The following is a 72,089-nucleotide window of genomic DNA, read 5'->3' as shown; positions in this document are numbered from 1 at the left end:
ACATCATGTTTTTTTACCAGGAGTCCTACCATGATCTTGGACTCCTGTATGCCTCAGCACTGCACCTGAAAGTGCATGCTCTCTCCAGCACCTGCCATACTGCCTACAGTGGGGAGATACAACCATTTATGAGCTGTATTCCCACCTGTGAGGTTTAAATATGGCCAACTTCCCACCCTTTTCCATGATTGGACATTTTTGAATGTGCTGAGCTAAGCTAAGCTGCGGGCAAACCTGCTTAGCTAAGGTTTGTGGTGCTTAAAGTGACAGGTTCAACACTGCTTACCAATGGGCAAATCCACTTAGCTGGACTACTCATTGCTTAGCATTCATATTTGCACAATGCTTACACCTGGTCAGCATAGCTGTGCAATGCTTAGCATTGCTTATGTTTTATTTTACTGGACTACTACCTCTATGCGATTGATTCATCATTCATTACATATTATAAATTTGTTTGCCTTCCCTGACATTCCCCAATGTGCTTTCATTACATTTATTCTTGTGTGACTATACTGTATGGGGCACTTGTGTTTATATGGGTGTTTCACTACTTTATTACCCTGACAACTTACATCTGGCCCTAATGGTTGAGAAGTATGTTACTTCCTACATACATATACAAATAAATTAAAATTGTAATGATTACACATACAAAAAGAAAATAGCTTTGGTGAGGCTTGAACCATAAATGACTACATGCAAGGGGTATGCTCTAACCACTACACTATTGCAGTAATGCTTATGTTGGATGTCTATTTCTATTTAACTTATCTTGCCATTTCATCTGGGATAAGCATAGCTAAGCAACAGGCACACCTGTGCAGCTACACTTAAACTTTATTGCACTTGTGAAAAAAAAATTATTTGTTAAGTTTTTTACATTGTACCCTTCAGAATATCCATGCTAATGCTAAACCTGTTATTCTATCTACTTTCTTGGTTTGTAGGGACAGTTGTCCCTTATGGCTTTGTCCAGATTTCTTACCCTGACAGGTTGGGAGGCATGTGTTAGATTATTCATACCCTTCCAAAAATTTATGCTAATGCTAAACCTGTTATTCTATCAACTTTCTCGGTCTGTAGGGACAATTGTCCCTTATGGCTTTGTCCAAATTTCTTACCCTGACAGATTGGGAGGTGTAACATGCAATCTCGCTCTATTTAAATTGCCGTACAGCAATTCTGGTGTGCAGGGCCATGTGTATTGTAAGAGCACTGCTCTCAAACACATCCCCTGCATTCGCACACAGACCCATGTCTGTGTAAGAGCTGAATAGCGCACCTTCATTAATATGCAAGGTGCACTGCTGCTCTACACGGACATGGACTTCTTCGTGCAAGAATAAGCTTATTCTTGTACAGAGATTTGTAAATCCAGCCGAACATTTTTATACAATGCATTGGATACATGTTTGTTTCTAACATCACTTGAATGTTCAAATATATGAGACTTAAATAGACTTGAGATTTGTCCCACATAAAAAGCAAAGCAGGAACATTCAACTAAATAAATGATCTACTCTGAAACACAGTTAGTAAAACAACGAATATCAAAGACACGAGAAGTACTTGCAGATGAAAATTCTTTAATTTTCACAACATGTTTACATGCTGAACAATTTCGACAAGGAAAGCAACCAACCAACGGCATGCCTTCCATAGACAACTGATTATTGCCACTCTTATGAATACTTCTTTAAAAATAATTTAATTGATTTACAATGGATTTACCCCTCCTGTAAGTAAATATACACTTCCCTGGTAACAACTGTGCCAATTTGTTATCTAACAACAATGTCCCACAATGTTTATGAACCAAATTACAGAATAATCTGGTATTATTACAAAAACTAGTAACCAACCGAACAAATGTATCATGTTTTTTTGGAGTATTATAAGAAAGTGTTTCTATCAAAAGAATAAGCATAGTCCCGTGCACACTGGATAACATATTGTCTATACCCTCTTGCACAAAACCTTTTAGCTAATTCCTCACTGTGTGTATGCAACTTTGCCACAGAGGAACAAATCCTCCTAACCCTCAGCAACTGTGAATTACAAATGTTATTAATAAAATGAGATGGATGGCAGCTTTGTGCATCCAACAAAGAGTTATAACTAAACTCCTTCCTAAACAACAAAGTCTCAAGCATGCCATCCACTTGTTTGAAAACCTTAACATCCAAAAAAGAAATCTCTTTCAAATTATAGTTTACTGTATTACTTTTAGAGCATTAATGAAAGGCATATATGGGGTGATGGTATCTGAGTGAGTCAGATAGTATCCTGGATGGAGTTATTCTATGAAGAGCTGATATCAGTATCAGTCAAGGGCAGAACTTCTATTTGTAGCTTCATTATACCAGGTAAGGGAGAAGATGGGTTGGTGCGAATTTAACTACATTTGATGGATTAAAAAAGGACTCCTGCTAGATAGTATTCCAGTCCACATTTACATCCCCCTAGTATAATGGTTTCCTGCACAATGTCAGTAGAGGTCCATGGCACAATGTCTTCAATTGTAGTAGGTTGTTATTAGGAGGGATATAAGTGAAAAATTGACAAGCAGTTTTCTTTTGGTTAACCTTAAGGAGGAGGCCAGTAGCTCAGCTATATAAAATTTGGGAATTTCAAGTGTAAAATGAGGCATATGTAAACAATCTCACATTGGTTTGTGATTTACTGTGGAGCTGACTGGTAAGTGAAGCTTTATTTCAATTTATATTTTATTGTTATCACTGTTTTTCACTGTTTGTAGGTAAAAAGTGATAGCTTGTTAACAAGATTTACTTTGATTCATATTTTTTTTTGTTTTTACCTTTAATTTCTCTGTTGGTTGTTAGAAAGAGATAGGTTTTAGACAGGCAAGCTCTAGCCATACCAAGGGACCTAGACAGCTATAAATTCACACAGACTGCAGAGAGGAAAATCCACAGCATATCTAAACAATCATACCTTGGTTTGTGATTTATTGATCTTTACTGTTAAAAAGAAGGGTGAATGCTAGCGATAGTGAGCAGAAGCTACTGAGTGGGAATTACAGCTTTTGTCTGGCTTGCAGAACTTGTATGGTCAGAACAACTTTACTGTACTTACTTTAGTATTTAGTTGTATATTGCTTGTGTGATTTTTGTCACAGAAGTTGATTTAAGTTCTCTTTAAATTTTGTGGTTACTGATTTTGATTATTCATTTCTTTTACAATATTTTATTAATTTGAAGCTGAAAATGGACTCCTTAAATGAGTATGCAATTAAGGATTTGCAAATGCACAAGTAAAAAATTGTAACAGCTGATAACACTGGTGATCCGTGTTCCTTGTGTCAAAAGTTGGAAGATTTGCTTACCATTATTAGAAGTAAATCTAGACTTTCAGATGACGATTGTACTTGTGCAGTTGGTGCAGCTTGGAGAACCATTGTTGTATGTATTAATAACTGGACAGATGACATAAATAATGTTAGGCAAAGAACAAATAGAACACATTTATGAAATGATGCATCTATTGTCTGTAAAGATCATTCAGCCTCTATGAAACAATATGATGCCACTGACAACTACAGAATTCTGGATGCAAGTATTCAGCAATCTGAGGATTGGGATTGTTTAGAAGGAAACAAAAAAAAGAAAGAAAGGAAGAAGTTCACAAGAATTAACAAGGAAGAAAAAAAACTGACTAATGTCTGTAATGTCTGTAAAGTAAAGAGAACACGTACTAAAAAGGACTCTGCGTTGTTATGTAACACACAGGTTACAGGGCATGATAATATTTTTTCTATCAGAAAACCTTCAGTCTACAGAAAATTGCATTATTTTTCCAAAGAAAACGGTAGAAAAAAAGGCAATGGGCAGATGAAAAGGAAGAAATCAAAATTGAACGTGGAAGGAGTGAAGAACATTACTGTAAGAAAAAAGAAGAGAAAGACAGATACTGACTACATGGCTCAAACTGTGGATTTACAATGCCAGCTGGATAAGAATTTAATACACAAGGAAAACAGTGGGATTAATAAAACTAATGGTGATGAAGATCAATCCTTTGTTACATTTAATAGAGGAGATATTACTGTATTAGAAGTTGAAGATTGTTCAGAGCTGGTCAGTAAAGATATTCTTGCAATTGGAGATTCAATTATTAGAGGAAATGATACTGACAGCCTTCTTAGATAGTATAGCTTGTACTGGTGTTAGGACATATTTTTCAAAAATCACCTATAGAAAGCATAGTCAGGTCACCATGAATGAAAAAATTTTGGGGGTAAATACCTACATGGAATAAATGTCCTGTTTTAAAAAATGGAAATATGTAGAGCATCCAAGCCTAGTTTTGGGCACATGTGTTCAGACAGGATAGCGTACATTTGTAAAGATCAGGGAAGAAAATTTTTGCAACAGATATTTTGCAACATTTGACAAACACTAGGCAGGATTTTTGCCAGGTCAAAAATTTAATAGTTCATAGCAACATTTGATGCATTTCTGATAGTTGTTAATGCCAAAGTTTTTTGTTAATTGGATAATTTGCTACATTCCCACAAGATTGATGTTGTTATTGTTTGTGAAACATGGTTAAAGAAAAATGACTGGAAACCAGTTCTCTCAGGGTATAAATGTTTTTACTGTAACAGATGTTCTAACAAAAATCAGGTGGAGTTGTTATTATAGGGATTAAAGATAGTTATGAGACCTGTTATTATTACATGTTCAGTGATAACTTCAATGCTATAGACTGTGCAACTGTAACAATAAAGACAACCATGGAAAATATAACATTTGTTGGAGTGTATAGATCATCATAGTCAAGTACAGATGACATAGAGGAATTCATACATTTCTTGCATGAAACACAGGAGGGAAGAATACTATTAGCTGGGAACTTAAATTTACCAGAAACAGTCTGGAATGATATTGATTCAATAACATTAGTAAGGAAATTATTCACAATATATATTCAGGAACAACAATTGCTTCAGATTGTAAAAAAAAAAAAAAAAAAAAAACAGGGGATGCAACATACTAGACATTGTTTGTGTTCCTAAAAAAATTGCTGTTACTTCAAGTCAAGTTTTACCACTGTTGATGTGCAGCAATCATGGCATTATAAAGGTTAATTTGTTCCTAGATAATTCTGCCTAATTTAAATCAAAACCAATGCACATCAGGTTAACTACAGATTATATGGAACCAAAACAGTCAGTATGGAAAACTAACTGGAGTGAGGTGTTCAGTGGAAAACCTGCAGAAGGAATGTGAAAAGTTTTGAAAGAGAAATTGTTTGAGTGCAAAAACTCAAAAGAATGTTTAGCATCAGGGTCTAGGTATACAATGTCAGGGGGATATATTTCCATAAGAAAAAGATATCTGATTAAGATGAGAGACAAAAATATAAGAAATGGAAGAGATGTCGAACTGCAACTTTGCAAACTGATATAAACAAGCTGGACAGACAGATTAAGCATAGTGTGAGACAAGATCAAGAAAAAATTGAAGAACATTTATATAAAGATATTGAACATAAAAAGAAACTTTTTTATAGATACTTAAGATATGGAAGGAGTAAAGACATACAAGTTGATAAAACAAGTGCAGATTTTAAAATGTATTCCTGGACACAACAGATTACAGATATATTTACAAAATATTATAAAAAACAGTTTGGCTCCAGAAAAGGGGCAATAAGTTGTCCTAGTGACATCCAGGTAACCTCTGATATTAGAATCAAATTATATTATATTGAAAAAGATCTGCACAAACTGGATCCAAAAAAGCACAGGGAGGAGATGGAATTAATAACAATAACCAGAGAACACTTCAGCAAGAACTTATGGTATCATTATATCTGTTATTCACTAGGTCATATAAATATGGGGAGATTCCTCAAGGCTGGAGACATGCTCTTATTAAACCTGTCTTTAAGGAAAAGGGGAGTAGGACAAACACAGAGTCATATAGACCCTTAAATCTACTTTCATGTTGTGGAAAAATAATGAAGAAGGTAATATTGGATAAGTTATTTTCAAAACCAGATAGGTTGGGATTTGAAACAATATATCAGTATGCATATGTTGAAAATAAATCTATTACCACTTGTAACATGGTGTTCTATAACAATATAATAACAGCTATGAATGAAAAATTGTGCTCTGATGTAATTTATATAAATTTAACTTCATCATTTGACAGGGTCATACTCAAAACACTGATCAATAAATTAGTACAACTAGGTATTGATGTGCTCTTGATAAGATGGGTGACTGCATGGCTTACAAATAGGACATGGCAAGTATCATACAGCAACTGAACATGTGAAATTCTTGGTTACAGTCAGGGTGTCCCACAGGGGTCTGTCCTAGGCTCTTACTTGTTTAGATTGTATCTTTCAAACCTAATTTTTTCATCTGAGGTGTTCTATAGTCAATACGTAGATGACCTGAAATTGGGTAAACTGATTACATGTGTTACAATAAGGCATGTCTGCAAAATAACTTGACTAAATTGACCATTTGGCCACAGGAGAATAATATGCTGAGAAATACATCACAAACTAAGCATATGAGATTTGGAAGACATAAACTGAAAGGTGAGTATTTAATACAGCACACAGTGATTGAAACTGTAGACTCATTTAAGGACCTGGGTATATGGGAAGATACAGTTATGAATTTTTATAATCATATCAACCAATTGGTTAATGATAGTTATTGAACTATAGGATGCATAAAAAGATCTATAAAGTCTAGGAAATCAAAAATTATGAAGTCATTTAATTGTTAGTTACATTAGACCCAAACTTGAGTATGGGATAACAATATGGAAACCCTATTAGAAAACAAGCATGAGTAAACTGGAAAGAGTACAGTGGAAATATGCCAAGGATATCAATGGATGTGAAAATTTAAGTTATTATGAAAGACTAAAATATCTGAACTTGTACAGTGTCTCTTACAGATATCTAAGAGGAGATCTTATTCAGGTATATAGGGCATTTAGTGACAACTACCTCTGGGAATGTTTGGGATTAGCAAAACGTACCAGAGAATCATCAGACAACCTATGTAAAAGATACCATAGGAATGAGAAATGTACTAATTAATTCTCTGACAGAGTAGCTGATGGAACAGACTACCAAATTACATTAAAGCAAGTACTAGTTTAGATATTTTTAAGGACAGCCTGGACATTTATTGTGGGAACAAGTGTTTTTTTTCCAAATATCTTTATTAAATTTTCACATATGACAAAGGCAATTTTACATTTATATAAATGAAAAACATACAAAATGATACCACTTAGTTGCAAAGAGTTTACATCACAGACACCACTGAAACAACTGTAGTTGCATACATTATATGTCACTTATAAACCATCAAGTCATTGTCAGTTAAGAATTATATAGCTCACTCAAATACTGCCTCTTAAACCTCGTTCCTTCTCTGCATATATCATTCACACAATTACTATTTTTTCCTAGCAGTTTGCTCCTACCCTTTTCTAAAGATCCTAATTCCAGTTGTTTATCTCTGTTACTATAGTCACTACTTCTAGTAAAGTTGGTCTAGACTTGATTTCCATTTTCTACTAATTGCTTTTTTGGTAGCCACCCTAAGCAGACTCAGCAAGGCTTTACTATGTTTAAGCAATTTTGATTCTGTATCATAGCTTAAAAAAACTCATCTCCCCAGTCAATCCAATTCACTCACCCAGCATCTCTGACATAGTGGTCTGCAGGGAATCCCTAAAGTCTGCCAGCTTATTGCACTCCAAAAAAAATGTTCCCAGCTACCTCTTTCTTGCCCATCACACCTCCAACATTTGCTATCCATCTGAGGAAAAATTCTTTGGAGTCTACTTGGGGTATAAAAATACCTATGTAAACACTTCCAGGCAAATATCCTAAATTTTCTAGTCTTTGTTGCATATTTGGGAGATATAGATATTTCCTGCCATTGTCTCTTTGTGAATTACTTATCCAGTCTCTCTTCCCAATCCTTTCTAAGCACCTGTGATTGATTCTTATAATTATCATGCAATATTTTATATACTTTACTAATTATTGCTTTTTAATGGCAGCTTCTGTTCTAGATTCTATTAAAAACTCTACCAGTGCTGGTCTTTCATCTAGGAGCCCCCTATTTCTTTCTCTTTGCCTATACTATGATATCTTTAATAGGAAAGACAATCTCTAACCTGCACTCCAAATACATTCTTGGCCTCTCCCCATTCTATTACCTTTCCCTTTCTAGTTATTTGCTCCCAATACCTTGGTTCCTTTGTCAGTTTTCTCCAATAAATTCCAGGCCCCTCTTGTCTATTATCTGTATCCCTGACCATAGTCATCCCCATCAGCAAAATCTCTTTTCTCCATTCTTGTGATGGTTTGGTTCTTAGAATATTCCCTGCTATTTTATTAATATAATGTATGCTTTTGGTTGTTCTCCTTAAGAGTCTGCATCCAAAATTGCAATCTCTCCTTATTTCTTGAGCTTCCTCCCTGTGTCAGCATCATTCCTTTCCACTTGGAATTATAGTTTTCTGCTTGTACTATGTATAATAGCCTTAACTGTGTTGCTGTAAAATGCCACCTCAAATTAGGTAATCCTAGTCCACCTTGTTCTGTTGGTAGAATCAGCTTATCCCACTTGACACTTGCTGTCTTCCCTTCCCAGATAAAATCCTTCAACTCTTTTTTTAATTGCTGTCCACAATTTCTCCTCTGGTTGATAAAAGTATGCCTGACCTGTGTATAAGACTAAAGGGACTAAAAACAATTTAATGGCTTGTATCTTAGTATCCATATCCATATCCATATAACAAAACTTCTAGTTTCTCAATTTTTGTATTATCTTCTGTTTACTCTCTTCCCACCTATCCTTAACAGCCACCACAGAGTCAGTTCTACTCCATACTCCTAAATACTTCATTTTATCATGTCCCCATAAATATGGATATTGTTGGACCAATTCATGTGTGGGTACATAATTTAGCGCTATTGCATTTGTTTTAGCTTCATTAATTTTGTATCCCAAGAAGATTTGAAACTGTCTTAAAATGTTCCACAACATTGTAATGTCTCTGGTTTTGTCATGTATAAAATAATATCATCTGCAAATAGAGCCAGCTTTTCCTGACTACCATACCAACTATGTCATTGAATTTCTGAGTCCCTTATTTTCTGTGCTAATGGTTCTAAATACAATGCAAACAACAAAGGGGAAAACAGCCAACCCTGCCTGGTTCCTCTACTCAAGCAGAAATTATCAGAGAGGACCCCACCCACTTTAAGTCATGCCTCCGATCCCTCATATATTCTACTAATCAACCTTATAATTGTATCAGGGGAAAGCAAATGCTTCCACCGCCCTGCTCATGAAATCCCATTCTACTCTGTCAAATGCTTTCCCTGCATCAAGATCCATCAATAAAAGTTGTACTTTCTTATATTCTGCTTCCCTCTAGATCATTAATCTTCTTTTAATATTGTCAACTATTTGCCTCCCCCCACAAAAACACACTGATCCATATATAACAATTTTGGTATCACTTTTGCAATTCTGGGTTCATAGGTTAGTACTAAACTAACTGCCCTTGTGAGCCATTTTAAGCCTAGCCAATTATCCCTAGTGAAACCCAAACCCTGCACCTTGTGCTTGCAAGGCAAACACCTTAACCGTTAGGCCACCCTCCCAACCCCTATAGACATAAGCACTCTATAATCATGGTTTAGTATTGAAATGGGCTTGTATGAAGCTGGATCCAATGGATCTTTACTCTCTCTCTCTTCCTCTTAAAATATTGTTAAACAAAACCTTTCAGATCTTTATCAGTTTTTCCTCCTCCTAACTTCCAAACTTCCACAGGAATACTATCTATTTCTAGGAACTTTCCTGTAGAATGGCTATTTTTATCTCATCCCTTTCTATCCTGTTAGTAATTTAGCCTCAGCTACCTCTAACTTTGGCATATTTAATTCTTCTATAAACATTTCCATTTGTACCTTTTCTTGATTTCCATATTTCTCTGCTTTATACAAATTTTCATAAAATTTCCAAAATATTTCTAATATTTCTACAGGGTCTCTTGTTATCTTCCTTGTTAAAGACTCCCTAAGCTTGGTGACTGTCCTTTCCACCTTGTGTTGCCTGAGTTGCTGTGCTAAAAGTTTTTGTGCTCTAGAATTATTATCAAAAAATAGTTGCTTAACAGCAATCTTTCTAAACTCATGCATATTATCAATGTAAACAATTATTTTCTGTTTAGCATTCTGCAATTACTCCTTTTTGCAATACTTTAACATTTGTCAATCCCTCTAAATAATTATTGCTACTGTTTAACCATAAATCCTTTTCTTTTATTTCCATCCTAGTTTAAACTTCACTTTAATTTTATCCCATTCCTTAGCTATGTTTTCTGAAGATAATTCTATCTTCTCTAGTAGTTCCTGAATTAATTCCTCAGCCCATTCCTTAAATTCCTCTCTTTTCAACTGATAGGTGGGAAGGTGCCAGTGTCTCATTTTATTTCATTACCTTGCATTTTTATTTTAGTTATTGGTGCATGATCTGAAATAGTTATTGGGCACGTTTCAAGACCTTCAATTAAATGCATATATTCCTGTGAAATATAAAATCTATCTAGCCTAGCCCAGTTTTTGTATCTCGGTGAGTAATATGCAAATTCACTCTGAACTCCTAGTACAGAATTCACATCTTCCATGCCGAACATTTTCATAAATTTCTTCAAAAATCTACCCTCCCTTGTTATACTTTCCTTCTAGGCCCCCCAGACACATCTTCACTGTTGTAAACTAAATTTCAGTTGCCCCTATAGGTAATATTCCTTGCTGAAAGCTGATTATTTCAGAATTTTCTTAAGCTCCATTATAGCAGTTTTAGGGGGGATGTAAATGCATGCCAGTGTAATCCTCATCCCTAGCCAGTAGCCCCTTAGTTCTATGTATCTTCCATTATTATCTTTTTTTCCTCTTCTATCACTATTGGAGCTCCTCTTGCAGTTAATATAAGTACGCCTGTTTTCCTTTGCCCCAAATATTTTGCTGAATAACCATCCTGAAAACCTTTCTTTATCAAATTCGCATGTTCAGTTCTTTCATGGTGTGTCTCCTGTAGCATAGCTATTTACACTCTACATGTTTTAATATAGTTCACTACTCTTTCTTGTTTATATTTATCTGTAAGACCACTCAGATTGAAAGACTTTACTGAAAGCATCATTTTCTTGTATAGTTATTATTACCACCTTTTATATATAACTGCTCTTTTGCTAAATGTCTAGTTTCAACTTTTATATTACATGTATATACTGTTCTGCAGGTTGGTCTTTTATACAGTTGTTTCATGTCATATCCATTTGCGCATTATAGATTAGCCTTATCCATCATGTGGTTGATGATTATATCTTACCCCTAATGAGAATAACTGGGATTATACCATAGATAATTTGAGGAGACTCCTGCATGGTGTAAAGCATTGAGGAGTTGCCTCTGTCCATTAGTAGTACAGGGAGTAGCCATGCAGTAAAGTTTCTGTTTCACTTCAATAGATCCAAGTTGTGTTAAATATGGACAGCGAAGAACTTTGTTTTATGTGGATGGGGAGTCAGCAGTGGTATCCCCTGTGAGACATACCTGCCCCTCCAAACTGGCCTGTTTATATTGCAGAAAAAGTCCTTCTGATGCTATTTGAAGTGCTGATATGCAGTAAATCCATCAATAATAGGTCAGAGGATGCCTTCAATGCCAGACACAGCTCACCTCTTAGCAGTCTGTAGGATACCAAGTATAGTGACAGGGCTTTCAGTCAGTCCATGTCAACATATTGTTTAGGCCTTGTATCCTTTTAGAAAGGTAACTCTGTGAGTGTTCCAGTAGTTGTACTGTATGTGTCTGGACAGATACCTGCAAAGCGGGCATTATATTCAATTACTGGCCTCATGAAAGCTGACTAAAGATGACAATGACAGCCCTAGATTTAGACACAGTCCCTTTGTTTATAAGATGTGCAATATAGAAGGACTTTCTGACAACATACACATGTTGGTGAAAAATTAGGTCACTGTCCACATAAGTTCCCATATTCTGAACAAATGGGTCAACTCTTAGGGGCTTATTGTCAGTGTGGTAGTTCCCCGGGGTAGATGACTTCTGTAAGGATACAGTAATGCATTTTTTGGCATTTACTTTCAGACCATGATTTTGACACCAGTTACTTGTTTGAGGCAAGAGCCCTTTGCTATTGGCTTTTAATTCAGGAAAGTAGATGCCAAACAGGAAAAGCCTAGCACAGAACCCTGGGGGACTCTACTGGCGATTGGTGACTTTGTAGAGGTAACTTCCCCTATTTTTATTATCTGCATCCTATCTGTGACTCAGTTGGTAGTCCAGGAAGTGGCACAGGAATTTATTCCCAGTTTATTTTGCGTTTTCACTATGCCTGAGTGGGGAATTGTGTCAAAAGCTTTGGCCAGGTTGAGGTATGTGATGTGTATCATTTTCCCTTCATCCATTGCTTTGATAACCTTTTCAAAACATCCACCAGGGTGAATAAGCATAAACTTCCCTTGATGAATTCAAACTGAGATGGGTCCAGTGTTTGGAGGTTCCCTATGTACTGCCTGATTCATTTCATTATAAGGCTTTCAATAGCTTTGCATATAAGGCTGTTCAGACTTATGTTTATCTAATTGTCTAGGTTGGAAGGCCCACCCTTATGCAGGGGAGTAAATGTAGCTGTTCTCAATTTGATTGGTAAAAAATGTATATGGAGGTTGAGATGGAGCAGAGTTGTTAGGGGTGTGGCTAAATCATGCTTCATGGTCTTTAATATGCATCCTGGGATATTGTCAGGACCCATCAATGCAGTCTTTTTAGCTTTTGATAGCAGTTTTATGCCTTGGTCTTGTGTGATAGCTGGAGGTGAGACAGTTTTAGGTGGATCTTCAGGGACTAATGGAGGGGAGAGAGGAGTAAAGTTATAGCTAAATTTATAAACCAGTAGGTTTGTTATATCTTCAGTGTCAGCCTAGGTAACAACATCATTCACAATCAGCTCAGTGCATTGCTGCATTGTGTTTTTGAGATTACCAATATAACCATAAAATGTTTTGTGATTGCCTTTGGCTTGGCTGTGTTGTGTAGAAAGAGAGCTTATGATTAAAGCTGACCTCTCCGTTGGTCCATGTTTGGGAGGAACATTCCTATTTTCAGGCCTGATTTACCCCTGCACAAGATTTACCTATATTTAGTGGTATGACCCTATTGATTTACACTATACATAATATTCTAAATCCCCTCATCACTTGATTTTTGCAGCTGTGTACTACACAGAAAATCACACTATATGACCAACATACTAATGGCACCAATAATTTAAAGAAAGAAGACACACATCTTACATCTGCCTTGTTCAGAAGCAAAAATAAAAATATAAAAAATATTTTTTTAATAAAGAATGTGTTTTATGAGTCACTCTAAAAAGTAAAAAATAAGGAAGAATTGTGACAGAAACAGGCAAGTTGATTTCAGAAAAGCATTCGAGGTTGGTTTTGTTCATTCTGTTATTTTTTTTTTTTAAAACAAGTTTATTGTTTTTAACATACAAAATAAATATCATAACAATTTTATACAAGCAATTAAAATAGAAATAGTTATAACATTCAATAAAATAACCAAAGTATTTACAAAGACATCCACTACAAATCAAATCAATTGATTAAACTATAATGTCATGCTATTGAAACTAAGATTTTTTTAACAGGTTTTGTAAAGTATCCCATATAATATAATAAGATGTTTTTCTAGTAGTTCTTGATTTTATTGTCATCAATTCCATATGACACACTTCATTCATAACATTTTTAAATTCATTAAATGAAGGAGGGGTATCTGAAATCCAATTTCTGGTTATTATTTTTCTAGCCACTGCTAGAATAGACCATAATAAGGGAAGTTTAACTTTTTTAACACTTTTAGGAACAGGTGTGTTAAATAATATAAGTGATTTAGAAACAATGAAATTATCTGTGAAAAGGGCCTGCAAAAAATCATTGATTAACTTCCAATATTCCTTCAATTTTATACAGTTATAAAACATATGTGCCCAATCAGCATTTATTTCCACATTACATCTTTTACATAAGTTGTCTTTATTATTTATTTTATTCATCATGAAAGGTGTATAGAAAGATCTATGTAAAAATTTCCAAGTAAAAAGTCTCCAATTAATGGAAGAAGTAGTTTTATAAGCAGATTCCAATATATATTGTTTATCTTGTTGTTTTGGTGATTCACCATTAATAGAAATGAAATAATTCCAATAGGTATCTGAACTGTAATGAGTTTCTTCTCTGATAATTTTATGTATGTATGAGAGCTTACCTTTATCAGAAACTCTATGTTGTAAATTTAATATCAAGTAATCAATCAGTATTGGAACAGATTCTTTAACTGTTAAAGACATTAAATCAATTTTATTAATAAGATGTTGTCTAAAAGTCTGAATTTCTAACCAACATGTTTCTCTCAAATCAAATTCTTGCTTTAAGAAGTCTAAATTTTTTACTTTATTATCAGACAGCAACTGATACCAATACTTTAGATCATTCTCTGTGACCAAAATAGTTCTTTCAGAAGTGGTTGACAAAAGCATACCTTGTGTATACATTATAGGGAATAGAATAAAATTCCATTCCTTATACTTAGGATGCATGAATATAAAATTATGATAACTGATAATAATGTTTAATGGGTAACTAACTATATATTTTGGTGTAATGGATGAAGTACAAAATTCTTTTAGTAACCATAACATGGAGTTATTTATAATAATATTTTTATGTATTAAAGAGATTTTCATGAAGTGAATGCTAATTAGTTCCCAGTAATCTTTCCATCTTGCAACATATGACTGATCTATTAACAAAGTAATAACTTTTATAATAGAAGAGATAGTATATAAATTAAAGTCTGGAAATGAAATGCCCCTTGAGACCAGCTATTAGTATGTTTCTTTAATGCAATCCTAGGTCTATTAGGTGCCCATAAGAAATTTAACATTAGTGAATTCAATTTCTTAATAATTATTTTTGTAGGTGGGAGTATTATTGATTGTATTAAGTATAATATCTTAGGGAATACGATCATTTTAATAATTGTGAGTCTCTCTTCCATGGTAAAAAACATATTGTTCCAACTATTGAAAAGATTTTATATATTAAGAAGACAGGTACTATAATTATTATGTATAATAGATTTGATATCTTTAGTTAATATTATACCTAAGTAAGTTATCTGACCTGAGTTGGGTATATATTTGTTAAAATCATTAATGAGGACATTTTTTCGTGTGTATATTGATAATATTTTTGTTTTTTCTTCATTGAATATTAAACCAGAGATATTTTTAAAACCCATCATTTTATCAAATAAGGACTGCATAGAAGAGTTAGATCCTGCTGATGTAATTAGAACATCATCTGCAAAAAGTTGAATTTTAGATATTGTATTTTCATCTATATCAAATCCTTCTATATCAGTACTGTTTCTGATCAAATTAGCCCAAGGCTCCATTATTAAAGTAAATAATAGTGGAGAGAGTGGACACCCTTGTTTTGTACCTTTTAAAATGGGTATTTTTTGTGAGACATATGTTCCTATCTTAATGTAAGCCAATGCTCCTTTATATAGATGTTCAATTAGATTTACAAATGCATCTGAGAAGTTTGTGCACTTCAGTAAAATAAACAAGTAGTCCCAACTTACTGAATCAAATGCTGAACTTATATTGAGAGTAATAAGTGTTAAATCTTTCTTTTTCCTATTTGCAAAATCAATTAACGTTAAAGTTCTCCTTATATTATCAAAAGTATTTCTATTTACAATAAAGCCTGTCTGGTCTATATCTATAATGCCTGGGATGATTGTCTTTAATCTATCAGCAAAAATACTCATAAACATTTTATAGTCAACATTAAGTAATGAAATAGGTCTATATGAAGTGCATCTGGTTGGGTCTTTATTGGGCTTTAAAATTGGCGAAATAAATGTGTATTGCCAAGATGGGGGAGTTGTTAACTCATTTTGAGCCAAAATAAAAACCTTATGTATTAATGAGTAAGTACTTTTGAGAAGAATTTTATAGATCTCTGGTATAATACCATCATTACCTGGTGCTTTGTTTGATTTAAGCTTGTTTATTTGTGTAATAACCTCTGTATATGATATATTTTTATCCAATAGTTTAGTCTGTTTATTAAGTTTTTTGTTCATGTTTGTAGTTATAAATTTCTTTATTTTATCTTTAGGCTCCATGTTAATGTTATTATGATTAATTTTGTGAAAGTGATTTCTAAATTCATCTAATATTTCTGGTAAACTAGAAACATTCTTCTTTTTCCTTGGAGAGAAAATTTCTTTGATATGATTTTGTTTATTCAACCTTTTTGTTTTATTTTTGAGTCTATGTAAGTATTTGGGACTTATTGAGTAAGACAAAAACTTATATTTCTCTAATGTTATTTTAACTTTATGAGTTAAAATTTCTTTGTATTTCTCATTTAATTTATTTATTTCTTCAATGACTTTTTTGTCCATAATATTTTCTTTATTATTATGTTTGTATGAGTCTAATTTACTTTGAATATCTAGTAATTCCTTGTCCCAAGATTTCTTTTTATTATTATACCATCTGATACCTTGTCCATATAAATATGATTTTAAAGCATCCCAAACATAAACAATGGAGACTTCAGGTGTATTGTTTAAGTCTAAAAAATGTTGCACTTCTGAAAGTATATAATCTTTATAGTCTTTTAGTTGCGTTAAGTAAGCTGGTATCCTTTTGATCTGAACATTGTAAGTATTTTTTATCATAAACTCAAAGACAATTGAATTATGATCTGATATAGGACACAAAATGATTTTAGAATTAATTAAGTCTGTTACCATCTGGTTAGAAATAAAGACTCTATCTATTTTTGAATAAGTTTTATATCTGTTAGAAAAAAAAGTGTATGGTAATGATTTTGAATCTATCTGATTATTAATATCATTCAAATGATATAAATTAACAAAATCCTTTAAATGTTTTGCATTAGATGTAATTTTCCTTTTTCCTATAGTAATAGTATCTTTTTCATGTAGGATACAATTAAAGTCACCTGCTAAAATAATATCTCCTATAGAAAATGATATGATCTTATTGAGATGGTGTTTCACTGTATTAATGCATTCATTCTGTTATTGAAGTAGCAGAAGTACCAAGAATCAGCAAAACTATTCCTAAATGTTTTTTCTGAAATCAACTTGTCTGTATTTCTTTTGCAAAGTTGTCACTCTTTTTCCTTATTTTTATTTTTTAGAGTGACTTAATAGAACGCATTCTTTATTAAAAAAAATCTTTATTTTTATTTTTTACTTTTTAGTTTTAAACTAAAATGTAACAGTAATTCTGTAGTAATCTATACAGAATTACTGTTGTATTTTACTTAAAAACTAAAAAGTAAGAGTGAACCCTCTATGCATCTCCACTGCCCTGACTATTCAGCATTGAGCTGTCCAGGGTGCTGAAATACAGTGTATTGCATAATGATCAGTCCCCACCGAATGTAGGCGAGAGTGGTCAAGGAACATGACAGAAACACAGAGCAACAGACAATCAGAGAGACAGAGCCACAAAACCAATTTCAAATAAAAAGCATTCTAATAATAACAACAATAAATTACCTTTTATGTTAGAATATTGCAGTACCGTTAAAGTCTACAGATGTTACACTGTTTGATAATGTGCTTACATCTTTCCATCATTTATGTCACTCTCTGATTTTTAAATATGTTTCTTAATAGTATCCCCCTTTCCTACTGGAAGCAGGAAGAGTTATGTACTATTTGGTAGTCAGATTACATGCAAAACAGTTGCACAGACTTTTGGCTGGATGTATCTACTTTTCAAGGGTCTTTGTACTTATTTTCTGCAGGTTGAGAAGTGTGGTTTAAAGTAGTATGAGCTGCACAGGTAATAGGCTAGGAGAAATGGTAAAGCTGTGACCTGATAGATTTAGAGTTGGTTCATAGGTAGGTGCTAGGCTATTGGCCCTGGGCCCTATATAAGACTAACCAAAAAAGTTCCCTGGTTTTCGCCACCCAAGAAAGTTATTTTCCTGCACCCCTGTCTAGCAGAGCCACAAAAGTGATCACCGGGGTGAATTCCCTATTTCCCATCCAATTGTCAAGATTTTTCTTAAATAGGGCTAATGAGGACCTTTGCTTGACATGAATGGATAGTCTGTTCCAGAGCATGGGAAGTCTCTGGGACAGGAATCTATCCCTCCATCCCTCCAGCATGTTCTGTTTATTGTGGTGACAAGGTTTAGGTCCCTGGAGTGTGTGGCTCAGAGTGATTGGGGTTTCTTTAAGTGTAGCATATCCAACAGATCTGGGTTTGACATGGCTTTGTATGTTAGGCAGAGGTCACCTCTAAGTAGGCAATAAGCGACACAGTAGAGCTGGAGTTTTTTGAGACGGTCTGCATATGGCATCTGTTTGAGGCCAGTAATCCTTTTAGTGAGGTATTTCTGTGGCCTTTCTAGTTGTTGTAGATGTCTTGTGAGGTACATGCCAAATGGGGCATTGTAGTCTATAATTGGTCTGATGAGAAATGAGTAGAGAGGAAAACTGACCTCTTTTTTTCTGAAGGTGAACTCCTTTGTGATGAGGTGTGCTACATAGAAGGATTTTCTGACTAGCGTGATGATGTGATTATCAAAGGAGAGACTACTGTCCACCTCTATCCCAAGGTCTCTTATCACACTTTCAGTGTTTAGTAGGCTACTGCCTATGGGATAGTTCATGGGTACAGTGTTTTTCCCAAAGGGGATGACAATGCACTTCTTGGCATTGAGCTTGAGGCCATGACTTTGACACCAAGCATCAGTCTCAGTGAGGCCCCTTTGCAGAATGTCCACATCATTAGGAGATTCAATTATGGCACCTAGTTTGCAGTCATCTGCAAACTTCATTAGCCAAAGGTGTATCAGGTGTGTATGTAGATGCCAAACAGGAGAGGACCCAGGACTGAGCCCTGTGGTACTCCACTTGCCACTAGTCTGAAGTTGAATTTGGAGTTGGCTGCTTTCACTGTGTGGGTTCTGCAGTGAGCCAGTTGGTCAACTATCTTGTAGCATAGGGATTTATGCCCAGTCTAGTGAGTTTATCTATAATTCCAGAGGTGGGGATGGTGTCAAAAGCCTTGGCAAGGTCAACATAGGCTATGTGCACCACCTTACCCTCGCTCATGGCTCTGGTGACTGCTTCAAAGAAGTCAATCAGATTTAGGAGACATGACCTACCTTTTACAAACCCAAACTGAGTGGGGTTCAGAGTGTGGAGGTTACCTATGCCCTTGTTTATAAGCTCTAAGATGATACATTCCATGGCCTTGCAGACCAGGCTCATCAGGCTAATGGGGTGGTAGTTCCCAGGGTCCATGGTGGCACCCCCTCTGTGGAGTGGGATAACCATCAGTAGGCACAAAGCCTTGAAGTGAGGCTATTATTGAACATGGTACTTAGGTGTAGTGCCAGTTCGCTCTGTAGTTCATGCAGAACGCAGCCTGGGATATTGTCAGGTCCCATGGATGCTGTGTTCTTGGCTTTGGAAAGTGCAGTCTTTACTTGTGCAGCCATGATTACAGGTCTTTGCATTCTTCCAGTATAGTAATGGGCCCTTTGGGGGGTGGGGAGTGAAGTTTGCACTGAACCTATCAGGATGTTGGCAATATCAGTTGGTTCTGTATATCTAGTGCCATTGTGCTCAGAGCAGATCTGGGTGTCACCACTGAGATTCTTGACATAGCTGTAGAATGCTTTGTGGTTTTCTTTGGAAGCAGTGGCAATTTTATTTTCATAACTAGCTTTGGAGGATTTTATGAGGGATATCAGCTTCTTACTGAGGCTGACCAGGGAGTTCCTGCAATCAGGGGATTTTACTCTTTTTTGCAACAGCTTCTTACTTCTGTTGCAGAGTTTGTTTATGGCAGTGGACCACCAGATTCGCTTCCTTTTTTTGGAGGATAGCATCTTGGTTCTGTTGGGGATGGGACAATCCATGCACTTGTGTATGTGCTTATACAGTGCATTTGTATAGAATTCAGCAGTCGTACCTCTATTTTCCATCTGTGTAGGTGTCGTGAAGCTTGCCACTTCTGTCTAAAGAAGCGTGAAGTTGGCTTTGGAGTAGTTTTTTACAGTGGTTTCCTTAATGAGGGGTGGGGGTGTGATATTGATGTCTAGGGTGGTTAGCTTGTGGTCGGATCTGACCAGCGAGGAGTTGACCTCTGGCGTGGAACATCAGTTGCCCATATAGGTAATGACCAGGTCCAGGATATTGCTGCCCTTAGTGGGGGGTATGGACAAGCTTATCCAGGGTATTGGAATTTATGAATTCCAGAAAGTGTTGAGCAAATGAGTTAGCACATGAGTAGTTTTCCCAGTTGATGGTGGGGTAGTTGAAATCACCCATTATTAGGGTATTGGCCTGTACCTTACTATTACCCAGTATATTAAGAAACGTGGAGTGGGCATCCTGGGACATGGTGGGGGATCTGTAACAAGCTACAACCTGGATTGCAGTCTTGCCCAGTGTTAGTTGCACTTGGATAATTTCAGATGCATTATGATGAGCAATTAGCCTGGAAGTGTGGATATCCTTAATGAATATGGACACGCCTCCTCCTTTAGTGTTTTGGTCCAGGTTAGGTGGCCGAAAGGTGTGGTATGAGTTATAGCCTGGTAATGCAGGGGTGCTCTCTGGAGCTTTGAAACAAGTCTCCATCACTGCACAGATGTCGATGTTCTCCATTTTAAGGAGTGCCATGAGTGAGTGCATTTTGAGGTTTAGACTTCTAGCACTGAGTAGCATTACTCTCAGATTTTGCTTGCTTATACCTGCTATGGTGGTGAGTTTGTTGTTTGAACCTTGCCTAAAAAAGGCACTATAGGGGTGGCAAGAGCTTTAGCCAGTATCCAGAATCCCAGGGGTGATAGGTGGAAGCCATCTCTGGCAAAGCATCGTGGTCTGTCAGTCATGTCGTCCCAGCCAGACAGACACTGGATCCTCTTAGAATGACACCAGAAGCTTAGCCAATTGTTGAAGTCAATCATTTTGTCCTTGTATTGTGGTATGATTCTGGGTGATGGCAGGATGCTACTCAGGGCTAGGGTCATAGCTGCCTGGGCTACATGATCCTAGAGCTCCTCCATGTCTCTTTTCATGTAGTCCATTTTTAGTAGTGTGGAGTGGTTTTCTAATAGAGCAGAAATGTTGTTAAGTGTAAAGTGTACATCATAGACCAATAGAAAGAGTTGCAGCATATAGCATAACATGACTACAAAATGAGGCTGTTTTTAAGAGCAGTGGTTATGGAGGATATGTAGACAGAGGTGTATGAAAGGTGTTGTAAGCGCATGAGAAAGAGGGATGGGAAAAGCACTGTTGCAGTGTTCATGTTATAGGAGTAGAAGGGTGTAGTATATGTGGAAGACAAGCAGAAGATTATTGAGGCAAATAGGTGTTTTTAGTGTAAGATGTGAACATCAAATGTGTGAGAATGCCAGGAGAGAGTTTAGTTAAAGCTATTAACACTTTTTTTTGTTTCTGTTGTCATCACTGTTGCCTATACCTCTCCCATGCTACAGTCTCCTCCACCCTTCTTCTTCAAAAAAAAAAAAACTGGGGAGGTAACCCACAAAAAAATATACCCTTCTCCCCCACTCCTATACCATTTCTCCCTTTCCATTTTTCTTCTGTGCATTATTTTGGTTGTTCTTCCCCCTTTCTTACTATCCCATTCGTAATAGGGCACAGTATAGACTTTGCTGTGTAGCCCTTGGATTTGCTTACACCTTTGTTGCATGAGAGTAGTGCTTTAATCACATGATGATGGGTATCATTGCTGGTACCCTATTTGCATGCTACTGGAGCCATGTTATATGACTGCCCTAACGTTGGTCTTATTTCTGCACAATGTCAGCCAATTTCATGACTGAATAGACTGCTGTGCAGCTTTAGCCTTGGCAAGGCTTCTCAATTTGCTACCTATGCATACTTAATCCCTGCCAGGATGCTTAACACAACTTTCATTGTGCTATTTTCCACAGCATAGCCACATTACTAATGTTTCCTGAATCCTGACCACAGTTGGTTGATTGGTTGTAGATTGATGGTACAATGAGCACAAAGTGTTACATGAGGAGTTTGGGGGGAGCTTTGGCCTTTACAGCAAACCAACAAATAAATTCAGGGGGTCCCCTGGCCTTTACAACAGACAAATAAATAAATAAATTTCGTGGGAACCTTGGCCCTTACAAGAACTAAAAAAAGACAAACAAATAAATAAATATATTCACGGAGAACTTTGGCCCTTACAACTAGCAAACAAATAAACAAATAAGTAAATAAATAAATTCAGAGGGAACCCTGGCCCTCGCAAAAACAAACAGATAAATAAATAAATAGAAAAGTTGGACTGCCTGTGAAATGATACAGTTCATCAATTGTTCTATCTAGATTGTTAGGTCTGTATCAGAGAGGGGTGAGGAAAACAGTCCTGACTAGAGAATGAATTTTTCTGTATAACTGCATACTTCTGTTCTTTTCTTCTATTTGATGGAACCTAATGGCATAAATGATCTATATTCTGAATTTGTAATTAAGCACTTGATAATCCTGAAATTTTATTCTGAATAACTGCTCTGTGCCACAGAATGAAAACAGAAAGATCAGTGGATGTTGTCACATAATACACACTTTTAATATTGTAGTAAGATTATAACATTTTTACCACAAGTCATTCATTGAACATGCATAACAGCAGGTTTTTAATCAATTACGTTTTATTATATAATATTTGAATTTATCAGTAAGTTTTAATAAATATGTTATTTTCAGATATTTTTGTGTCATTTCTTTGCTGAAACACCACTAATTCATATTGACATTGTAATCACAGTTACAGCTTTCAAGTACGGTTAAACATTAATTATTTGACTGACTTTATTGTCTTTACTAAGGTGTAGGATGCTGACACTTAATATGGAGACTGTGATACAAAACTTAAGTACATGCAATAAGTACATACTAACATTTTTGAATGATGCAGCAAGGCAATCACTTTCGATTTAAAAAGGAGGTATAGACTAGAAAACAGAAAATTTACTATGCAGTCTAATAAATCCAAGCTGGTCACTGTGATAGCTAGTCATATGAAGTACTCTACTTGGAAAACATCAATGAATGATACTTCTGTTAGGCAAAATTTCTATCACACCACTACTCATTTTTGTAATCAAGAAAGCTTTTGAGAGTCTCATGGAAACCATGGCGCTCCTGCAGCTGGGTGATTCAGACCCTCATAATAGATGATTGGTATACCACCTTCTTTAGGAGAGGCTGTAGCAATAGCTTGATTTCCTGCAGATGCAGCTGGTACACTGGCAGGTGTTGCAGGCACACCTTGATTTGGGGAGTTGATATCTGGGTTTTGCATGATACCTCCTTGGCCTGGTGATGGGTTAGACTGAGGAGCCTGTGGGTTGCCAATCTGACCAGTGGGGTCACCTTCTAGAACAGGGATATTGACTGCTGGGCTGGAAGCCGTACCTCCTGCATTTGGCAAATTTCCTTGGAGACCAGGTGTACCTGTTCCTTGGCCTGCTTGTTCTCCCCTTCCTGCAACAGGATGATCATCTTCAATTGTAGCATCAACTGGAGAAATGGGCCGAGCAACAGGGCTTCCAAATCCTGGGTAATTGGCTGCAAAAGCTGGAAACATGTTGTTGAAAACTGCAGCAGCTGCTGCACCAGCTGCTCTATTTGCCTGTAGAGAAACATTTACATTATGATTAAAGGGTTCTTTGCTCCTCTAAGAAATCAATTATATGATCACAGAATTTGATAAGAGAATAGAGTGTTTATAGTGAAAAATGAAATCAGGTTCTTCAACTGTTGTAAGTGTTTCTGCATTAGCCACTGTGCTGCTATGCCCATGTAAATGGAGTTTAGAAGACACATTCCTTTTGATTTTACACAACAAGATAAAGAAAGCAGATGATCCAATCCAGCAGAAACATGTAAAGTGTTTTTCAGGCACAGCAACATTTTGTATAAAAGTTCCACTTGCCAAGCATTTCTACCTGTTTCTGTACTTACAAGAAATGCTGTAATTGTGCACTACTATTGTACATCTTTCCGTTCATTTTTACATTTGTGTTACATTTATGTCATGCAGTCTTGGATGTTTCTCATATTTGATGATCTCTGTCATTAGCAGAAGATAATTTTACATACCAAACACCATCTGTAAACAATCATTACCTCCTACTGCACTCAAAGTCATGCCTGCCTATTTTCAGATTATACTATCAATTTTAACATATTTCAGAGCTTAAACCTTTTCCTCCCCTCCCCAGAAGATGACACATACTGGGTAGACAACAGGAAGTCATGAAAATGATGCAATGATATTAAAGTCAGACTGTAAATTAAGGAAATGAGCAGTGGAGGACCTGTAGAAGGAAGTGATTCAATGAAGCAGGGCATGTTTCCAACTTGTCCTCTTTCCTCTTTACTGTAGGTCACCCTGTCTTGATTAAAAGCTGTGCATAAACTACCTTATCAGAAGAGTAATCATCTTCCCTGCAAAATTCCTAAAGCATAAACAAATAAATGAGAAAATATTTTTGACCCGCTTTGGATGACAATGGCTATGGATGAGGAAGATACGTGCAGCTGGGGACATATGTTGTAAGGACATCGTTAATTTATGTTAAACATATGAAAATCATTCACTATGAATGGAAAGTCACAAGTGATGTTGCACAGATGTACAATGTTTAAAATACACAATGCAATATTGCATCTTGTGCGTGTAATGTGTTAAGCATGTGAATTGGGTTAGATGTTAGAATTATATAAAACTCATGTGAAATAGGTTAGATGTTAGAATTATGTAAAACTGATAATCAATGAAACCCCAGCATGATTATTGTAATGCAGCAGTTATGAAACCTTATAAAATATTAAAGTTAAGACCTGAAGTTATCGGCAAATAACGGTGGTGTACACAAGTAAAGGTTTGCTACTAGAAAAGCCACATACAGGCTCTACTGTTGGGATCCATTTTTTTTAGAAATGTGACTTTTTTAAGAACTGTAAAACCTGACTTAACCAAAGTAAATCTGAACTATTGACTTTAGTAATTTTGTCTCGCCTTCCATCTTTTGCTGAGAGAAAATCATTGCTGTTCTGGGTGCTCACAAGCTGAAACAGACTTACAGCTTTGGGGATAGTAGTAGATGAGGTAAAGCCATGATAGTGGTGTTATCAAATGCAAATCATAGCTCATCTTTAGCTTTAAAATTCAACAGATTGATGTTATTTTTTTTAATTAAAACAGAAACTTTTGTATTGGTTTAGGAGTCTTATGGAGCCACATTCTTGAAGTAAAGCCAATACTTTTATTCTTGAAAAGAAGTAAAATATGTGGTGGATAATTAGGGCACACCGGTCTCTGAGAGGTTTCCTGGAATAAAATAATTGTGTTAAAGTGTTATATATGTGACAAGTCAGGCACAGAATTTAAATGACACTGAAGGAAAAAATGTGCTTGAAAAATATAAATCAGAAAAACATTCATATGTAGGTAAGAAAAGAATAACGGAAAAGATGGAAGAAAGCTGAAAACGACAACAAGGGTTGTAGGAAAATATGCGAGAACAGACTGACATGAGTCAGTCAGTGAGGAAGAAAGTTGAATGGTTTCAAATTACCATTTATAGGCCACAGGTAGCACTATGATCGTTAAGGGGTGGGAAAGTATGAACTGCACTGGTGGGAGTGTACAGGCTACTCAGAGTGGTTAATTAGTTCAATGTCATAAACACTTAAGGTCTTTAAGAAGTCACAAAGGACTTGGAAAAGAGGTCTAGAAAGGCTGACAGTATGTTAAGATTTTATTGGCAATATAGTAAAGAACAGTAATCATACAAGTGGTTCAAGGAAACAGACATAGTCAATCACTACTGACCATAATACTGCTAAACACCAATTTATGCACTTAGGAAACCCACATTTCTGCCATCTGACTGGTTGAGATTTCAATAATTTAATATGCAGAAAAGGCAGGGTCAAGGAAATTATAGATGAAGGTGTCAATCACATTTCAGGGTTACTGATCCTTTATTTGTGCGCTTGCTTGTTTGACTGTTTGTTTATTAATCAGGTAAGTGAAAGATTGATAGAGTCTTGTCACCTATGACTGCAATTCCTGTCAAAATACAGTTAGGCACATTAGTATTTTAAATTAAATATAGACATACTCATTAGAAGGAGCGAACATTTATGCAATAAACATGGTAAGCTAAAGAATAATGTGTACAATAAGAAAGTAATTTATTCAGAAGCAAAATAGTGTAAAAATGCATTGCATTCTATAAAAAAGTTAATATTTTCAAGTGTATAATGTATTGAATCTAAGTATAAATAAGTTCTAAGTATGAATACAAACGCTTTTGAGCTGTACATGGAAGTTAATAAAAATTTGTTAAAAGCTCATTGAGTGCAGTTATAATGCTCAGGAGTCTGCTAATAAATCAAAAGAATGTAAAACCCTACAACAGTGGTTAGTTATCATTTACAAGTAATCTCTGGGATTAATTTAATTAGGAAAAGACAGTCATAAGGACAAATCTTAAGTTATATCTAATATGATTGTCTATATTATCCATTATCATATAACATCTGCATACTCATATTCATTAAGAAATAGCAGTTCATTCCTCAAACAGAAAAATTATGCATGCATGTTACTTGGGTGCAGGCAACGATTATTGCATTAGCTTAGTTACTTAATAGAAGGAACAAATTTCAGGGCCTAAAATGAATCATCACAAGGCAGAATCTGGGAGGTAGAGATACATAACAGAAATACAAAATAATGTTACATCTTCAAACAGAAATTAAGAACAGCATTTGCACCCATAAGGCTTTTCTGGAGTTCTTGAAAAAGTAGGGATCACTGTAGAAATACACAGGGTCTAAGGAAAATAATAAATAGGAAGCATACGATACTAACTACAGAATAGACAAAATAATAAAAGTTTGCAAAGAGGGTGTATAATTCTGAGTCAAAGGTTAAAATGGAGATAAATAAGGAAAGCTATGATGGGCAGAATTAGTGCTACACTGGCAGGGCTTTAGAAAGGGTTTGTGTAAAAGGTAAGGAGAAGAATGAATTAATATTTGGAGAAAAACTGGATAATCTGTGGATTTAGCAGGAAGGAATGTGTCCTTCACATCTTCTAACATGGAAGGAGGCAGTCAAGTCAGATGTGTCATTAGGTGTTTAAGTTTATACTGGATTTAGATTACAAAGTAATTATGGAGTTACTAGAAAAGGTGAATAAGGCTAGTGGGTTTGGTAACCTCTTAGAGTTGGTTTGACAGCCTCTTAAAGTTTAAAGAGATAAGAGGTAGTCTGATCTTTGTACTGGCTTTTATATTTAGCTACAGCTCAAAGACTGGCAAACTCCTTAGTAAATGGAAGAAATCATCGGTTATCCCATTTTACAAGGGTAATAGTGAGAGGTTCAGAGTGACTTGTTATAATCTAATAAGATGATAGTGCTTTATATAAAAATAATGGAAAATAACATGTCAGAGGCTGTCAAGGATGACATGCTAACAGTATGAAATACTTCAACATTAATATCTTTAGTTTGGTTCTAAAATAATGTTGCCATCACCTGTTGGTTTACATTTAAAAAATAGTTTTCTAGATATCAGATAAGCATTTATTAAAATGAAATCCAAAAAGACTGGACATACTACAATTTTAATAAACTGGATCTAGGATCAGGAAGACTATGGCAGACATGATGAAAAGATAAACTGGGACAGGATTAAAGTCTCTTAATGTGATTACCTTGGGATTTAACCCTGGACTCTTATCTTTTAACTATTTATATGAGTAACTTATGTGTCTTCCACAAAAAAGGAATTTCAAATGGAAAGTCTTTTAATCAAATATGCAGACAGTTTAACACTGAGTATAGTCACTGCTAACAGTCATATATGATGTCTTAACTTACTTGACCCTATGTACCTTGAGAAACAACTTGTATTTTGATATAAATAATTCTACACTGATGAAGTTAAGGAGAAGATATATCCCTGAAAAATTGGTCTACAAGGGAACAGAGTACAGAAAGCTACTAAACATAAAGCTATGGGCATTATTGTTTCAGTCAGAAATAAATGTATAATATCTGTATTTATGTAAAGAGGAATATCACTGTCTTTCTGATAGTCTTTGTTTAATGGGAAACCTTTGATCATGATGCCACTTTTAATACAATAATAATGTTTACAATAGTATAATGTGCTTTTGTCTTTAATCCATATTACAAGTATCAGATAAGCAGCTTAGAAAGAAATCAGTGGAAGTGAATAAAATAATTTAATGGTTTAAAACATACATCAAACTAAGTGAAATAATTGGAATCAGTTTTTATTGCTCTTTAGGAGGAAAGGGGTGACATGATAATAACCTATATTACCATAGATATTTAAAAATATGTACTTGGCCACGTGGACTGGATGACCTGGCTGACAGACAGAGGGTGTAGTACTAGCATACAATACAGATGTGCAGGATTGAATTTCCTTGAAGCCTTTTGCAATCATGCCAGATAATATGGATTTTACGCTTCCTATCTGCATTTTATACTGTATTCTGAGGGTTTATGTTTGCAAATAACAGTATTTTTAAGACTGTGTCAAGGAATGGCAATTTAATCAGTGGAAAATGAGTCATTTTGGCAACATACTGAGTTGACAGTTCAGCCTAAACCTATACATAAGAAAATTGGTAGGACTTCATGGAACAGAAGGTAGCCCTCCTGTAGTCATCCATGTACTTAGCGGAGTGTAAAGATTGAGGCTAAAGGAGATGGAACCTTGGTTAGGTGCTGCTTCAGAGAGATGTGAAGGAATCATCCTTATTAGGAAGAAGAGAAGAGGAAAGTGATGCTATATGCAGCGGACTGTAGGGTTTGTCTATTCATTGGATTTCCAAAAGTACTTTTTCTCAGAAAGCGCATGGATTCAATTGATGTAATACCAGAATGGGCAGTATAGACAGGATGCACAGAGGTATTCAAAATAGTATGAGAGAAGTGGGGACTGGAAAAGGGAAAGGGTAGTGATGGAGGGGATATAGAGCAACAGATGAACTTAAATAGCAGGCTACATAAGATCATTGCTGCCTTCTGCCATCATGTAAATGTAACACTATGTCCCAGTCCTATCACATTATGGCAGACCTTCTGCACAGAAGCAGCATCCCACCAGCAGTATGATTTCAACCACAAGCCTGAAGAAACATTCTAGTCAGAGGGAACTGTAGTGGGACAACTGGATAAATGTTTGCTAGTAGTTATATTGTTCAGGTGGTTTTGGGGGTTCTATTATCATACAACTGACCCATGGTACCGTACAGAAATCCTTGTGTGGGAATCATACATGGGTCATCACCACAGAGATGCAAGTACACATGCAGGTTCAGGCAGGCTTAAGATTCAGCTTTATTCAAAACTGATCTCAGAGAATGATAAGGCATATCTGAGAAGACCCCTCCCTCAGTCCTCAGTGAGGTCTTCATGAACACTTGCACAGATCCTTACTTAGACTTGTAGTTGAACTGAAGCCCCCAAATGGTGCCTTTTTTGAGTAGAAACCCACCTTGCTAAAGATTAAACTACTAAATACGCCAATGTGACTAAGTGACATGATTTGGTCATCCATGGTAAATATATGGAGGTGGAGGTTTTGAGTGGACTATAGCAACTAGGTGGATCTGGGACTAGCCAAAACACATGGCTGTGGGGTGCCAATGGTGTCATTAAGAAAAACAACCAAATAAATAAATTACAAAATAAAATAAAATGAAGTAAAATTGCATACCTGAATTTCTTCTGAGCTTATAACACCTTGCTGTGAAAAAATATGTTACAAATTAACTTCAGCTTATCATTTCACTGAGCAAAATCTCCAACTTTAAAGTACTGCATCAAAATGTATTATTTACTAAAGTCCTAGCGTTACACTGAATTAATAAATGCCAACATACAGAAATACCTGATACTAGAAACTGAAACTTGCAATGTTACATATAACTATTATAATCTTTGGTCAGCATCATTATTACAGTTTTAAGTGTAGTTATTTATGTTAGAAACCACAAGATAGTTTTATTCATTTATTTATTGACATAATTATTTTCAGATCTAACTATCAAATCGTATAAATGATTTGCAGTACATATTTTTTGCAGGAAACTAGCTAATCTCACTCACTCACTCACTCACTCACTCACTCACTCACTCACTCACTCACTCACTCATCTTCCTGGTAACCTTACTTCTGAGTACTGGTACTTTTAAGGCTAAACAGCACAGCGCAGTTTTAAAATGTGCTACACTGAAAACACAATAGTAAGTAAGCATAAGTATGTACAGAGAGAAAAAATCAGTACAGACACTAGCTGTTAGTATAGAGAAAATGAAACGTGCAGGATGTAATACTTCTCCCTACGTAATCCCATACTGCATGGTAAAAACAGACTAAAAGTGATAATGAAGATTCTGAGGCTTCACCAAAACATTTAGAAAGGATACAACATGTCAAGGTACGAATGTAGAAAACAACCCAAGCTTACCACATTCTGGGGAAGGTTTTGATGTCCCAGGGCTTGCAGGTAAAACTGTATTGGATAGCCTTGCTAAAAACATAAAAGGAGCAGAAAATCACTGTCTATCATCCATGCAGTAAGGCAGCACAGACAAAGTATTTGAGACAAACATACCTGTGGGTGTTGCTGTTGTTGTTGTTGCTGTTGCTGTTGTTCCTGCCACTGCCCCTGCTGCACTACTGATGGCAGAAAGCTATTTGTGGGGGGCACCTGATTTGAGTAAAAGCACAACAAAACAGAACACAGTTGGTTATGCAAGCTGTCAGGAATATTAGTGAAAATACTGACAGAGATTAAAGCTACTGATGGAAGCTGGGGTGGATTAGTGAAACATCTTGTGCAGGATAAAGATACCTGTGGCAGCTGTGGTGGATGAGTGAAAATGCTTACAGAGGATAAAGCTACCTGTGGAAGCTGTGGCTGATTAGTGCAAAAGCTTACAGAGGAGAAGGTGTGACCTGTGGCTGATTAAAGAAAGGGCTTACAGAGAATAACACTACCTGTTGAAGTTGTGGCTAATTAGTGAGAAAATAAAGCTACATATGGAAACTGTGGCTGATTAGTGAAAAGACTTATAGAGGATAATACTATCTGTGGAAGTTGTAGCTGATTAGTGAGACAATAAAATTACATGCTGAAGCTGTGTCTGATTAGAGAAAGGCTTACAGAGATAAATACACCTGTGGAAGTTGTGGCTGATTAATGAGAGGATAAAGCTACTTGTGGAAGACAGGGATGATTAGTGAAAAGGCTTACAGAGAACAAAGTTACCTGTGGAAGCTGTGGCTGCTGCTGGTCCGGTTGTTGAATAACAGGTGGTAGAATGCCTGATGTGGGCAGCATCTAAAGGAAGTAAGGAATGGAAACATCAGTGTCTGATTAAAATAAGAAGATAAGGATTTACATGCTGAATTCATGTATGGTATCATGATAGATGTGTTGTGAAAAAGGACAGAAGTAAAGAAGTGCACTATGTGTGACCTCAGAAATTCCACAGGTCTTATTGAACTGTCTTTTGGTAATATTGTAGAAATGTATTGCTGTGTCTCTTCTTATTTATTCAGCATTCTAAAAGAATATGTTTGTAAAATGTTTGTTTAAGCAGCATGTAAGTTATTTGCAAGGGGGCTTCAAAGCAAAACTATGAAACACAGAGCTATAATATTAATTACCCAACAGTTAAGTTACATGAAAAAACATTCATCATTTCTGGCAATTCACAGTTTTTCTTTATAATGCCCTTGATGTCCCATTAATGTGATTGCATTATTAGTTCTGTTTTGGATATTGTACCTATAAGACCAGCATGTGGTGGACATTTCTATATAGTTACTATACCTCTCATGCATAATGTCCCGGCTGTATAGAGGAGTGGTACAGTAGTTAGAAAAGTCATCTCACAATGCCTGGTTTGAGTCCTTGCTGGAGTGCCTTTTACATAGTGTCTGCATGTCATCACTGTAAGTGCTCGATATTTTGCTTAGATTTCTGGTTTTCTTCAAGATCTCAAAGATATGCTGCCAGATGAATTGGTAAAAGTCTAATTTGTCTGCAGGTATGCTTACAGATAGTGTGATTATGTGCATTTGTGAATCCTGCAATGTTCAATGATTGAATGGATGGATGTATGAAGATGACACTTGAAAAGTTATGCCCAAGACGTCTCCTTCCTCTTTTAAAAATAACAGTTTTAAGTAAAACAAATCAGATTCCTGTTAATGAAAGGGCTACTCTATGTTTAGTAAAGAAGGAATTGTAACATAGTTTCATATTTTAGTTGGAAAGAAAATGCCTTACAGAATATTATGACACAAAGTGATATCCATTTTATTGAGTTCAGTTAGTCATAAAAGGCATTTATTAGTCTGTACTGTAAGAAGTCTCCTGGGTTTAAGGGACAGACAATATATTTGGCTATTTTATGGATATTACCTTTTTTTTATTTACTTTTGAATTGCAGTTAACCAAGTATTGTCAGCAGAAGGTAGAAACATATCTGTCAACTGTACAGATTTTTCCCTCATATTTTTGGTCCATTTTTCATAAAATTGTGTTTTTCTGGCAAATTATTAGCAATTCGTTAAAGAGTGAAGTTAGAAAATAATGACATACATTTGAGTTTCAGATTTTATACACCTCAAAACATTCATGTTAATGTAAAACCTATTATTCTATCAACTTTCTAAGTTTGTAGGAACAATATTTAAAAATTGTTCCTTTTTGGGCCTTTGTCCCCCCATTATTTATGGATTTGCCCAGATGTCTTGCTATAAGAGAATCAGAGATATGGTTAGAAACCCTGGAACTGGATATTTTTCTAGTTGTGGGATGCAAAGATCTTGGTGCTGATTATTTCATAGGATGGGGATATATTTGCATAACAGAGTTTAATTCAAAAAATAAGTACAGAGAAAGAAAGTGGTAGAAGTTAGCTTTCCTGATGAAAAACAAGTCTGTCCCTCTCAGTCACTAACACTGCATGTACAACCTTAATCTGGCTGCTTGTATTTATAGGTGTATATTTGTGATCATACAGAAGTTCCTTGAGGTGAGGAGAAGTACTATCATCTCAGTGTAAACTACCAATTCTGTCTGGTAGATAGGGAGGATCCAAGCATAAGTTTCCTCATAGTCCAAAATATTAAAGCATTATGCTGAAAACAAAAATGATTAAAATACTGTGAAATAAATATCACACTTACTAGTGGATATTGTCCCTGTTGTCCAGGTAACTGTGGAGAATTTTCAAATGTTGGAAACATCTGCAGGTTAAAAGAAATTACATTTATAGTTAGAAGTATATTTCTGAGTGGTGTCAGAATAACTCAGACATAAGAAAATCAAGTGAACTGAGTTGCATAAAGAAGTGTGGTAATTGTAAATGGTCTACCTTTACAGCTAGTGCAGTTCACTCTCCACCAAACCTTGGAACTTAAACCTTACTAACCAACAAGACCAGTATTTACAGTAATGTGAATATGTAAACTAGGCCAGTTTTGTAACTGTAACCAATATCTTGTTAATATTTATTTATTTATTTATTTTACATTTGTTTACCGGGAAAGTCCGACTGAGGCAGACCCCATTTTCAGCAGAGGCCCAGGGAGAAATGCTACAGACACGTTTCCTCTTGTAATGATGGGGTATGTGTGTTGATTTACTAAATTAATAGCAAGCAGCAGTGTTTTAAGGGTCATCCTAAAGTCCTATCATCCTTAATGAAGGGTTCACAGTTCAAGGCCAGAACAGCAACATTTATCACAATTAATTTAAAGTTGCATTTATCCTCAAAAGTCAGCATGGAGGAGGGAACTGATATATGATATTTTAAGTGTCTGCAGGCACTGATCAGTAATGGTTATTCACAGTACATTAAAAGACTACTTAAACAATGTGCAGAATAAGAAATTGGATATGTGGGATCCCGGTGAGATATGGAAGAAGCTAAGTTTTTGCAGTAGAAAAAGAAAGAAAACTGTTAAGTGAGATGAACTTGTAGGAACAATATGCTTTCTAATGGGACTTGAATAAGGTTACTGAATACAAAGGATAGATAACAAACTTGTGGATTCCTTCATATTGCAAAGTACTGAGATGTAATTATGAAAAGGAAAGCCTAATAATGAGGTAATGAAAAATGTGTACACTAATGTAAGCAATTTATGAGAATGTAAACATCTGTAGAAATGTAGTATGGAAGAGAAGTGTTTAAAAAGTGGAGTAAAAGGAGGAGTTCAGTTAGAACAGCTATAGACAATCACAAAAATATAAGGTTAAAGCATTTTCAGGTATTTGAAGAATCAAATAACAAAGGCATGGAATAATGGTATATGTAAAACAGGAACAATATGAAAAAAGAACAAGAAAAGTTATAATAGTAAGACAGAAGGGGCCTGAAAGTGTTTTTCTTTTTTTTTCTTTTTTTCTGGGAGCAGAGTAATGCACAGTACTGCCAAACAGAACCCTTGTTGTGTCTGTTAATAAATGTGATTGCTAAGAAAGATTACTGATGACAGTCAAAACTATCATTACATAGGATTGTAACATACTCACTTAGTAGAAAAAGACAGGAAAAAGATACACTAGCAGTTACAGCATATATACATCATATGTCTAGCACACGGGTTATAAACTCACAGCAGGATAGTCCCTAAGACAATAACATACTGGACATAATACATGTGCCAGATATGTATTCACAGGCTGAGGTCACACGGGACGACAGTGACTACTATGTGTTGGACATCAGAAGAAAGGAAAACAATGTGGAGAAATCACAAATATGGAGAACCTTACAGTAAGAAAGACTGTGGTTTATCTGGTCACATTTAACAAGGTGCTTCACACAGAAATGAGGGAAATATCAGATATGGAATATGGTAAGTAATAGTATCTGGAAATAAGGAAGTATGCTACATACCTGCTAGCCTAGCACTGTACATGTGTATGTTTCCTAGAGACCATTTGAAGGAATGTTCATTTTCTATAAAAGAAAGAGCACTGAAGTCCGGTGCTCCATGTTATTGTGATGGTGTCTGCTCTCTCTGACCCAGTACACTTATCTCTATATGGCTTTTTTCTGCTTCATCTGAGTTACTGATTTTTTGTTTCTTACTTCCATTTACTTGTTTCCCTCCATTTTTATTAATACCTTTGCCTAACCTTCCTTCCTGTTATGTTGATTATTTTTCAGATATCTAAGCACTGTTGTTTAATCTGTAGAATGTTCACATACCGGGCCACCTGTACTATAATTTTGTCACATTGGATCTTCAGAACATCATTTTAAACTTGCTAACTCTCTGAAATGTAATAATACACAGTGGACTACTCCCATTTAATGAAACACATAAGTAAATAAATAACACCATACAGGGAGATAATATAACTGTGTGCAAGCTTTCCATGTTAATGCTAGACTCATTCATATGCCTGATTATGTAGTACAATTGATATGCTTGATTTGATTGTACATAACTGATAAAAATGTTGCATTTTATTTAACTTTAAATTATAATGAGAAATAATTATTAAAATTGACTGTGGACTTACTATCGGCTGTTGGCCTTGTTGTACAGGGAACTGGTAAAAGTATTCAAATCCTGGAAATATCTACATATTGAAACAAAATGTCAATATAAAGCAAAATGCAGATGGCTATAATGCAACATCACATTTCCAGAACATAAAAACTTGAGTCCAAATAAACTAAATGCAAAGCTAAAATAAAAGTAAATAGTAGAATTCATAAACTACCACAGATAACAAGTCTTAACTGAAATTATTATAGATTAAAAAACTTACATTAAGTGATATGAAATGTCACAACTGACATGTATTTCTTCACTTTCTACCTGGTTGGGAGAATGATTGTAATCTTAAAACCACCAATATTATGTTTTACTAGATTGACTTTACCTCGTAGAAACATGTTAAGTGCCATATCTGTAATGCAAAAAGTATGTTGTATGGCATGCCAGTGGTGACTAGCCAGTGCTAAAAACTGAAATAAAAAATGAACTGCACACACACACAATTGTTTCATCTAACCTACATTTTCATTTGCTGAATTATGATTAATGCTGTTTTGCTTGTAGAATCAGAAGGACAATGCTCCTAAAACTAATAAAACAAGCAGGCCTAATGGCACTGAATTTTGAAATGCTAATTGTCATACTTCCTCAATACTGGTGATCCAAAGAGAATTCTAGCTCAGATGACTGACTATGGCCAAGTGAAAACTATGTGGCAGTGAGTCACAATATGTAGCAGTATATATGGCAGTGAGTCACAATGCTGATGGCATAAATGTGAGAGTTTATATGGAAGTGTGCCACTATGTCAATGGCATATACGTGGCAGTGTTTATGTGCCTCACAGTACCAATATCACATATGTGGCAATGCATATGTAAATGCATCACAATGGGGATGGAAGATATGTGGTAGTATGTATGTTAATGATGGCACATATGTGGCATTATATATGCAAAAATGTTAGAATGCTGACAGTAAATGTATGGCAGTGTATATGAAGTGTGTCACACTGCTGATGGCACATATACAGCAGTAAATATGTAGTATATATGTAAATGTGTCAAAATGCTGATGGCACATATGTAGCTGTATATAAAGAAGTGTGTCATAATACTGATGGCACATATGTGGCAGCATATATGAAGTATGTTACACTGTTGATGGCACATATGTGGCAGTATGTATGTAAATGTGCCACAATGCTGATGGCAAATATGTAATAGTATAAATGGAAGGGTACAACAATGTTAATAGCACATATGTGGCAGTATATATGGAAGTATGTCACACTGTTGATGGCATATATGTCGCAGCATATATGTAAATGTGTCACAATGCTGGTAGGACGTATGCACAGATAAGCAGTTACACATGTATTCACACACACACACACACACACACACACACACACACACACACACACACACACACACACAATATTCTTAGACAAACACATATATAGTCAGAAATTCACTGACAAACTGAATTAATGTTCTTGGCGTAACAGACAATGGTATTTCTGGAAATGCATTGTGAAGAGCCTATTACAACCTTGGCATAAATAATTAAATGAGCAAATTAAGTGAATGAATACAATAGGAAACTAGGCATATATGCAAGTCTGAAAGTTATTGTTTAAATATTGTAACAATGTGAAAAAAATAGATGCAGTACCATTGCCATCTGCTCTGGTTGTTGGGGTTGTTGTGCTACCTGTGGTGTCTGAAAAACAGGCCCTTCTCCCTGTAAAATAAACATTTCATCAGTGTGGCATCAGCATATTTTATTAACCTCTTTATGTAATGATAAGCCAAATGACAACTTAATAAAACAGTCTTCATAGTAAATATTTCACTCTGATATTGTGTTGCATACATTTCATCATAAAATCTTAGAACTTCAAAGAACACTGTTTAATCGAAGCCCCTGCATGGCTTTTGGGATCATTCTTAATTAATTTGTGAAACAAGGCCACATTCTAAATACAGAATTGCATTATATTTTAAAGTAGTTTTAATTAGCCAAAGCTAAAATGCTTTGTTCTCAGTGGTAGCATTTGTTCTTAAAAGTTACAGGGTCACACATATGGTGTCATTTTAGTGATGGTGCACGGGATTAGTTCCGTGCAGTCTGGATTTTGAGGACCAGATTTATTAGAGCCTTGTTTTGACATAAAATAAGAAGTTCAGAATGCACTTTTGCTTTCTTAAGTTCTGATAATTGGCATTCAGTTCAATAATTTATATGTTATGTGGTAATGATGTAAAAAGAGGAAGTTGCCTTTGAGAGAACATGCAAAAATAAGATATCAGTATTGTCAAGCCAGGAATTCCTTAACCAGTACATTAAGTGTTAAGGTAGGCATATTAAAACTTTATCAAACTTTGCTATTTTTTTATCCATTTGGTGGAATATTTTTTTAAAATAAGATATTGAACATAAATTAAGCAAACTGAAAAAATGCAGATCAGGAAGTCAAATGGCATCAGAAATACATGTTCTAGGGCTCTAGACCTCTTTTGCAACATTGACAGAATAGTTTGTAGGGACAGGAGGTTTATCCCACAGAGGATATCACTGCTCTGCAACAGACTCTCCATCCACATAAAACCAAGCTCATCCCTGTTCATATTCAAGAGCAACTTGCATTTATGGATGGGAAACAGAAAATTTACCCCAGGACTATTCCCTGTACTAAAATTTACCCCAGGACTATTCCCTGGACTACTAATGGAAAGAGGCAGCTCTTAAATGCTTCATCCCATGCATGGGTCCCCTGCAGTTATCTGTGGAATGATCTCATATATTATCACTAAAGAGAATATCTAATTATTGACCACTGGAAAGGCCAATGTAACACCAATTTGGATAAGTTAATTCAAGCACTAAAAGGGAAATTTTCTAGTCTTAAAATGGTTCACAAGGGCAGCTAGCCTAGTACTTAAATATGAACCTATGAAAAACACTTAAATGCTCTGAATGTATATACATGCTTTGAATTAAGTAAAAAGTTAGCACACACTTACAAAATGCTAATCATACAACTGATTAGTTTAGAAAGCATTCAGCATCGAAAGGCATGATGATGGAAAGCAAACAAGGGTGTTGGGATGATCAGCTTAACTCACTGCTGTGTTGATTCCCTGTCAAAATCCATATTTATTCATGGCTGCATTAATTCTTTCTGACTGTGTCAATTAATTTGTTTATATCAGCAGGTGGAACCTTTTGTCAAACACGTTTTGCTGCTACATAGGTAAGATATCCATGGGCTATTTACCACAAAATTTGCTGTGTGTAATTTCCTTTTTGTTAAAGACTCAACCTCATTTGGACCTATGCACAGGATCTGCCAATTTCCTACTGTAATACTGAGACTAGTAATTGTGAGTCTTAAAACTGTGGACAAAAGCAATGAAATGAGAGAACAGTGAATCCAGACAGTGTTCTACTTTAAAGTTATTTTTGATATTGGGAAAAGACCTCTGCATCTCCCATTCTTGAGAGCTCCACAGAAACCCCTGCAATATCTCTTTCTTTCTCTCTCTCTCTCTCTATGTATATATGTATGTATGTATGTATATATATATATATACATATATATATATATATATATATATATATATATATATATATATATACACACACACACACACACACACACACACACACACACACACTAATCCCAAGATGTCTATAGTTCAGATAAAAGGACTGTTCTGTGATACAGCATCTCAGACTTAACATATGCAAGTCCCCGTTTTTGCACATTCTGTTTTGTCATTCCTGGACTTATACATACAAGTCTTGGAACTTAAAACTGTTACTAGTTCAGGCATTGCTGATTTCAGACTACTTCTTATGGCCTCTTGTTCCATTCTTCCCTGGAACTGGTATATTCTGAGGTACACCCTGGACATACTTCACTAGGTCAGCCTCATCTCTAGAGATGGGGAGATATTAGGGCTCCGCAGGCTATGAATACCCTATTACTTAAGAGGATAGTGACTATGGAAGAGACATTTATACTGCTGTGTAGTTTTACAGGTTGTGGGTGTAGGCAAGCTCTAACAATGTTGGCATAATCTAGGCATGTGGGCATGCAATGGGAGTTAGGAGCTGGGAGTTTGGAGATACAACCCCCTGTTTCCCGTTCCATATGGCATCCTCAGCTGTACGATGTCTTTTTAAATTCTGCAGATTATTGCTCAAGATTATTCCCAAACAGAACTAGGAAGTAGTACACAACCAGTCATGCCCTCCCCACTTAGTCTCCCCCAACAAGAGAGAGAGGAGAATAGATATAACTCTGTCATTCTTCTTGATTTCTGCCCGGATCATCCAGTGTCCCTGCCACTGACTAGAGTCAGGTCATCTGGATCATAGTCAAGCCTTTATCCCTTTATTCCAATAGAGGTGGCCATGCTCTATGTAACTTCCAAGGAAAAATCTTCACCTTTAATTTTTTTGTGACATTTCTGTAAACAGAAGTAAAGTTACTAATTTGCAAAATATGCTCATACAATGTACTTGAACATGAAGCCTTAAGTAAGGGGCTCATACTATCCTACATGACAGATAAGATTTTTTGACTGTATATATAAATTGAAAGCAACATAATGACACAGTGTTGGTGCATCACAGTGTTTGGAGCTCTGATGTGTTTTCCATCTGGATTTTCTTCTGTGTAAAATTTATATATCCTTCCTGTATTTGTGTGGATATTTTTCAGATGGTGTGGTTTCTTTAAACATTCTGAAGAATGCTGTTAAGTGATCCTGAAAAATTGCCCATAAGTATGTACAAGTTATGTGAGTGACTAAGTGTGTGTATGTGTGTGTGTGTGTGTGTGTGTGTGTGTGTGTGTGTGTGTGTGTGTGTGTGTGTGTGTGTGTGTGTGTGTGTGTGTGTGTGGGGGTGTGTGTGTATGTTTGTGTATGTGTGTGTATGTATGTGTATGTGTGTGCAGGTGTGTCTATATGTGTGTGTGTGTGTGTGTGTGTGTGTGTGTGTGTGTGTGTGTGTGTGTGTGTGTGTGTGTGTGTGTGTGTGTGTGTGTGTAGGGCGGCGCAGTGGTGTAGCGGTTAACATTGTCGCCTCACAGCAAGAGGTTCTCTGGTTCAATTCTCGGCTGGGGTGCCTTCTGTGTGGAGTTTGCATGTTCTCCCTGCGTTCACGTGGGTTTCCTTTGGGTATTCCGGTTTCCTCCCACATTCTAAAGACATGCATTCCCTGGGCCTCCGCTGAAAACAGTCTCTGTGGAACCTAGTTGGACTTTCGCGGTCAACAAATGTTAAATAAAAATAAAAAATAAAATATATATATATAAATAGATTTTGTGTGTGTGTGTGTGTGTGTGTGTGTGTGTGTGTGTGTGTGTGTGTGTGTGTGTGTGTGTATGTATGTGTGTGCATGTGTGTAGGTGTATGGGTGTGTGCATGCATGTATGTGTGTGCATGTGTGTATGTACGTGTATGTGTATGTGTGTGTATTTGTGTGCATGCGTGTATTCGTATGTGTGTGTATGTGTGTGCATGCATGTATGTATATGTTTATGTGTGTTTGCACATGTAAACATTCTGAATTCAGTTCAGGGCTGATGCAGTGCCTTATACTTATTGCTAGTCAGGAGACAGTCTGGCTCCCATACAATACCCTAATAAGTCAAAGTGGGTATCAAACAACAAATGAACGACCATTAACAATTAGACAAATAACACTAAAGAAATGCTCATTACCTGTGCAGGTTGACCCTGCTGTGATGGTTGAGCTGATGGTTGCTGGCCCTGGTCTGCTGGCTGCTGAGGAGACACTTCTGGCTGCTGTGGTGACAGAGGGGGCTGCTGGGGTGGTTGTTGTGGTGGTGGTGGGTGAACAGGAAGTGCATATTCATACTGAATGTAAATAGAGAACAACAGCTTCAAATCTTGCAGGTAGAAAGCAGTATAAGAAATGCACTGTAATGTTGTTTACCCATTAAGCATCAGGCTCTTCTTATTCTGAGACCATTTCTAAATCATGAACACTTAATATATATTATCATACAAACATCCAAATAATAATTATTTTCACCAGTAATATACTCATATTCATTGCACAAAGAGTGAAAAATGTTATGACAGAAGGGAAAGTATTTGATCCAGAAAAATGTATTTGCATATATGCAAGAAACATTCCCAGACTGTGTATCATTTATATATTTTAAATAAATGGATAGAAATCATTTACTTTATTGAGGACTAAATGGCAGCATTACTGCATATACAGCAAAAAAAATCATGGGTAATGTAAGTGGTTCCCTATGATATGAGCTAGACTGCATAGTTACACGGTACTAATGTCTATATAATGGCCATACCTTTATGGAATATGAGCACCTATACTATTCTTTAGAATTTGGTTATGTAGTTAATACTTTCTTAAATGACCTCCTCTAGATTTCAGAATAAAGTTACAAATAAAACAGCTTTTTATGCTTCTAAACAGTTTTACTTCAGATATTCAGTAATTAATACGACAGTCATTTGAACAAATTCCAAATGTATGAAATGACAGTCACAGAATTTGTCACAAAATATGTTTTCTTTGGGGAAAGCATACCACACCTTCCACTTAAAAAAAATACTCATCTCCAAGGGCAGTGTATCTTGAGGGAGGTGATATTTCTGTCACCGCAGTAGTAGTCATTCAATGAACCAGACGGCAAAAGTGCTGTTTCTGGATTTCTTGTGAATATCTAATATGCTTCCTTTCTATTCTGTTCTCTGAATCTGCACATATCTCTCTAGCTATGCAGATATTTATTTCTTATCAAACTCTTTCCCCTCCTTTGGGAACACCATTACACTTATCTCTTCCTTTCTATGTCTCTTTCTCTCTTTCTTTTGTGGTAACTGCCTTCCCATCACATTCTATTGTTCCTTTACCCTAATCTATGTGCCTCCTCTGTACCAGCCTCTATACCAGCCTCTGTACCCCTCTCACACACTTTATACAATGTATTTGAGCTCTGCACTGGTTTATATATTCAGAAAAAAGGTAATACAAGTTAATTACTTCAGATAATCATACTTCTTTAGAGTTTTCTGTATAACTGGCCCCAAAGCTTGGAACTTTCCCAAATGGCACATCCAATACTGAGCATCCTCATTCCTTTAGACAAAAAAAAAATAAATTCTCATCTCTCCTTTCAAGTCATTTGCATGTATGTCTGAATTAAGGGGTAGTAGAATTCATCTCATTTTAAGACCTGTGTGTAGACAAGGGCATTACATCTGCCATTTTCCAACGATAAGGACCAGTGTTTATTTTGAGTAAGATATACTCATAACGCATACATACAAACTTTGTGTTGCGCAGTGTAATCTTGCTTATCAACAGTCCAGTGGCAATGCCTTTTTATAGTACCATTAATAAAACAATTGAATAATTAAATTAACAAAGTAATTCAGCAGTTTTTCATATTTTCTTGCTCAGTAAGAGCATTTGAACTTTTCCACTCTACGATAAAGCTTGCCATGGAATCTCTATTTAAACCATTTGTGGGTAATGTATTATATCTTGGAATCAAACACATTTCAAAAGCACTGAAGATTGATAATTTATCATTACCTCTGTGTAAATGAATATTACACAATACACTAAACTTAAAAGCATCAATTTTCCCTCATATCCCCTAGAATGTTCTGCTACTGCACTTTCTGGAGCTTCCCTATTTAAAACTCTTGAATATTTACATATTCTACATGTTGCTATTCTTTTAGTCTGACCAATGTATCATTTAAGTTCAGTACATCCATATCGCTGTATTATATCCTACCATCTTAAAATATTTTTATAATGATTATTTCTGATAAGGCTCTTTGAAACAACTTAATCTGTAATATATTAACCCAGAAGTGATGATAATGATGTTACCGCTAAAGACCGTGAAGTATAAAGCATATTACAGAGAATTATGGCACCGCCTCTGATCATAACTTTATTATTATGTGTTCTTAACATGGATGCCAAGAAATTCAATACTGGCATCCATGTTAAGAACACATAATAATTGGTTACAGCTGGTGAGACCTGATCATTACATTTCTTAGTGCATGGAATATAGCTGTATCTGTTCCATGTACAATAAGATACAAAGTAAAAAAAAGTGTGAAGTGTTTTACCAGCTTTAAAAGTCAGTAAAGCACTTAATGAGTGCTATTGCACAGACAGCATATAAATGTAATTGGAGGAAAATGTCAGGGGCAATTTTTAAATACTGCTCTGACTCACTTACTTATGGACTGACATATGTTAAGTTCCACGGACAGAATATAAGACAAGATAGTTCAGAATGAATCAACCTAACCTGAGTGAGACCCAACCATAACAGTGCTTATAGTGTGTATAACAATTGTTACACACCTCTGAAAGGGATGTTACAGTTGGGTCTTGCTCTAATGAAATGCATTACAAGTTTATCCTTTTTCCGATTTTGGAGCATAATTATGGCACTCCATTCACTACAAGGACATTAAAGTACAGTAGAGCTCATTAATCTGTAAACACAGACTCTATGAAAAGGTGAAGTACAAAGCATGGCTTTACTGTGAATTGTAGGATTTTGGTATTTCACATCTGAAGTTCAATAGTTCAGCCTAAATATTTCATACGAGTGGAAAAACAGCAAGGGACATAAACATAATTAATCACACTGTAGAAGAGATCAGCAACTCAAAACAAAGAGAAATGAAAATGACTTCTGCTAGAATTTTATTAGGATATATCTTCAGTGACATCATCTCTAAGATGGACAGAGGGTGAAAGGAAAACAGGAAAGCACTCTAACCCAGTGGAGGTCAAAGGTCAGAACTCACCTGCAATATTAAATACATCTCTGGATGCCTTGCAAAAATTATAACCAGCTGTTGGAATGGCTCCAGACAGAGGTCAGTGCACATTGCATGTAAAGTAATAGGAAAGATATTTTGGAGAAAATTCAAATATTTAACTGTTTTAAGATGGATGGTATTAAACCAAGTTATTCATTAGGAAACTCATTGATCAGTCTTAAAGGATTCAGATAAACTTCAAAGGCTGGCATATGGTCATCCTTTTTGTAGAAAATGGATTTAATGTCACTCTAGGAAATGTGTCTTCAGGAAAACAATGGCATCACAATGCTGCATTTTCCATGAGGAAATAATTCAGAAGTATGTGGTTAAGGATTTTAAAACTGAAAGGAATAACTGAGAGTGTATAAAGGAGGCAAGGCAGAGAGACAAGTGTCTAATCTGTATCATTCTGTATTTCTACCATCTCACTATAGAGGAGTCTGAGATGTACAAACTTGGATTTTCATAGTCTTTCTATTTTTCCTGATTCCAACTGTGTCCATATATGTTTGTATGGGGTCTATGTTTATGCATCAAATGGCATGATCACCAAATGGCCATTTATTGCAAACATAGCATCGAACTCCCTTTCCTCAAACAGACATATGATCTTAAATAAAACACTGAATGATCATAGCTGGCCAACAGAAAGGAAACAACACATAGTACATACTTGTAGGTAATGTAGGGATAAGGAAACTTTCCCTTTACCCACTGTAGTGTGATCTAGGAGTTGGTATATATAATTAGCAGTGGGTGTGAGGGGCACAGCTCCCCACATATGAAGGATTCGGTGAACAATGGACCCTCCTTATGTGGGGGCTGTGCCCCCCATTACTCTACTAATTGTATATATCAACTCCAAGTTTGCACTACAGTGGGGAAAGGGCAAGTTTCCTTATGGCTACCATACTGGTAAGTCCATACTATGAATCATTTTCTTTATGTTGGCCAACTAGTATCATTCAGTATTATTATTTACGATCATATGGCATTTCTTTCAAAGGCATGTTTGAGGCTATGTTTGTGATGAATGTCCACTTGCGTAATGTGCCATCCAATGCATAAACGTAGACCCATATAAATGTATACATGCATGTATGCATCTAATGAATATGCAGCTGAACCACAGCTTTCAACTGTCCAGATTTTTGCCTCATATTTTTGGTCGGTTCCTCATAAAATTGGTGGCTTTCTGAAAAATCACTGAGGAGTGAAGTCACTAAATAATGACATAGATTTGAGTTTCAGTTTCATATTTTTCAGAAAATACATGCTTATACAAATCCTGTTATTCTAATAACTTTTTAAGTTTATAAGAGCAATATTTAAAATCTGTCCCTATTTTTGGGCCTGTGTCCCCCAATTATTTTAGGCTTTGTCCAGCTTTTTTTCACTATGATATTTAGAGGTATGAGTTGCACTGATCCAAGTAAGAGTGCTGTAAAATGCAACTCAACTTTTATTATAGTGTTTTATCACAAAGCACTGTACAAAATAACACAAACAAAATAAATAAAAAATAAAAAATAAAACAAGCACATGAAGTATAGGCCATGGTCTGTAGCACAACCTGAAAAACTGAAAACAAAACAACAGTGGTCATACTAGAAGAAGCCTTTTTTATTAAAAACATTGAGCACTTTTGTTTAGAACAAAACACCACTGTAACTCATAGACATTTAAATAACAAATAAATCATACTATACACTGTCTGCTGATAAAAAAAACAATTTAATCTAAATAAATAAATACCCTAAATACAGCATGTATTAATTGAAGTAGCAACATGAAAAACAATAAAAATACTTCATCTAATTGCTCTAGCTTTAAGCAGATATTACATATACTATAATTTTGGCCTGGTCATCTGTCTGTGGATAATAATAGTTGCCACTGCACTTCCTTAATTTGTAATATATTTCTGGAATGAAAATGGTCAACATTTTTAACAAAAAGGTTCTTCAGTACAATCACTGTTTTTTTTTTTTACTTTAAATGCAAACAAACAAATGCTAAACAAAAGTTAGGGGAAAAGAGTGAGCAGATATATATATATATATATATATATATATATATATATATATATATATATATATATACTAAATAATGTAAATGTCAATGTATTATGTTCAAAAAAAGTTAAATGTTGTACCCATTTTTAGCAACAGACATCTAGTATCCTCTAGCATAAAGTTTAGGCCGGGAAGGCAAGACAACACACATGCGTGCGAGCACACACACACACACACACACACACACACACACACACACACATACACACACACACACACACACATGCACACGCACATGCACACACACACAGAACCCAGATTGTACCTGCTGGTGCTCTTGCTGAGGTTGCTGTGCCCACGGAGCCAAGGCTGTAAATATCTGTTGAAGTTGCTGCTGCCATGGCAGTAGTGACTGGAACTGATTATATCCATTTAACGGGAACTGTCAGAACAGTAATCACTATGTTAACATTCTGTGCTGTGGAAGCATGCAAGTAGTGAATTATCAAGTTTTAAAGTAAATGCAACCTACACTGATGTTTAGTATTTGCTTTACCTGAGCTTGAGGGGACATACCAAACTGTCCATATCTTCTCATCCTCTGAAAGACATACAAAATTACCATAGCTTACTTTTACTGAGTATTAAAATATCCAATATGTGAGAACTGAATAAACAGAGTGCCTAAAGATGTCTAACATATGAACAATGACTTAACAGAATGCATTATTGCTTATGACTTTTACTTTGTTTGTGTTGTAACATCATATTATCAAGATGCAACACATTGTTATTCAAATAATCATATTATATGTCAAGCTACTTTGGAAACATACAAAGACATGATAAGGCACTGGCAAATTGTCAGAACTGAAACTCTTATTACATATGTTTGTACATATTTAAACTATTAATAGAGGTAAGAAACAAAGGTTCTGTGGCAATCCTGTTAGCTAAACTGCTGGCACATAGTATGTTGCAGACAGTATTACCAGCTAATGTATGCAGCATCAAAAGAGACAACTGCCTCATAACAAAGGGTTTTGTTTACACTTATGTACTACAAGTGCTCAAATACTAGTAACTTACAACACTTTTGTTTACAAACACAGGCACTCTAACTCCCACTAGCTCAGTCTTACTTAACTACTTAGCCCGTCTAAAACTCAACCCTATTAAACTGTATAGCCCTAGCTGAGCCATAACTCTAAGCCTAAAAGCAGAAGTGTGCACCCTGTACTGGTAAAACAAACAAAAAAAAAGGATTTGGTTGCGGAAAACCTGCAGGATGGTTCCTGCACACAGTACCTATCTATATGCCCCATGCCATCTCCATGGTAATCCCTTCTTCTGGCACACCAACCAGGTGACCATATCAATGACACTCCCCCCCAACCCACCCATTCAGGTCATATTTCTTTGCCCTGCTCCTGACCCTCCTTCCTCACACTAAGTCAGTAAAAAAAAAAATTCTTTTAAACTGTAGCAAACTGCTTGTTACAAACATAGCAAACAGTTGTTACAGCTTATACCCTGCCTGCATGGAGCACCATGGTGCTCAACTTTATTTAAAAAGAAATTATCTCTTCTTTTAAACTGTAGAAAAATGCTTGCTACATTTGTAGCAAACAGTTGCAAAAATTTATACCCTGCATGGAGCACTTCGGCATTCAGGTTTTAGTTAAAAATCCCCCTCCCACTCTTCAAACTTATATCCCTTTCTCGAATGCTGTTCTACTCTACTCTACAGTCCTACCCCTCCCACTACCTCCCTACAGCTGCTACGCTTAACTCAGTCAAATTAAAATAATATATTTGAGTAAGGTACAGTAGCCTGTACAAGAAAAAGAAGCTTGAGTCCCTGGCTTTGAGACAGTGGTCTTACAGCACTTGGGACTCAAGCACTTGTAGTAGAACTGTACTAAATGGTTAAATAACATTTTCACATTTTGTAATTAAGATTTTTTGGGGTATATTATCTTTCTTTGTAAACTGTTGCATATATTTTTAAATGAGTAAACCCTTGCTAAATGAAAAAAGTTATGCCTGAAGATAAACCAAAACTGTGTACTCAAGCTAAATAGATCAAAGCTATTCAAGAACTACATCATTTATAAAAAATATTTGTTAAAGCTAACAACTGGGCAATAGTGTAATGGTTGGATTTCTATTAGTTACTACCAAACAATATTTATAAAGGGCTTTAGGCATTACAGAACAAGTCACAAAGGGAAGGATCATATAACCTGCAAATGGCTGCCACACAGTAATCTTGGCTGTCATCTGGGGTTTGAATCATTATGGAGATCAGAGACACAATTACGGCAGCAGATATTAACAAGGAGACAAAACTGGAAGGGAACAGACTCTTATTTTATAGCATTAAATTGGGAGATGTCTTCATCAAGGGTAAGTAGGTAAAACAGTAAACTCTCTAATGGACTACAAGTTCAAAGAAAATCAGATAACCGCATTGAGGAAGGATAGTATCTCTGACTTAGTCCTCAACAAAGGTGAGTGTCAAGGACAGGAATGTGTTAACCATTATGTAGCATAATTGAGTAATTCTGCCACATTATAGTTTGCAAGCACTGGAGGTTTGCTGTAACATGCAATCAGGACAGAAGTCTGGAACCTCAAAACAGTAGATGCCTGTCTATTAATTACTGAAGAGAGAAATGTCTTTGTTTGTTTGTTTGTTAGATGGGTAAATTAACAGATCTTGCATAGGACCCTATTAGCCATGATGTGGATTATGAGGGCAAGAGGTAATATCTGTAATGCATATGGAGAGTTTGGAGTAGTTACTTGACCACCAGTCTGTAAAAGGGGTAGGAAACTTGAACACCTTAAGAGAATACATACAAATACTGGAAATATTAACAACACAAGGAGTAATGTGAGGTCAGAAATGAGTCTTGTGCCCTGGATCTGTCTGGCAGAAACCCTATCCACAGAGCCATGATGCTGTTTACTAGTATAGTATAGGAAAATATGGAGAATGACAAGTGTTGTGGATGTGTGTATACATGTCCATGTATGTGTGTTTGTGTGTGTGTGTGTGTGTGTGTGTGTGTGTGTGTGTGTGTGTGTGTGTGTGTGTGTGTGTGTGTGTGTGTGTGTGTGCACTTCTGCCTGTGTGTGTATAGGGTGTGTGTGTGGGGGGGGGGGTCAGTATGTCTGCGTGTGTGGGTGTGTCTGTGTCTGAATACAACTGCTGCAGGAGGCCAAACAAAAGAAATAAAGCTCATCTTGCAGAGCACATTCACCATACTGAAGAAAGAACATGCAGAGATGATGGCTAGATAAGTAAATGTTTCAGATACAATGAAGAAAATAGAAAGAATGGGGTCAGATATTACTTTGGAGGTTTGCTATAATGAACGTTACCATGTGGTCATGAGTTTGATTCTCTCGCTCTCTCTCTGCTTCCATTTACATAATGCATGGCTCTCAGCAAGTCATTTAACTAAACACTATTCCCAGATCACACCTAAGGGATTTATTTATGTCTCGTGCATCCTCAGGATTCACCCTACTCCTTGTGACAAACTTGCTAGGGAAATGAAAGTATGGTTGTAGGGCCCAAATTATTGAGGTGTCAAGAAAGAAGGCCAAGCAGAAGAAACGGAGAGGTGAATTAGAAGAGTATATGCCTGCAAAAAGCAAGTATCCAGTTTTGCTTGCTAGGACAAATCCTAATAAGAATTTTTGTGCCAGATAATACAATGTTGAAAAAGAAATCATTCACTAATGACACCAAGACTGGAGGACTATTCATGGGTGACAGGCCTAGTTTTCAATGAGTTTCTTAGACTGCACTGATAGGTGGCATCTGGGTTTTAAAGTAAAAAGTTTCTATATTTTTTGGAAGATAGGGACTTCAAGGAAATGAAAACATTCTCTCTCCTAGCCTTTCCCTTTCAGTATCCTGGTTTTAGTACTTGGGTTTATAGATAATATTAATTGCAACTGCTTACTGTTGGCTTGTGCTCATTTTTCTTGATATAGGCAGCAAAATGCCTTGTATGTGACTTCCAGTCTGTTCCAGGTTAGGGAAATAATCCCGAACATTCTTTTAAAGTACACTGTTACATGCATGTATACAATGTTATGAAGGCAATAAAAATAAAAAAAAACTTTTTACCTCAAGACTGACACTTGCCATACCAGGTGTTCCAGCTTGTTGTGGAAATAGCTGAAAAATAAATATCGTTACTAGCAGACATCATGGAAAATGTATATGCATTGCCCGAAATATATGAAGAGAGTAACAGTGAAATATATTTCCTGGTCATTATGCTAATAGTAGTAGTATTTAATAAACAGCCATCACAGAAAAAAATATTATTTATTGCCAAAAATATATGAATACATTAACAGTGAAACATTATTTTCAATTTGTTATGCCAATATTACAGGTTAGAAAACAATATGCTAAAAAGCTACTTTTGTTTATTTCTACTGTTTAAAGACAAGTGGTCAAATGTTTCATTACTTACTGGCAATGCATGGATTGTGCCAAGAAGGCACATCAGTAACGACAAATCTTTCATGTCTTCAGGAAAATCTGAAAGAAGCAGCTGTATTAATTTTCTTCTAACAAGCACAGTATAGCAGCATGATGTTCCTTTGTTTCATCTCTCTCTGAACAGAATTGTACAGGCAGATGGCTGACTGAAGCTAAAATATTTAAAAAATTCAAACATAGTGACTTGATTCAAAACTGAAACACGTGGACCACCCCAAATGTTGTTGTCCTCAGTTAGATTTTTAAGAAATGCAAAATTATGCATAACAGTGTGCTGTAAAGCATCATAAAATGTGAAAAATAATGAAAGCTGGTTCTAATATAAATAAAAATATACATACATTGGAGCACATGTTCATGTTGAAAAAGGTGAGAATGAAATAATCAGACATGCATCACATTATAAAGATGTATTATGACATATTCGGTACATGAAATCTGCAGTGACAACTTTGTGAACTGTAGTCTATGTTGTTGTATTGTACATCATTTCAAATTAAGTTCTGTCTGCATAAAGTCTCGGATATTGGAATGAGTGAGTTTTAAGTTGTTACTAAATTATGTACTGCTAATAATATAAATACTACATAATATATATTGTGTTTCATATAACTCAAAATCTCAGTTGTCCTATCCAAATATCATACATTAAAACAAGAATATATTTCAATACTAAATATAATCCTCTTATTTCTGGGCATTGTCGTTCAAAATATCCAAAGAGCTCATTCTATAATTATTATCATGACCATACTATTAACTGATCTGGCAAAATTAAAAAGTAAAGATTCTCAGAAACTGTAACTAACATTTTTTTCTGATTCTATTTGTAAATAAAAGCTCCGACAGACTCTGCCTGCATCAGTCTTTGAGGGTTTATGTTTTCAATGTACTTAGAAATTATCTCATCCCAGAAACTTGAAATCTGAATAAAACATTTGAAGACTGTAAACAAAACCAAATAATACTTGTTATTCTCTTCTAATATTGTGTAAATAACACAATAAAGCCTAAAGTAATATACACGTCTAATATGGTCTCATATGACCTTAAGTAAAGATACTAGCAAAATGAACACATCTATGCATACTTTATTAGCAAACCTTATGTTAAACTGAAGGAACTTTAACATGTTTCTTCCTGCTTAATGCAAGTACATATTTTAAAAATAAATGGCCGATACATTAAAATAAAATGCAAATAAATAAATAAGAAATATAAACAATTACCTTTGTTGGTTCCTAAAATCAATCAGCAAGACAAAGTAGGTAAAATACATTTACAAAACACAAAGATTGTTCCAGAGCTTTATTAGTGTTCAGTGGCCCAGAGAACAGAATTTATACTTACACCCGGTCTCAGACACCCAATCAGAGTTTAGACACAACCTCAGCACTTAAATAATTGTGCATAGCAATTTCTTGCAGGTATTTGCATGAAATGGATCTACCATGTTATTATTTTAACCATGTATTACAGTGGGACTAGCTAAATGAATAGTCTAGCAACAAATTAATTACATGTATATACTAGCTGGTAAAAATGTATTTAGGTAAGCTGTCTGCAAAGGATGTTTTTTGCAAACTTGTTGAAGTAAATATAACACATTTAAGCATATTATCTTACTAGAAAGGAAGTCATTTGAAGGAAAAAAATAAGCATGTTTCAAGAATGTCAGGGCAACTAAGGTGTTGATGCAATGAGCTGCATATTACCTGCATTCTGTATATTTTCAAATATATTTTACTGTAAAATGCTTAAACTGTAAAAGTAAAGCAAATTATAAGACAAATAGAATTTTCATACGTTTTTACTAAACTTGCAGTCAAAGGGACCATTAAGGACCCTAACCCAAATTCTCAGTTGACCCCAACCACTATCTGGTTAAGTGACTTTCTCAAGGTCACACGGTAGGCAAATGAGGGCTGAGGGAACCAAACCATGTGCCACAGGAACTACAATAGACCCTGTGAATTATAGTCCTATCAATCCTAATAGCTTAATTTCTAAGGTCATGTAACATATAATTTTTGACTTCACAAACTAGGTATTTAAAAAATTCATCCAAATTAATCCACAACAGTTTGGTTCCATCAAGGGTAGATCATGTCTACTTAACCTGGATGGCTTCTTTGTAAGGGTTACTGAGGCAGTGGACAGTAACCACTCAGTCTACACAGCTTAAATGGATCTGGCCAAGGCCTTCAGCACTGTACCCATGCTGGCATTGTAAACAAACTAAAAAAATTAAGGTAGATCATTATACGTTAAAATGGATTTAAGACAGGTGATACCTTTTTAACCTCCATACTACAAGTCCTGATCTATGGCTAGCCACTTTTGCTGATGACTGCAAGTTTAGTGCTGTTGTCCATTTCAACACCAATACGGAAATGTTTCAGTAAAAACTAGCTCTTACAAACCAATGGTATACAGAGAAATGGTTCAGATTAGATGCAAAAACTGTAGCAGTCTTGTCTTTGTGAAATATACCTCATATACAGCTTGTAGAATAGCAAGTACACCACTTCATAAGGACATAGTAGGCAGGAATCTTGGCATCCAAATCTACAATTATTTGACCTTTGACTACTATGTTGCCACAGTAGTTAAGAAATTCTTCTGTCTAGAACAATTGATTTCCAAAGGTATCTCATCAAGGTCAAAGGCTGTTATTGTCAGTCAGTACTTTGCCCTAATTAGACCAATTATTGAGTGTAATGCCCTGTTGGCTTGTACTTAGCCAGACATATAATGCACCAAAGAAGGCCCCGAAGGCTCCAGACATAAAATATTATTACCCTAAAAGGTTTTAGCTACTGATCCATACTAGAACAGTATCCCGTATTCTGTTTCTTATAACCTCCTCAGCAGAGCTCTGTGTCTGGCATTTACTGTCACTGAAGTCCCTACCCTAACTGATCATTTATACATTCACTGGCCAGACAGCTATTGATGGATTACCTACTTAACTGAATAAACAACTTGAAAATTCAACAAAGCATCTTTATTCCTCCCACAGGGAGGCCATCGGAGATAGAGTTTCCTAGATGTGCTAGCTAAAGTTATTTTGTCTGGACTAATCCTTAGCACTCTTTAACTTTACATGTTATATTTGCTGAACCATCTGATAGAGATGCGATGAAGTCTCAGATCTAAGAGCTTTTGGAAAAGTTCTGTATGGCTAATAGGTTCAAAATTTTGGACTGATGTAAAAATAATCCTGGCACCACCAGACAGCTGTTCAACTTTTCACTAATGAGGTCAAAGACAATTAACCATGTGAAATTTCCAAGATATCTGTAGTCTGATCAATAGCTGCAAATAAAAGTTGGCATATTATGAAAGCTGACAAGGGTGGTACCATAGTAGTGATGAGGTCTACAGATTACAGTGCAGCAATAAAAATCCTACTGAATGATGTCACTTGTTATAAAAAGGTTACAGCAGACTACATCACACAAAGTTTTCTTAGACTTGACACCTGTCTGTTTGATTTGTTCAGCCAGGGGAATTTAGATTATTCTGTCTACAACTTTTTGTTAGTTGAACATCCTAAACTGGCGACACTATTTGGCATTCCCAAGGTACATAAGAACAGGGAAGATCCCCCTTTTAGACCTATAGTGTCTACCAGTTTTTCAAAGACTGAATCTATTTCCATATGGCTAGACAAACTTTTGAATCCCATTGTGCAAAATTCAAAATTTTATCTGAGAGACTCATGGCATCTTTTAGAATTATTGAGTCAACTAGATAAAGTGGAAGTGCCTTTCAAATTTGTATCACTAGGCGTTGTTTCTCTTTACACTTGTATAGATCAGACCACAGGTATAGAATTTTTAAGGGACTATTTAAGTCAACACACTGACTTTAATAATAATCTTGTCAGTGCCATTTGTACCTTGATGGAACTTGTATTGGAGAACATTTTTTTCAGGTTTGAAAACTCACTATTTCAGCAAACATCAGGCATTGCAATGGGATCTAGGGTAGCATCATGTTTTGCTAATTTAGTGATGGCAATGTGGGAGATCAGGTTTCTTATTACCCACCCTCTAGCTGAAAACATCTTATTTTATAGGTGCTACATAGATTACTTGATTTTTTTTATGGAAGGGGGACTTAGAAACCTTTTTGTCCTTTGTACAACATTTAAACTGTTCCACTGATTTTTTAAAGTTTACTATGGGGAGTTTTGGTGACAGTATTGATTTTTTGGACTTACATTTATCTTTCAATTACAGTAATTTAAATTTTGAAAGTAGTATTTATAGGAAGTCCACATTTGTCAACCAATATCTACACCATCACAGTTTACATCCAGAATTTATGAAGCGTGGAGTTGTCAAAGGACAATTTATCAGACTCAGTTGTTTGACAAGTAATTATGAGATTTTTCAGTGGGAAATACGTAAACTCAGTGGGGTTTTTTGTACAAAGGGGGTATGATTTAACTTGGTTAAAGGGTATCATCAATGAGATCATTGGTCTTAGATCACATAAAACTTGTCCTATTTTAAAGCAAGCTGATGACAATGTTCATCATAGATTAGAAATAGTCACCAAAGTTAATGATTATTCTCTGGCCTTTCCTATTCCTATTACTAATGAAATGTCATATATTAAAAACATTATTTTAGACAATTGGAAAGTAGTATTGGGCAACTCTGAGTTGAGTAAGACCATTGGTGATTTGCCCATTTTTACTTATAAAAAGGTTGTTAACATCAAAACCATTTTAGAGAACGGTGCCTTATGTAAAAATATTGTGGGTGAATCTAGTTTTACCTTTGGCACTTACTCTTGCGGGACATGTAAACAATGCAGATACATTACTGGGACTTCTACAGTAGTATTTAACTCATTCCCTCCAGCAGAGCTCTTTTGAGTGTATACCTTTAACTCCCAGTGGGCATGGCTTCAGCCTTTAAAAAATGAATTTATCACCTTACAGTTCTAACAAATACTTATTAACAGAGATCATATATCAATACAATTGTGTTTGCCATCATATATGCTTCAAGATAAAATATTCTGATAACTTGTGTGTAGCATGGTTTTGGATTTATTAATGCAAACATGAACAGGCAATATTTGACACCTAGAGGAGCAGTAGGAGGTAACTGCAGAAACGCTTGTGGACGTCATTCGGTTGTAATGAGTTAAACACATGAATAAAGTTGTTTCGTGTAAAGGACATTACACATGCAAAACAACTAATGTGGTTTATTCAGCTATGTGTAATTCATGTGAACATTTTTATATAGGTAAGACCATTAGAGCGTTGAACAAACGTATATATGCGCACATTTTGGCTATACGTAAAAATGATATGTCAAATGCATTGGCAAGACACTCTGTAGTATATCCTAGTTTCAAAAAGTTATCTTTCTTTGTATTAGAACGAGTTAATAGTGACATTTTTAGTGGAGATTTCAAAGTGATTTTAGAATGTAAGGAAACCTTATGGCAAATTTTGTTGAATGCAGACCAGCTTCATGGATTAAATGATATGATAAATATCAAATGCTTTTTACAAGCACAAAGGTTATAAAGCAATAATATTTATTTATATTTATTTATTTTCATTTTACTTGTAGTTTTAAAGTAATTTATACATTATGACATAAGTATGGAAGTGTATATACATTTTTATTGGCTGAAATAGAAACATGTGACATGTTTGGTAGCTATTTAAATGATGTAATTAGTATGGGTGTTGTTTCTGATGAAGTTCAATTTTATTAAACTTGACGAAAGCGCTATGAAGGTTGTGGTATCTGTTTTCTCCCACCCACTGACAGATATATTTGTCTATACTCAAGTGTTTAAAGGCTTGTTCTATTTGATACTATGTATATATTTTTGTTTTTAAATTTTTATCCTGTAAATGTGTTAACACTCATTTTTTTTGTCTATAATTTCTATTACTTGATGTGATGACTTTGTATGTAAGCTTAAGCTGGAACTTTTCTCCCCTGAAAATGGGCACTGTCCATCCTGGTAAATAAATGTAAAATAAAATAAAATAATAAAATATTCTAGTTGATTCAGACGTTTGACTTCACAAGCACAGCTCAGTTTAACTTTATATAACCTAAACATAGAGTTTGAAGGTACAACCTACAACGATGAGTGGTTGCTTGGGAGGGCTAGTAATTCTTTACTTGATCTGTACTACATCTGTAGAACATTAATTAAAATAGTTTCCCTGATTTTAAAATAGGGGCACTGTTTCTTCATTTGGAGTATAATTCACAGGGTTCCCTACCGAAATGTCAGTGCTTGAAATGCTGAAAGTTGATAGGCCGATAAAAAAAAGATGGAAAACCTAGAGAAAAGTGAATCTCAAAAATCATTCTTCTCCTTTAAATTTTTTAGAAGGTGGATCAAACCCCCTGCACTCCCCAAACTTTATATATAATATAATATAATATAATATAATATAATATAATATAATATATATAACAACTCTGAGATCATCGTACTTCGGAGAAAGGGGAATATTCAGGAAAAATGGCATCTCTAACTTAGCGTATGTCTGTTCTTTTAGCTATTTATTGTTCATGTTTCAGGACTCACTCTAGTTGGTCCTGACATTACCACCACTCTTTCTCCTTTATATCTTCTGTCCTGATGAAAGACATGAAAACCCGAAATATTCATTTTCTTTTTATCCGTGAATTCAGACAGGTTTATCTGATAACTAGGATGTCAGAATTGCAGTGACTTATTTAGTTGACATTTTTTTACCAGGAAAGTCTGACTGGGACAGAGCCCATTTTCAGTGGAGGCCCAGGGAGTAATGCTCCAGATGCATGTTTTGAATTTGGGAGAAAACCAGAGCACCCAGAGGAAACCCACAAGAACCTAAGGAGGACATGAAGTCTCCACACAGAAGGCACCCCACCTAAGAATTGAACCAGAGAAACCTCTTGCTGTGAAGTGACAATGCTAAACACTGCACCACTGCATAGCCCATTAATACATGCAGTTGCTTCAATTTGTCGCAGACCCCACAGACATTCAGCTGGAAAAATCTAGACCTTTTAAAATCTGAGTTGAGTTTTGTGGAAGAAGGGAAATCTGCTATTTAAATTCATGGTTTATCTCCATTTGTTATATTACTGATCTGAAGAGACAGTGGACTTAGCCAAGTCCTGGTTCCTATCAACATCACCTGTATATCTTGGTAGAAGTTGAATCCATGTTTCAATAAAGTGACAAGCCATTTTTAGTTTATGTTTGTAATGAATAGCAATGAGCCAGATACAAGGCCATCTCAGACCCAACATTGATGGAGTTGCTGCATATCTATAAGTCAAACTCCACTCACACAACCCAGACGCAAGACCTCAACCTGGTCTGTGACATTAATAGAACCTGTTGGTGGGATAGATTTGTGTCCCAAAGACGTCCTCCCCATCTGTGGAATAGACTCCCTCTCCATGTCAAGTAGAGTACCTCACTAGTCCTCTTTAAAAGGAACCTGGATGACTAGATGGGAAACAGAAAATACACCCCTGAAATCTCACGTGTCCCTGCTGGACAGGGGAAACAGGTGCTGATTTTGTGGGAACATGGGCAAAATTCTTGGCTAGGCTTCTAACAAGGGTGCCCGCAGGCAGGTGCAAGGGGGTGCACTTGCACCCCCCTGGATTTTCTTAATGCTATCTGCAAAAGACACTTTTTTCTATTTTATTTCCACTTACTTTTTCTTTTTCTGTAAAGCCTGCATTGTTTGTAGAATCGGACTTTTAGGAAGAAATGTTAGTGGAGGTGGTGTGGCAGGCAGTCACATGACACAATGATGCATAATTGATGACTAACGTGACAAGCGTCAAACTCCTCCTTAAACTTTATAACTGGCGACCGCATCATTATGGAAGACTGCAGGTGGACAGTGGAGAAGACTATCCTTCCTGATTCATGGCTGTGGCTATTCAAAACCATCATGTGGTGGAAGGACTGGACTGGACTGGTGGTGGTGTTGGTACAAGAAGAAGGTAGGTTAGTTGCTCCACTCCTGAGTCGGAGTCCTTTTTTTTTTCACAGTGACTGAACACTTGGCGGTTGTCGCCAAAACACAAAAGTGGTGCACTTACTTGAAATGGAGTTTGTGTGAGTGAGTAGTGCTCTGCACCTTCCGTGTGTATATTTTGTGAATTTTGTAAAAGAAAAAAGTGTTTCAGTATCCTTTCCCTCAGACTTAGTTGAACCTCCCCCCTGTAGAGCTACCTTTTTCGAGTGTGGAGTGGCTAATGACTGCTCTAATTGCATTACTTAATATAACATACTTATTAATTGACTTATAGCTGGTTCTTCATCCTTTTTTCCAAAGATGTGTGATGCATTTCTCAGCTAGCAACAGGACCAAAGTTGCAAATTGCTACGTATGCCTTTGGGGGTAAAAGGTGCTTCTTCCACCCCAGTAACAGAAGCAATGGGGGGGGGACTCTAATCTGTCCTTCTAGAACTTTATTTAAAAGTGTTTGAAGTGCACTCTTAAAGTTAATCAGCCTGGGGAAAAATAAAATGTGTAGATCCAGTCTCCCCTTACTGCTTGGTTACAGTTATAGTTAGTGTCAATGTTTGTTTGTGTCTTTCGGCTTTTCCCAGTTAGGGGTCGCCACAGCGGAACTCCGGTCCGCTAATGATTGGCAGTTGATTTTTTTATGTACCGACTTGCCAGGCCTGACGCACAACCTTATGGTTAGTGTCAATAAACATTCTATTTTGCCTAACCAGGGTATGAAAATACTTGTGAAGAAATTTCCAGCTAATTATCTTACATTTCGTAAGCTGGATTACTTTACTCATCGCCAGGGGACGACCTAACCATGCCCTGTACAATATCTGTATTGAAACCATTTGTTCCCAGTCATTCTTATATTTCAATGCCATGCTTTGTTTTGCTACATTCCAAACTTTGAAAAAAATTAGATATTAAATTCCTGCTATGGTCCACTTCATTCCTAAAGTCTCTCGTTAAGGGAATTAAGTCACAGCCTGAAAACTTTAAATGTTTGTACCAATTTTAATTTTCTTTTAATTTAGAAACTAGTCCTAAATAGTTTAAGTGGAGGCCCTGTTAGAGATTTAGTTCTGATTGTCTGTCAACTTAATATCTGACCATTGTTTGTAAGCTGATAGCAAAAGTTTAGGGAAGACATCATGGCCCATGGCCCCCTTTCCAGTGTTGCTTGACCTTGGCTTGATTTCACTAGGAGACATATGGGTAACAATATCTCCTTGATATTAGCAAATTAAGAAGACCTGAATATTATCAAAATTTCTTTCCTCACTTCTTGCAATGTCTCTGGTAGCCCCCAAATATGTTCCACATTTATAAATGGCCCAAACCAAACCAGATATCTTGGACATTGAACCCTTTCTAAGATAATGTCTTAGAAATAGCCAAGTAATGGGACACTGGAATGGCTGCATGTGGGGGTGAGGGGGCTGTGTGGTGTGGCTCTGGGTTTGCACCCCCTGCAAAAAAATCCTGCGGGCTCCCTTGACAGAGTCAGGAGTTCCTTTATACCTTTCTGTCAAAAAACCCCCCAAACAAACACCAAGTTCACACTGAGTTTAAAGTTGTTGTAACTTTGACAAAATATATTTATGTACATTGTCAAGGCTGGAATGAGTAAATATTGTAAAAATATTTGGAAAGGACAGTTTGCCAAAATCTCTAAGGGAGGTAGCATACCCCTCAGCTGTCCACATTTTTGCAGACTGTCCAGATGTTTGCCCCATATTCCTCCTAAAAAGGATTGAAGTTGCTAAATAGTTTTAGACATCATATCCTTTAAAAAATACATAGTTTCATAGTTTAGTACTAGGCTATCTGCCCTGGGGCATTTGTAAGCCTAGCCATAGTGATGTGGCTTTTGCCACCCCATGAAATGGTACAAAAATGTACAGAATAAATTTAGAATACTGTGCCTCTGTCTAGTAGTGACACAATGAAGGTCCCCTTATATAATAGAATTAGTTTACTATGCCCCTGTCTAGCAGTGACACAGATGTGACCCCTGGGGTAAACTTATGATCTCCCATCCAATCATCAAGATTTCTCTTGAAGAGAGTCAGTGAGGGGCTCTGCCTAATATGAACTGGGATCTTGTTCCAAAGCATGGGAAGCCTCTGGGTTATGAATCTATCCCTCCAGCATGTCCTATTCATATTTGTGCCGAGGTTTAAGTCTTTAGCTTTCGTGGTCCTGATGGATTTGGATTTTTTGAGATGGAGCATGTCCATCAGATCCTGATTGGACATGGCCTTGTACGTCAGGCAGAGATCACCTCTGAGCAGGCGGTATGCTACTGAATACAGCTGAAGTTTCTTTAGTCTGGCAGAATAAGACATATGTTGGAGACCCTTGATCCTCTTGGTGAGGTACTTTTGTGGTCTCTCCAGCTGTTGCAAATGCCGGGTGAGGTACATACAAAATAGGGCATTGTACTCAATCATGGGTCTGATGAGGGAGGAGTATAGGGGTACAATGACATCCTTGGATCTGGATGTGAATCCCTTCATGATGAGGTGTGCAAGGTAGAATGTTTTTCTAACCACTTTGACAACGTGGGTGTCAAATGAGAGGTCGCTGTCGACTTGGGTCCCTAGGTCTCTGATTACTTTTTCCGTACTCAGTGGGTTGCTGTCTACCAACACAAATCCTGTTACTCTAGCAATACCAACACAAATCCTGTTACTCATGAAAGCAATATTTATAATCTGTCCCTGTTTATTTTAGGCTTTGTCCAGATTGCACTAAGAGGTTGAGGGGTGTGTGTGTGTGTGTGTGTGTGTGTGTGTGTGTGTGTGTGTGTGTGTGTGTGTGTGTGTGTGTGTGTGTGTGTGTGTGTGTAGAGAGAAATGTCCTAGTAAGATCTAACAGGTGGAATTTATTTTAAAATGCATTTTCAAGGAATTGTGAGCTTCAAGGGAAGCAAAGGTTACTGCTGCTCATGCTAAGTCTGCTTAAAATGTGCAACTGTTTTGTTTAGCAAATGGTATCATTGTGGTATAGAATTTTAAAGAAGTGTTAGCACAGCAGGTAGCATATTTGCATCTTGATGCGAAGGGCTGTAGGTTCTATTCCTACAGCATGTACATTTGCATTTTAAGGGGGTATGGTACTACAGTTCTTAGTATGTCCTCCCTTGGATGAGACACCCAATAACTATGAACCTGTTTTTCAGCTTGCCACCCATTCCCTATTGTAATATACCAGCTTACCATTTCTTTTAATGTAACATAGACAATTTATTCTTCAAGGGCAACAGGCACTGAATTTGTAAATGAAACACTGAAATATAAAGTTGTTTTCTAGCAACAATCTCTTCATTGGTTTAATGTGGAATTATTCAGATGACTTTCTGCATATTGACTGATATTGGTTGATTGTATGACAGAAGTTTGAGTGGCCTTTTATGGTTGAAATGTTCTGAACTGGGCAGGTTGTCATTATTGGTTCATATGATTTGTTTCATTGCTTAAAGGAAGAATGTTGAGAACTATAAATTTAAAACACACTAAAAAGTGGTGCTGTATTATACAAGGGATATAATTCAGTTATTATATAGTATAATTAATACAATCAGGAAGGTGAATCAAAGAACTTTTGCATGGTTCTAAAAATGTGTGCAAGGAGCTTGATTTGAAAACAGCCCAAAGGTAAACTTACCTCAGCACTGGCTAGATGCATTTTCTTTGAATGTGAGTTTCAATGCTGTTTCAGTGAATGTGGGTTTCAAAGGTAAAGTTTTAATGCTAAGTCTGTTTTCATTGCAAGACTATTGCTTTGTTTAGGTTTAGTAAATGCCTATCAGTGTTTGTGCTATAAAATTTGAAATAAAAGTTGTAAATGAAATCCAAATATCTGTAATCATTGTAGAAGTAAAGCATAAAACTATGCACACTGAGAGATTTGAAAAGTGTCTATGACAAAAGGGGAGAAATATCCAAGTAACAGAACACTGGAATGGCTGCGTGGGTGGTGGGGGCAGGACTCTGTTGTTGTGTGGGTGTGGCTCTGTTGCTGTGTGGGCGGGGTTCTGGGTTGTGTGGGCGGGGCTCTGGGTTTGCACCCCCCCCCTGCAAAAAATCCTGCAGGCTCCCTTGGCTTCTAAGCACTTTCGGGCCAATAGCCTAGTGTCATCCTATGAACCTATAAGCCATATCACATTTTGCATGGAGCCATTAGTAAGGATTAATTTAAAACTCTGACAAACATAAGCATAGGTAGCTTCTTCCAGGTATGTGAACAAGGCTGTTGGTGATGTTTTTATTGTATTTATCCTTTGTTGACCAGGTTAGTCCCACTAGGCTAGTTTCCACTTTTCAGGGGAGACCTGAGATTGTACTTATGCTACTATGGGGAAATTTAGCCAGGGCATCAGGGAAATTCCTCTATTGTTTTAGATAGGGGCTGTGAGGTTCTTTACATCCACCTGAGCTACCATCAACTCAGGAAGACAGGACCTCAGTTTAACACCTAATCTGAAGGATGACACACTCAGGCATGCGGCAACCACATTATGCTGCACCACAGTATCAGCAGTCCATTTCTCTGGTGTGGGAAAAGAGCTCACAGCCTTCTGCACCAAAGGCAAGTGTGCTATCTGTTACACCACTGACACTGTTATTAATTTTGAGCAAACTATTTTTGCTTCTGAGAGAGATGCTAAGCATGATCTAGCCAGCTGATTACTCATCCTGAATAAAAGAACTAGACAGGCACTAGTAATCAACAAAATAATCATGGCTGAGGAAGTATACATTGGATGAAAGACACACCACACCTAAGTATATTTAAATACATGCACAAATTCTACTTAGCTAGTTTCTAATAGTTGCTGTGAGCTAGGAAGGGGCTATTTGTATATTTCAAGTATCTTGTGCTACCTGTCATGAACATCTTGTTTAAAATGTTGTTTGCTAAACTGCACTTTTTATTGTTTAGTACTAGTAAATGACTGCAGTTGGTTGTGTGAGTGGAGGGCTTCAAACTGCATGAAATTTTACAGGAATGGGAAGTAATGTCTTTACATAATCCAGTGCCAGTCCTTTGAATAGCTAACTCAGCAGTTCTGTTCTCAGGCATTTCAAATTACCTACCAAAGGAACATGGATGCATAGACCCAGTCTAGTGTCAGTCACTTTATTTTTCAGGCACTTTAGCCACCTAATGAAAGATGCATTTTCTGTACATAGAATGTGAGTTATTGAAAATATGTTGCACAGTTTAGTCACTGTAGATCTTCAAAAAATGTGAAATAAAGTTACAACGTTTTTAGATTGCATGTGAGTTACAAATTCATGCAAAAGTAACACTACAGTAAGGAACTAATCAAACCAGGTAGAAAAGAGTCTGAGCTACAAATACCTATCATTCAACACTCATGACTAGAAAGCTCTTTGAAAGGATTAATATTCCTGAGGCAGCAATAGGTAAACATTCATACTGCCATGTACACAAAGGGATGCATAGCCGAACAATAAGAGGCCATGCATGTTTTCTTTATAGAGAGCCATGTATATTTATTTATATATATATATATATATATATATATATATATATATATATATATATATATATATATATAAATGATAGCTGAAACTAATGAGAAAAAGTCATCAAAAGAATTTAACAACTGTTTTATTTTAAAAAATGAAGCTTGTGCACTGCTTTGTTAGGCTAACAGCCTCAGCGGGTTGCTTTCAGACATTTTTTCAAATAATTTAATTGCATCTTTTTGCAATTACAAGACAAGTAAAACTGACACATTTAATGCAAGTTAATTAAATGCAGAAATCATGTTAAAGTCAGCAAAGGATGTTTCATATTAAATAATTGCAATATACCTCCTGGTTTAATGCATGTGTGATCAAAGTCCCATATTTAAAAATAAAAAGAATGTCATGCTTCAGTAAATCAGTTTTGACACCATTTGTATACATTTTATTTATACCTTCCTTATGTTCCATGTTAAACTTTTGTGTTATAGCATTAACAAGTAAAACATGCTGAAAATCACAGAAATGGTCTAACATGTTTCTACTTAATGTGTGCATTGCTTTACCTACATACCATTTAGAAGGAATGCGTAGGCTTTGAGCAACATATTCAACATTTGTTGTAATAGAACTACATTTTGCATTTAACACGTGTGTGTATCCATTAATATCACAATATTTATTAACCATTGTATACTTACATAAAATATAGCTAATGCATTTATATACCCCCTTCTGTGACATACTGTTGTATCAGTCTATTAATAACCACCAGACTCTGTAAGCTTCTGACATTTTGATATGAAAAAGTATGCTTTATAGATAAATGTCAAAAACTATTATTATTTTGTACCTGTTTCCAACCTTATACTCTGTTTGCATCAACATTAACGTAAGGATATGTATTTTTGTACAAAATGCATTGTACATGCTTTTTCTCATTCAGTATATTTCTCTGAATGCTAACCCATTCACTATATTTTTGCTTAACTCACAATGTATCAATTAATTCAGTTTGTATCCTGCATCCAATACCTTATTAAACACTTGCTGTTTTACTCTTTTAATGTCATGCTCCAGTATAACATTGCCCTTAGAATTGACTGTATGTAAGGCCTTTAAACAGATGTGTAAGGAGCTGGCTATCAGCAGGCAAGAACACATTTGTTGTTGCCATTTCCTCAGAATACTGTGACTGCCTTTTCACTTCACATTTAATTATGTTACAGACATGAGTGCAATTTGCATCTAAAGAGATTCATCATCCACTGATATCCAGTAGTACCTGGGATTCAATAAACTCTGTGCAGGAATAGTGCTATTCCTGCACAGAGTGAACCATGTCCATGTCTGTACAGCCCTAACAGCAGCATGCCTTGCATATTCATGAAGGCGTGCTACTGATAAGTGTTGTACAGACATGAACAGTGAACAAGTGCAGGGGACATGTTCTAGCAGTGCTTGCACAGTTAACACACCCCCTGCACTCAGAAAGTGCCGTACGGCACTTTCTAAACCTAATGCACCATAATATTAGAGCATTTCTCTAATATTATGCCAATATTTCACTGTTCGTAAACACTAAAATGAAATAAATGGATATTTCAGTGTCTGCGGACACTGAAATACATATGGGAGCAGGAAAACAATGCAGGGGGTGTGTAACAGGGTCTGTGACACACCCCCCACATTGTAAAAGTGCCATATGACACCTCACAACCTGCTAAAGCAGGAAATGTGGACAAAGGTACAAATAATGAGGAGACAAAGCCCTAAAAAATGTTAGCATGAATTTCCTAAGGATAGAAGTCTGAAAGTCAAATGTATGCCATTATTTCCTGACTTCAGTCCATTCCATGTGGACAAAGGCACAAATAATGGGAGGTAAAGCATAAAAATAAACACTTCATAAATATTGCTCTTGCAAACTTAGAAAGTTGATAGCAAACAGGTTATTCATTAGCATGAATTTCCAAAGGATAGAAGTCTGAAAGCCAAATGTATGCCATTATTTCCTGACTTCAGTCCATGTGGACAAAGGCACAAATAATGGGGGGACAAAGCCATAAAAATAGGCTGCCCCTCATGTCCAGCCCCCAGCAAAGCCACTTTTGGGGCTGTGAAGGAGCAGTGGTGACTGCCCATGGGTGAGGACTGCAGTCCTACTGTATCCATTTGGGGATTCATGGGCTTCAGATTCCCAACCACCCTCCCCGTCAAAGGTGTTTACCCCCTCATGTGTCATATACCGCCCCTGTCTGCTGTCTTGTCTGTCTTGTCTGTCTGCAAATGCAATCTATCCCACCCAACCTACCTCCCCAAATATACTTACAGCCCTTCCCCAACATCCCACTCTCACCTTAAAAAAAAAAGGACATCTGTCCCGCAAAAAAAAAAAAAAAAAAAAAACATTGCCCCATACATAGCTCTACATTTTGACCACATGTACAGTGAAACTAATCAATCAACCCAGAGATTACTCTGCAAATGTCTGTCTCCAACACTCCTCCCTGTGGGGTGTGAGTCTGTAAATTCCAAATTCTACTCAGCTGTTGCTGCCAAAGAAATGTAGAGCTATGGTCCTTTCCTACACCCGTCCTGCACAACCCTAGCTGCTTTTCATAATGCTCTACCCTCTGCTTGACCCAATTTCAACACTTTCCTATCACCCTTTTTTCTTTTCTTTAAAGAAAATTAGCGCGGGTGTAATTGAGAGTAAGCGGTGCTAAGTGAAACTACGAGGGTTTAACCATCTCTTAGCAACAATTAGCACTGTGCAAAACCACACAAATCCACTTACAACTGCTTAAAAGTGCCTTAATCACTCTGTCTCCATCAGCCCTTGTTCTGCCCGGCAACAAAAGAATCAGCGCTGCCAAGTCTCAAACCCAGGGTGCTGTGTACTACAATCACAGCTAAGTACCACTACACCATCTGAGCAGTGGGAATTTGTAAGGCTTTTACAATCATATTATTCTTTCTGGTCATTTAACATTAATGAAAAAAAGTAATCACTTCCTAGCCTGGAACCCAGAACAATCACAGCAACATAAGAGGGAATTATATATCCATAGTACTGTTATATATATATATATATATATATATATATATGCAGAGAGATATATAGACAGACAATGCAACCTCTTACTGCAACAAATCTGCAAAAAGCCTGACAAATGGGGGGGGGGGATAAAGGGCAAACGATAGTGACTTTTTTAAATATGCCTGCTAGAGTGGCATGGCATGCTTTAACATACAATGCCAGGCAGATTCCAGGTATGAAACACAAACGAATGTCAAAATTTACTGAAGTCAATGCTCAGATCATCCCAGTGATTTCTCAGAAACTCACAACTGTTGTGGCTAACAAACAAAACATATGAGCCATACATCAGGACAGTGTCTAGACACCTAGACAGTGGAGAGGTATGACTGCAGTTATCTAGCAGAATGGAAAAACCCATGACATCCACCAACCATGTCACCCAGCACCTTTTGAACCACACTAAGACCAACACGACACTAACCCAAATCAGCTCTGGGCAATTACCCATGTATATCCAAATATATCATGCACTACAGGGATGGAACTGTAGGAAAATGCAGATAGTGGTGCATAAATCTCCACCCACAACCATTAGCACCACAATCACAGCAACATACCAGTACCCCAAATGAACTCTAGGGTAGAATAACTGTTTGAACAAACATATCCTGATTTCCAGTCACACAATACACTGACAGATACTGGTCCAACTCACAGTGTACTGGGACTGAGGTGTTACAGGACCTTTCTCAGTCTGCCACTACAAACATACACACCTGATAGACTCCCAGCAGCTGTAGCAGCATGCACAGTCAGATAGAAAAAGGATCTGTGACACTCACATCTGCTACTCTCCCTACCCAGCCAAACAAACATCTACACACAACACTGCTACACAATCTTGGCAGTCGCTTTGCAATGGCCAGACATACATAACTCTCATATGTACATATTTCCACAGAATGTCCAGGGTGTGAGACCATATTCATGGCCACTTCTGCATACCACTTCCAGGAGTCTGCTACATCAATGGGATGATACCTTGACTGCAGTCAATAAACAATGATATCACATACATCTGACCCTCTTACTGCAAGACATCTGGACAAAGCATGACATACTTGGGGGACAGTGGGGCCTTTTTTTAGGCAAGGTTCAAGTGACAAATTCACCACCATTACAGGAACAGGCAAGCAAAAACTGAGGGTAATGCTACTCAATGCTAGAAGTCTAAATATCAAAATGTACTCATTCAAGGCACTCCTTAAAATGGAGAACATCAATATCTGTGCAGTGACTGAGACCTGGTTCAAGGCTCTAGAGAGCACCCCTGAATTACCACGCTATAACTCACACTTTTCAGCCATTTAACCTGGACCAGAACACCAAAGGCGGAGGTGTGTCCATATTCATTAAGGATATCCAGACCTCCAGGCTAATTGCACAGCATAATGCATCCAAGGTTATCCAAGTGCAACTAACTCTGGGCAAAACTGCCATCCAAATTGTAGCTTGCTTCAGATCCCCCACCATGCCCCAGGATTCCCACTCCTCTTTTCTTGATATACTGGAAAATATTAGGGTTCAACCAAACACCCTAATAATGAGCGATTTCAACTACCCCACCATTAGCTGGGAAAACTACTCATGTACCAACTTCTTCACTCAACGCTTTCTGGAATTCATAAATTCCCATGCCCTGGATCAACTTAGCCAAACCCCCACCAGGGGCAACAATATCCTAGACCTAGTTATTACCAACATGAGTGACCAGTGATCCACACCTGAAATCAACTCTGCGTTGGTCAGAACTGACCATAAGCTAATCACCCTAGATATCCGCATCCCACCCACACCCACCATTAAGGAAACCACTGTAAAAAATTCTCCAAAGCCAACTTCATGCTTCTTAAGACAGAAGTGGTGAATTTCATGACACCCATGCAGATGGACAATACAGTTATGACTGCTGAATCCTACACAAATGCACTCTATAAGCACTTACACGAGTGCATGGATTGCGCTATCCCAAACAGAACCAAGATGCTATCCTCCAAAAAAAGGAAACCAATCTGGTGGTCCCCTGTCATAAACAAACTCTAAAACAGAAGGAAGAAACTGTTGCAAAAGAGAGTAAAATCACATGAGTGGAGGAGCTGCCTGGTCAGCCTCAGTAAGAAGCTGAGATCCCTTATAAGAGCCTTCAAAGCTAGCTACAAAAACAAAATCACCACTGATTTTAAGGGTAACCACAAAGCATTCTATAGTTATGTCAAGAATCTCAGTGGCAACACCCAGATCTGCTCTGAGTTATAGCTCAATGGCATGAAAATCACAGAACCAACTGATATTGTCAACATCCTGGCAGATAGGTTCAGTACTAACTTTACCCCCCCTCTCACCCCCTAAAGGGCCCATATCTATACAGGAAGAATGCAGAGTCCCTGTAATCACATCTATGCAAGTTAAAGCTGCACTCTCTAAAACCAAAAACACAGCATCCATGGGACTGGACAACATCCCAGGCTGCGTTTTACATGAACTTCAGAACAAACTGGCTCCCCATCTAAGCACCTTGTTCAATCATTGTCTCACATCAGGCTTTGTGCCAAATGAATGGCGCACAGAAACAGTTATCCCACTCCACAAGAGGGGAGCCACCACTGATCCTGGGAACTATCAGCCTATTAGCCTGATGAGCCTGGCCTGCAAGGCCATGGAATCTGTCATCATGGAACTCATAAACAAAGACATTGGGAACCTCCAAAGTCTGGACTCCACCCAGTTTGGGTTTGTGAAAGACAGATCATGCCTTCTGAACCTGATTGACATCTTTGAGGCAGTCACCAAAGCCGTAGATGAGGGTAAGATGGTTCACACAGCCTATCTTGACCTCGCCAAGGCTTTCATCAGCATCCCCCATTCTGGAACTATAGCTAAACTCACTAAACTAGGTATAAATCCCTACATCACAAGATGGGTTGTCAACTGGCTCACTGACAGAACCCACACTGTAAAAGTTGCAGACTCCAAATCTGACTTCAAACCAGTGACAAGTGGAGTACCACAGGGTTCAGTCCTGGGACCTTTCCTATTTGGTATCTACTTCTCTGAAGTATAGGCTAACACAGAAGGCCTCTGGCTAATGGAGTTCGCAGATGACTGCAAACTAGGAGCCATAGTCAAGTCCCCAAATGATGTGGACATCCTACAGAAAGGCCTCAGTGAGAAAGATGCCTGGTGTCAGAGGCATGGTCTGAAGCTCAATGCCAAAAAGTGCATTGTCATTCCCTTTGGTAAAAACTCCGTACCCATGAACTACCACATAAACAGCAGTCTACTTAACGCTGAATCTGTGATAAGAGACCTTGGGACCCAGGTGGACAGTAGTCTCTCCTTTCATAATCACATCACAACAGTAATCAGGAAATCCTTCTATGTGAAACACCTCATCACAAAAGAGTTCTCATCCAGGAAAAAAGAGGTCATTGGTCCCCCCTACTCGGAACTCATTAGACCCGTTATAGAGTACAATGCTCCTTTTGGAATGTACCTCACAAGGTATCTGCAGCAGCTGGAAAGGCCACAGAAGTACCTCACAAAGAGGATTACTGGCCTCAAACAGATGCCCTACACTGACCGTCTCAAAAAACTCCATCTTTATTCTGTAGCATATCACCTACTCTGAGGAGATCTCTGCCTAACATATAAAGCTATGTTAAATCCAGAGCTGTTGGACATGCTACACCTTAAGAAATCCCAATCCCTCCAAGCTACATGATCTAGGGACCTAAACCTTGTCACCACAATAAACAGGACATGCTGGAGAGATTGATTCCTGCCCCAGAGACTTCCTATACACTGTAACAGGCTACCCATCTATGTCAGGCTAAGCTCCTCATTAGCACTCTTCAAGAAAAAAATTGATGAGTGGATGGGAAATAAGAAATACACCCCGGGGATTACTTCTGTGCCTCTGCTCATCAGGGCCACAGGAAATTAACTTTCTTGGGTGGCATAAGCCAGGGAACCTTGCTGGCTAGGCTTACATAGGCCCTTGGGCTGATAGCCTAGTACCTACCTATGAACCTATGTATGTGATATACTGAGCCTATACCTGACATCTGTCCAGAGTTTTGCAGACTGACCACATGTCTGCCTCATATTTGTAGTCAATGGCTCAGACAGTTGTGTATTGTCTGGCACATCACTGGGAACCCATTAAAGATTTAAATCATAAC

At 36.6% G+C, this 72,089-nt stretch overlaps 1 protein-coding gene across 3 annotated transcripts; it reads right to left on the bottom strand.

Moving 5' to 3' along the window:
• Positions 1-22,798: 22,798 nt before the first annotated feature.
• LOC122793741 (ameloblastin-like) lies at positions 22,799-52,609 on the bottom strand. 3 transcript variants are annotated; one of them, XM_044061940.1, is made up of 14 exons: positions 52,505-52,609; positions 51,247-51,314; positions 50,892-50,942; positions 47,277-47,345; positions 47,070-47,186; positions 41,592-41,747; positions 37,528-37,596; positions 35,870-35,929; positions 33,520-33,579; positions 31,589-31,660; positions 30,932-31,027; positions 30,785-30,847; positions 30,031-30,060; positions 22,799-23,887 (listed from the first exon to the last, which is right to left on the bottom strand). In XM_044061940.1, the coding sequence occupies exons 2-14, from the start codon at positions 51,298-51,300 to the stop codon at positions 23,378-23,380; spliced, it is 1,407 nt and encodes a 468-aa protein (XP_043917875.1). In that variant the 5' UTR covers positions 51,301-51,314; positions 52,505-52,609; the 3' UTR covers positions 22,799-23,377. The 3 variants fall into 3 exon arrangements, with proteins under 3 accessions (XP_043917875.1, XP_043917877.1, XP_043917878.1); XM_044061942.1 differs by having other exon boundaries at positions 47,301-47,345; XM_044061943.1 differs by lacking the exon at positions 33,520-33,579.
• Between the last annotated feature and the right edge of the window lie 19,480 nt (positions 52,610-72,089).

This window comes from Protopterus annectens, chromosome 2.part0, assembly GCF_019279795.1.
Source record: "Protopterus annectens isolate FY-2018-M chromosome 2.part0, PAN1.0, whole genome shotgun sequence".
In the NCBI taxonomy this organism is placed as follows: Eukaryota; Metazoa; Chordata; order Ceratodontiformes; family Protopteridae; genus Protopterus; species Protopterus annectens.
Note: the sequence above shows the minus strand (reverse complement) of the source record. Positions and strands in the feature narration are given on the sequence as shown.

Coding starts and splice junctions, on each gene's coding strand:
- LOC122793741 (XM_044061940.1), bottom strand. CDS start 51,300: ATGAAAGATTTGTCGTTACTGATGTGCCTTCTTGGCACAATCCATGCA. Junction 41,748..47,069: donor CTCAGCAAGAGCACCAGCAG/GTACAATCTGGG, acceptor ATTTACATTCAG/TATGAATATGCACTTCCTGT. Junction 37,597..41,591: donor AGCAGGGTCAACCTGCACAG/GTAATGAGCATT, acceptor TTTATTTTACAG/GGAGAAGGGCCTGTTTTTCA.